Source organism: Panicum virgatum, chromosome 4N, assembly GCF_016808335.1.
Source record: "Panicum virgatum strain AP13 chromosome 4N, P.virgatum_v5, whole genome shotgun sequence".
Classification (NCBI taxonomy): domain Eukaryota; kingdom Viridiplantae; phylum Streptophyta; class Magnoliopsida; order Poales; family Poaceae; genus Panicum; species Panicum virgatum.
The window spans coordinates 8,083,789-8,152,713 of NC_053148.1; the positions used below are offsets into that span (position 1 = coordinate 8,083,789).

The 68,925-nt window shown below is 49.3% G+C and overlaps 7 protein-coding genes, 3 long non-coding RNA genes and 1 pseudogene across 17 annotated transcripts; 7 read left to right on the plus strand and 4 right to left on the minus strand.

The window, feature by feature from the left end:
• The first annotated feature begins 1,557 nt into the window (after positions 1–1,557).
• On the plus strand, positions 1,558–2,175 carry LOC120670896. The gene has a single exon (XM_039951073.1). The coding sequence runs from the start codon at positions 1,573–1,575 to the stop codon at positions 1,930–1,932; it is 360 nt and encodes a 119-aa protein (XP_039807007.1). The 5' UTR covers positions 1,558–1,572; the 3' UTR covers positions 1,933–2,175.
• Positions 2,176–7,754: 5,579 nt separating this feature from the next.
• On the plus strand, positions 7,755–8,715 carry LOC120670351. Its single transcript, XM_039950434.1, has one exon. The coding sequence runs from the start codon at positions 7,880–7,882 to the stop codon at positions 8,249–8,251; it is 372 nt and encodes a 123-aa protein (XP_039806368.1). The 5' UTR covers positions 7,755–7,879; the 3' UTR covers positions 8,252–8,715.
• Positions 8,716–19,690: 10,975 nt separating this feature from the next.
• LOC120670895 lies at positions 19,691–22,465 on the minus strand. 5 transcript variants are annotated; one of them, XR_005673420.1, is made up of 5 exons: positions 22,324–22,465; positions 21,761–22,214; positions 20,966–21,103; positions 20,058–20,878; positions 19,691–19,975 (listed from the first exon to the last, which is right to left on the minus strand). It is a non-coding gene; the product is annotated as an uncharacterized LOC120670895 (long non-coding RNA). The 5 variants fall into 5 exon arrangements; XR_005673421.1 differs by having other exon boundaries at positions 20,058–21,103; positions 21,787–22,214; XR_005673422.1 differs by having other exon boundaries at positions 19,691–19,954; positions 20,058–21,103.
• A 2,981-nt stretch (positions 22,466–25,446) lies between these two features.
• LOC120671312 lies at positions 25,447–27,488 on the plus strand. Its single transcript, XR_005673579.1, has 3 exons — positions 25,447–25,763; positions 26,912–27,054; positions 27,130–27,488. It is a non-coding gene; the product is annotated as an uncharacterized LOC120671312 (long non-coding RNA).
• Positions 27,489–28,917: 1,429 nt separating this feature from the next.
• Positions 28,918–30,016, plus strand: LOC120671414. Its single transcript, XM_039951725.1, has one exon. It carries the CDS (start codon positions 28,945–28,947, stop codon positions 29,713–29,715), a length of 771 nt encoding a protein of 256 aa, XP_039807659.1. The 5' UTR covers positions 28,918–28,944; the 3' UTR covers positions 29,716–30,016.
• Positions 30,017–36,751: 6,735 nt separating this feature from the next.
• Positions 36,752–38,457, plus strand: LOC120671530. The gene is made up of 3 exons (XR_005673668.1): positions 36,752–37,555; positions 37,675–37,877; positions 37,964–38,457. It is a non-coding gene; the product is annotated as an uncharacterized LOC120671530 (long non-coding RNA).
• Positions 38,458–38,462: 5 nt separating this feature from the next.
• On the plus strand, positions 38,463–39,256 carry LOC120669072. Its single transcript, XM_039948892.1, has 2 exons — positions 38,463–38,467; positions 38,833–39,256. Exons 1-2 carry the CDS (start codon positions 38,463–38,465, stop codon positions 39,254–39,256), a joined length of 429 nt encoding a protein of 142 aa, XP_039804826.1.
• Positions 39,257–40,930: 1,674 nt separating this feature from the next.
• On the plus strand, positions 40,931–42,738 carry LOC120668797 (protein FAR1-RELATED SEQUENCE 5-like). 4 transcript variants are annotated; one of them, XM_039948587.1, is made up of 3 exons: positions 40,931–41,478; positions 41,542–41,690; positions 41,769–42,738. In XM_039948587.1, exons 1-3 carry the CDS (start codon positions 41,373–41,375, stop codon positions 42,237–42,239), a joined length of 726 nt encoding a protein of 241 aa, XP_039804521.1. In that variant the 5' UTR covers positions 40,931–41,372; the 3' UTR covers positions 42,240–42,738. The 4 variants fall into 4 exon arrangements, 3 of the variants coding, with proteins under 3 accessions (XP_039804521.1, XP_039804523.1, XP_039804522.1); XM_039948589.1 differs by having other exon boundaries at positions 40,933–41,478; positions 41,542–41,663; positions 41,772–42,738; XM_039948588.1 differs by having other exon boundaries at positions 40,934–41,478; positions 41,542–41,663.
• A 1,950-nt stretch (positions 42,739–44,688) lies between these two features.
• Positions 44,689–50,942, minus strand: LOC120671143 (annotated as a pseudogene).
• A 2,072-nt stretch (positions 50,943–53,014) lies between these two features.
• LOC120670584 (salutaridine reductase-like) lies at positions 53,015–54,432 on the minus strand. The gene is made up of 2 exons (XM_039950721.1): positions 53,705–54,432; positions 53,015–53,585 (listed from the first exon to the last, which is right to left on the minus strand). The coding sequence occupies exons 1-2, from the start codon at positions 53,918–53,920 to the stop codon at positions 53,211–53,213; spliced, it is 591 nt and encodes a 196-aa protein (XP_039806655.1). The 5' UTR covers positions 53,921–54,432; the 3' UTR covers positions 53,015–53,210.
• On the minus strand, positions 53,971–54,583 carry LOC120669073 (salutaridine reductase-like). The gene is made up of 3 exons (XM_039948893.1): positions 54,546–54,583; positions 54,196–54,439; positions 53,971–54,099 (listed from the first exon to the last, which is right to left on the minus strand). Exons 1-3 carry the CDS (start codon positions 54,581–54,583, stop codon positions 53,971–53,973), a joined length of 411 nt encoding a protein of 136 aa, XP_039804827.1.
• Positions 54,584–68,925: the final 14,342 nt, after the last annotated feature.

Here is a 68,925-nt window from a genome sequence, read left to right on the forward strand (position 1 = left end):
CGGATATGTTCAGTACCTCAGCGCCATCGGTGAAAAGAACATTTCTTTACCTCAATGTTTTCCTAAACGTTAAACAGGCGGTCACCATTTATTTAGTGTTTATGCCATTTAAATTGTGTTTAAACAGAGTTAAATGCCTTGAACAATTTGGCATAGTAACATTAAAATATGCATATTTATGTAAGTAAATGTCAAATATGCTAGAAAGTCTACATATTTGCACATGTAAAAAGTAACTATTCTGCCAAATAATCTTTCTGAAAAAAAATTAAATCCCACAATATTTCATATACTTATGGTGCTTGGTTCGGTATTAATTGTGGTAGTTATAATCCTCATATTGACTAAATTATGAATTAAATGATTATTTAGCTCATTTAGTCATGATTTAACTCAACTCTATTTAGACGATTTAACGGATTTTAACGGTCCAACCATTTAATTCACCGTTTAGGGCCTAAACGACACAGGTGACCTCTGTTTACCATTTAAACGTTGTTTAAACGGACTAAACGGCTGTTTAGACGAACAGAACTTTACGTGGATGGAAATGGAATAATCCAGGAGAGATCTGCTCGGGACCACCCCTCTTACTTTTTATCGCCATCTACGAATATCACCGCGGTCGTGATGCTTGCGCACCTATTAGAATTTCCGCATGCGACGTCGCCGAGTATTATTGTGTTCGCTTGGCTTGTCAGCCAACCAACCAGCAGTATTGTTTTCTCATACTAAATCAGCATCAGTCATCAGCTACCAGCCAGTCAGTAGTACTGTTCTCTCATAACAAATCAGCAGCAGCCATCAGTCACAGCCAAACGAACACAGCGATGGCTGCCGGCCCCACTACCCCTGCCCGGGTCGTACTCGCATCGACGTCGCCCGGCGCCCAGCAACGGCCCTGCCCCAGGATGCCCGATCGCTTCATCGGCGGAAACTTCCTGACGTCGCCGAGGCCGAGCGAATCGCCATCCCGCGCGCGACGCACGTCGACTCTTGCCGGCCGACCGCCGGTCGTAAAGCCGCCAGGACAACTTGGGCGCTCGCTCTGCCCCACCACGCGGAGGCGCGGAGCCAGCGAGCCTCACCGTCATCGCACGACCCGGCGGCGGAAGGCACAATAGCAAGCGCGTCCCGGGCTCCCGGCCGCCGGAGCCAGAGACATGCAGCAGCTCTCCAGATTCCAGAGCACCAACCTGTGCCGTCCTGCTGTCTCTATCTCCGGAGCTCTCGCAGTTAGCCCAGTGGCCCAGACCACAGAAGAACTGGGTAGTGAAAAACAAGGCGGACTGGCGAGCATCGGAAAATGACAGCGCGTGTGACGTGTCACCAGTTCGTGGACGGCTGTGCCTCCCTGTTGCCGTCTCTCGTGTGCCCCCCCTACAAAGGTGCCCTCCCCGTTGCAGCGGCAAGGATCGCAGCAAGGTTTACTTCCAGCTCGACCTGGTGAGTAGTGAGGGAGCTACACGGGGAGATGGATCTCGCTTTTCTTCTTACCCTTTTGCCATCCTTTTTCTCAACCAGCTCTTGCGATTTCCTTTCGTTTTGGCAGAGCCTCCCCCTCAACCGGAGATGGATCGCGTTCGGGTAGCCATTGTTCTCAGCGTGGGCGGCGCCGCGGCCGGCGGGCCCGAGTCGGTCCGCCTCTTGTTGGCCGACGCCGCCGGGCGGAGCGCCGCCGCTGGCGCCGCCGTCTCCGCGTTCTTCATCTGCGCCTTCACCGCCCTTGTCCTCGGGAACGTGCTCCTCGCGCGCTTCTTCCGCGGCGCGCGCCGTAACGCGGGGGCACACGCGCCGGCGCCCGGGATGGAGCGCTTCGCCAACATGACGGCGGCGGCGGCTCTGGGCGCCGTGTTCGTCGTCGCCGCCTCCCTCCTCGCGCTCCCATCCATCCCCGCGCCCGGTGGCGCGGCGCGCTCCTGCTCAGCCTGACGCGACGCGACACGACATGCCCAGACACACACCCCACCCACACCAAGTGCTGGACTACATACAGGTAGTCTACTGGAGTATGGCTGTATCTAATAATAAAGCGTAGTTCATGTGCCATGTACCCTCTTGCACGTATTTTGTGTGCTGTTTACCTGTCTGAAATATGGTCTTTTTAGTAGTATGGCATATCAATTTGAGATGAATTTTGAATTGGCCGCCTTAATTTGTGGAGTGCTTTCGTCTGCTTAGGGCGCGTTTAGTTCCCCATCCAAAAATTTTTGGATGTCAAATCAGCACTTTGACCGGATGTCGGGAAGACTTTTCGGACACTAATTAAAAAACTAATTTCAGAACTCACTTGGAAACCACGAGACGAATCTTTTGAGGCCTTTGACCGCGTCATTAGCACATATGGGTTACTGTAGCACTTATGGCTAATCATGCACTAATTAGGCTTAAAAGATTCGTCTCGTCATGTACATCCAAACTGTGTAATTAGTTTTGTTATTTAATTACATTTAGTGCTTCATATAAGTGTTTAAAGGGGAGGTGAAAATTTTTGGGTGAAAATTTTTGGGAACTAAACGCGCCCTTAGCCTGTGCCTAGTTGTGGATGTTCTGGAGATGTGATGCACTGAGTCCAAATGCTGATTTCCTTAGACAGATGAAAAGAACACAGTTTCTTGTTTCTAGATACAAGATCAGATGAAACCAAAAGGTAGTACTGCCAACATGCTATAAGCGAGTCGTGTGTTCAAGGAATCTCTTTGTGTTTCTTTCAGCTGAGGAATTTGTTGTAATTCACTTGCTTGTTTATTTATAATCTTGCAAAATTTCAGGGTTTTCAGCAACACTCGATTGAAATACTGAAATTTGTCTTGTAAACTTAATTCTAGCCAAAATGCCAGCCGTGCATAGCAATATAGGATACCTTCTTTCTCAAGCAACTACAAAATTATTCTGCACGTGACATATGATTGCTGTGAACGGTCGTGGCCTTCCTTATAATGGCGAAAAGTATATAATGATAAAAACTCAGATGTACTTATCCAACGATAGTCGATAGGAAAAACTGAAAAAGATTAGGGGCTGAATAGGTACCCTCTTCCCTTTCACTTCTTGTCAACTGAGCTCATCTGAATGACATCAATGGTCCAAGTCAGCAATATGCGCATGCCATAACAGAATCCTGCTTGATTTAAACTTTTACGTGATGAAATTTTAGTGTTTTCTCCGATTCAAACTGAGGGACTACGATTATATCAGTGTGGTGTCGTGACACTTTATGACTAACACAAATGGCTCTAGACCATAACTGTGAAAATCCCAGCCAACTGGCTGGGTTCTGGTCGGAAGCAAGGCTTAGCAGCAGCCGTGCGAAATTGTACTAGCCCATAAGGAGAAAACTTTGAAATAATGAAACGAAATCTGCATGTTATGAAAAAGATGAAAGCCCGGACATGCAACACAAGTTATTTGCAGAGAAATTTTTAGGGATAGGGGAAAAACAGCCTCTAGATTTCAGTCAGCAAGTTCGCTAGAACCCAGGATCCTGAGCCAGAAAACTAAGAATAAGATCACTTGATCATCGGTCATTCAGTCAATTGGGGCATATGTACTGTGACTATGCTGATATTAGGAACGATGTCGATGTAAACTACGGTACTCTGTTATCAACCCAACTTCTGCTCGAGAGTGTGGTGCTAAACTGATCGACTATTAAGGAAGCAAAAGTGAAGGAAAAAAAAAAGCAAATGCATAGAAGCAGCAATCAGAAGGAAGTGCTTTTAGATAGCTGAAGAATATATCAGTACCATTTGCATGCACCAGAGACCTCTCATGCTTTTGCTCCTGAACTTTGGCGCCTTTTCTTTGACCACTAGAATTAGTCTTAGCTTACTGGACCACAAGGGAAGCTTAGTCTTCCTTTCCTCTCCCGCGCGCGAAACAGATCTCCAGCACGGGTGCTCAAGAGATATATATCATTACCATTAGCACCAAAGTTTGGTTTCTTCTCCCTCCAGAAAACCAATTTCTGGCTACCTAATATATGTGATGAGGTATATCCCCCTTCTGTAGATTCTGTAGAAGGCTGTCTGAACTTTGAACCATCTTCCACCCTGAAACCCCTCTGATGGTGGCACTTGAACGGAACCTCTCTGGAATCTCTTAAACTTGAAATCTGTTTTTTTTTTCTGAATGAAGTACCTGGGGTGTCTTGGGCGAAGCACTGCACAGCCTCCATTGCGAACTATCAGGATTCAGGAATGGAAGCACCCAACAAGATGCCGAGAAGTGACAGCAAGCTGCATGCTCGGTGCAGGGCTCTCAGTCAGCTGCCATGATCACCAAAACAACGGCAGCAACTATCTAGCCAGCCACCTCGCTACCATTTGCCACCTGTAGGTTGAGCGAAGCCAACTCTCGAGTAAGCAAAAGACAGGAGGCCTGGAACTGAAACATGGCGCCGGAGCTCTGCACTGTAGCCTCAACGGACAATCTCTCTCGTTGGGAACTGAAACTGAAACATGGTGCAAGGTAAGCGAAGCGGACACAATGGTGCTATATATACGTGTCTGAACAGCTAGGTTCTGAAAAGGACATTGGCAATGGCAAGTTGGTGGTGCGGCGACATCTATTGATCTACTCCTGGAACCGGGGAAAAACGAGGAGGCGGGCTGCCGGCTGAGTCCTCGGCGAAGTTGCTTGCTTGGCGATTAAGGCTCGGAGCCGGAGATTTCCGGGAAGTTTCCGTGAGGACATGCGATGTCTGGAGGCGGAATTTCTCGTCCCGAGGCAATTTCCCGGAACCAGCCTGCCGAAGGAGACCATCAGAATCGTTGAACGGAAGGTGTGCCGGGGAGTTTCGCGGAAGCTGTGGCCGGAGAATCTCGTTCGGCCAGGGCCGGTGCCCTGGGCGTGATAAGGTTCTAAGTTTTGGGCTAAGCTCGCCCTCCTTCAGCTTCCAGCTTGAGCATCCTCGCGTGATCCCCTGGTTGCTTTCCTGAATCTTGTGGAGTCCTGGGGTGCCAATATATGCCATGGAAAAAAAATGCAAGCGCCCCAGAGCCTCTGCACTCGGCCGCATACGGATATGTGTACGGTGTACCAAGTAGGACGTGCTAGTCAAGATTTTCTTCGCAACTCAGGGCATCTTAAGTGTTTGGAATAGAAGGTAGTGCTAAGATGAAGCCATGTCATAAAGCATATTGCAGCTATGCACTGATTCAATTTCATTTAACCTGCGACTGCGACTGCGACTGCAACACGGCCTCTTCCACCCGCTGGCATTCACGTAGTGCAACCGGTAACGGCAGCAACTGTTCCTCTCTCTCTAGGTTCAGACAAGAAACTGGTTGTCGGAATTGAGCACTCGTGGCCGCCGTGGAATTGAGGCTGGCGGCGAGCTTCGGGCCGCCGCTCCCTGCGTCTCCCCCTCGCCAGCAGATGGAGGAGCTCCGGGCGGCATCCATCACAGACATTAGGCAGGTTTCGATGCATTTGTTGTAAGCATATGATCCATGTGTATGATTCATGTGTTTAAGATATTTCAGAAGAATATTGCAAATATTTTATGTGGATGTTACAAAAGAGATCTAGATGTTGCAATGATGTATGTGCTTCACAGACATATTGCAAGTATTTAATCTAGTTGTTACATTTTCATTGTCTCATTGAGATGTTTCATGTGGATTTTAGACGTTCCATGAAACATGAAACAGATGTTGTGGCAGATTTTTTCCCTCATTAATGAATGAGTAAGAACAATTTTTCAATAGATTTTGATGTCGCAAATGCTGATTTTTGATGTTGCAAATATTTTAATTAAATGTTATAACAATATATTCTATATGTTTCATTCGTATGTTCATGTTGTATGTAACATTAGACAATGTTGCGGCGGGATTTTTTTTGGTCGAACCATCCGATGCCTCGCGCCCGCAACATTAGACAATGCAGCTCCGTTTTTTTATCGCCTAAACGACATGAAGAGGCCGGACGACCGTCGTCTGTTGACGATGGATGGATAACGGAAATTTCCACATGCGACGTCGCCGATAATTTGCCACCCGCCAAGCCGACCCCATTGCCAGTACCACTGCGGCACTGCGCATGCCTGATTGCCTGTACATCCACGGAAACTTCTTCACGCGACGACGCCAAGAGGATCGCCAGTTCGCCACCATCCGCCGTCCGCCGGCCCCCGTCGAGTCGACTTTTGCTGTTTGCAGCCCGGTCGCGCTCGTAAAGTCGCCTGGAAACGCAACTTGGGCGCGGATCGAAGCGAGCGATCATGCCCTCATCGAGCGAGCGAGCGAGACCCAGCGGAACGCACGACAACAGCGTGTCCCAGGCTCCGAGTCAGAGCCAGTAGCAGCTCCAGCCTCCAGCCACCGGATGAAAAGCGAACCTTGCCGTCTCGTCGGAGCTGTTCCAGTCAGCCCAGTAGCCCAGACCACAAAGCTCCGGGCGTGTCAACCTGCTGGCGGCGTGTCATCGGTTCATGGACGGCTTTGCCTCCTGTTCCCGTCTCCGTTGATGTGGAATCGATTCCTGGCAAAATGTTAACTGCCCCTCGATTCCTACAATGATTCTCTGCCGGAGCCGTCGATTCCTCTCCGCGGGATGCGAGCGAGCAGGGCGTCCGATGCTTCTTTCGTCGACGCGGCACACACATCGAAATAAGGGTGCTCGGCAAGCCGTTGCGGTTTGCGACTACGGCTGCAGCTCTACCAGTTCATCACATATATCTTTATAAAACACGGGCTTCTCCTATAGAAAAATCTTGCGCCGCAGCTGGTAAGGTTCCGTTTACATTGGAACCTGACTATTTGGATTCGAGTCCTCGACTCGACCCAGGGCTTATAATTGCCGGAGGTGTTCTTAGAGGTAGGTAGGGTTGTGTGTATGTTTATGAACGCTCTAATTGTTTTCGAAAAGGAAAAACTATGTTGTGAAAAAAGAAATTATTTGAGCATACACGAGCTGCACCAGCCGTGAGCAAAAGTAAGCTCACAAGCGGTCCTCTGGAGTTCGCTTGATTGGCTGCCCCCCTGGCGTCACCACCCACCCCTGTGCCTCGCCGCCCCTCTCGGGCCGGTCATCAGGATGCCTGTACTGCATGGATGGAGCACGCGGGTGCTTCGGCGTCCCTTTTCCTCCCACCAGTGACCAGTCCACCACCATGGCGCGGGCGGCGCCATCTCGAAAAGGACTGGTGAACGCAGGTAGCGACAAAAACGGAGTCCTGTGCGACCCACGGCCTGCCCTACCAGGCTACCACTACCACCAACACCAAAGAAGCAACATGTCCCGTCATCAATGCCCTTTGGAGACCCAAAGGTGTGACCGTGAGAGCTTCAAGAAAAGCAACAAACCGTGTGTTCCTGTGCCTAGGACGTGAAAGGGAGCGCCACTTCCAAGCATCGCACTCATGGTGACTCACCTGACCAGGCTGATCTGAGTTGGGCCAAGTGAACCCTACAGTACACCCATCGTTTCCACAGTATATATACTAGTAGCAAATCTTCCAAGACTGTGTTTAGATGAGGGGAAAAGGTGGGAGAAAAAATCACATTAGTCACTGTAGCATTTTTCGTTTGTTTGTGGTAAATATTGTCCTACCATGACCTAACTAGGCTCAAAAGATTCGTCTCGCAACGTACATCAAAACTATGTAATTAGTTTTTTTATTTAACTACATTTAGTACTCCATGTATGAGTCATTTGCTATATTTAATGTTTCGATATGACAGGGAATGTGATGAAAAATTTGGAAATTTTGTGGTAACTAAGCACACCCCAAGTTCTTCCAACTCCCGCTCCGAATTCCTCCACTCCCAGTATAAGAAAAGACCTCGCCTTTTCTTTTTCCTGCCCCGTTTCATCTTTCCCTTTTCTCCTTTGGTTCCAGCAGCCTCCCCTTGCCGCCACCTTCTTGGTCGCGATGGCGGACGACCGCATCCGGATGGCCATTGTTCTCGGCGTGGGCGCCGCCGCGGCCGGCGGGCCCGAGGCGGTCCGCCTCCTGCTGGCCGTCGCCGCCGGGCGGAGCACCGCAGCTGACGTCGCCGCCTGCGTGCTCCTCATCTGCGCCTTCACCGCCCTTATCCTCGGGAACCTGCTCCTCGCGCGCTTCTTCCGCGACGCGCCGCGTAATGCAGGGGCGGCGCCGGGCACCCAGCTCTTCGCCAAGATGACGGCCGCGGTGGCTCTGGCCTCCATGTTCTTCGTCACTGCCTGCCTCCTCGCCATCCCTTCCATCCCTTCCGGGCGCGGGAACGCCGGCGGCGGCGCGGAGCGCTCTTGCCGTGCCTAACGGGGCACGCCGGCGGCCGGGTTCTGGAGTCGGCGAGTCGCTGTCGCGGCGCTGCGCCACCGCCACGCCCACCACACGCTTCCGTTGACCTGGTCCTCTGTCCACGTATGCCCGGAAATCCCCTACCTTTAAGATGCGTACACCCGTACAGGTGATACTACTCTACTACAGTCTACAGCTGCTCTCGTTTATATGATGAACTCGATTCCGATCGAGGTGTAATTCTTCTGCCATTTACCTTCTTCCCGTCATCCCGTGTTCTGCGAATCTGATGTTGTTTATCCGTCTGAAATGTTAGCTGATCTGCTGGGATCATTTTACGATGAATTCTCAAGTGGGCGCCTTGTTTGGAACAAAATCTGAACTTCTCCAGTACTGAGCTTTTTCTGCTTATCTTGCAAACTGTTCTTTTCCTGCAAATATGCTAGACAGGGAACAGATATTCTAATACTACGCTGGAATAATTTCCTCTGTGTTTATCGGATACCTCTGCATGACTGCATCTTGCTGCTTTGAATAAGATACCGATGCATTGAATCGGACTACTGATTTCCTAATCCATTCCGTGGAAAATATAGATGAAAAAAGAGCAGTCTAGTTACACTTTTTTTTTCCTACTGAAGAATTTGGTGCTCTTTTTTTTAGTTGAGGAATCTGTTGCGTTTCACTTGCAAGTTTATGTAGTGAACTAGTGACCTTACTTACATGTGTAAACTTTCATTTGCACACAGTTGGATTTCTAAAATTTCTTTTAGAAACAAAAATCTTGCCCCAATGGCATATCTTACGTCCAACCAACTACTTTCAGTTCCAAAAAACCTTAACAGTGCTGTATGAGATGTTCAGCATGTTATGTGCGATGCAGTCTTGCTTACTCGAAGCGAAAGGAATAATTGTCTTTTTCAATGGTTAAAGCCCACCAAAATGAGCAAAAGGAATAATTGAGTACACTGGCCAAATGATTGGGGAAAAATAGGAGAAAGGGGAAAAAGTATGCTCTTTCCTTTCGTTTCCTCCCAATTGGGCTTTAACTAAATCCAACCAGAATAACCTTAACTGGAAGATTTACCCAGCTTAGCTGAGTCCCACTTGATTTAAATTTTTGTTGAGTACGATTTGCACATAAATTTAATATCTATTTTAGAAATAATGATTGTTGATCAGAAATCTCATTATTACCTCAGTTTTATATCATGTTCATTAAGCTAGGTGGTGTCTGAATGTACGGGCATATTTGCTAGTGCGTTTTAAAACTTACTTTGCCTGTCTACAGCAATCGATCATCCCTGATTAAAAACGAACAAGCAATCCTTTGCCCTTTTTTTCCACGTTTCTTGCACTGGCCACCGCTAGTTGTGGTATTGTTAGCGCTAATGATTTTGTAGACTACAAGTCCCGTCTTGCTGTCGACGGACTTTGCTAAGTACTAGAATATTCGCTTTTACGAAGAATCGAACTAAAAATTGAGATGCTACTGAAACTCTGGAAACTACTACCTCCGTTTCAAATTGTAGTTTGTTTGATTTTTTTACCGCAAGTTTGACTACTCGTCTTATTCAAAAAAATTATATAAATATTATCAAATTTAAGTTATTATTGAAGATCTTGTATTGATAAAGCAAGCCACAACAAAAAAATAATATTTTATATAAATTTTTAAATAAAACGAATGGTCAAATTTGGAATCAGAAAAGTTAAACAAATTATAATTTGGATTGGATAGAGTACTATACTACATGCCCCTTCACGGTCTGGATGTGTGTTCATCGCAGAGAAAAGAAAAATCCGGATGCGTGCAACTCTGGGTTTGGGTGTAGGTGTGGGCATTCGGTAACCTAAAAATTTCAGGTCGGGTATTTTGGGTTTTCCAAAATTCGGGTTTTTAAAACTCAAACCCGAAATTTGCCTTGAAAATTTGATACCCGACAAATCAAGGACCCGATATTTCGGGTTTGGGTTCGGGTATTCCCGAAATACCCGAGAAACACATCGGGTCTAGACTTGAATCGAGCGCTTGGTGAAGATGGATGAGTTGAGCTCGGAGCTGAGTTCAAATCAGAAGACCAGCACCACGTCGAGGCGTCCGCAGGAGCCACTTGTTGTTGTCCAGAAGGCCTGGCCGCCGCCGCCGAAGCTGTCCCGCTTGCCGCCGAAGAACTTCCAGTGCATGCGGCCGCCAAACATGGAGCACACGCCCATGGATCCTCCCCGCAGCACTCAGGTGGTGGCATATGAGTCTCTCACCTAGAGGCAGCGCGCCGGCGGAGAGATCAGAGATGTGGTGAGACTGAGAGAGAGAGGACACAGGAGAGATTCGATTTGCTTTTGATTTTGACCGGAGGTGGAGTGAGGGGATAAGGACTACACGATGAGTGGCTGACGGGAGTGCTTGGCTTGGTTGGTGGGCCGTGTAAAGCATGGTAGCAGTGGGCTGGTTGGGCTGTGAGTAGGTCTATCTCTGTGCAAGGCCTCAATGCCTCATTAATTTCGGGTAATTCAAGTACCAGAGGTTATAACCCGAAATACCCGAAATAATTTCGGGTTTTTGAATTTGGTACCCGATATAGCTTCGAGTATTTTGAGTTCGGGTATTTCGGGTTCGGGATTCAGGTATCGGGTTTTGTGCCCGTCCCTAGTTGGACGGACACCCACAAAATTTTTTGTTCAAGTACTGCATCCATCCTAAGATCTTTACATACTTAAGATCTTTACATACTTTTTTTTTGCCTTCTAAAGAGCGGGGCCGTTTGTTGTTCTTTGGTCCGTCGTTCCGTGTCAAAATCGTGCGAGAACCGCCGCAGCACCATCGGAGCAGCCACGCGCGATGGTGGAGGGTCTCGGCCGGCCGAGGCACCTCTCCCCGTGGGGCCACGGTACATCCACGCGCGGCCGAGGCTGTGGCCAGCGGCGGATGCACAGGGGGCTGGGGGCTGGGGGCTGGGGGCTCCAGCCCCCCCTAAAACAAATAATTACACTTAAAATCCTGTAGCAAAAATATTAAATCACCATTAAATTTTCATACAAATTAACAACACCATTGATTCAACCCCTTGTCCCCATCCTACCTCCGCCACTGGCTGTGGCCTGTGCCGCGCTGGACTCCCACACTCGTGGCGGAGCACCACCAACTAACAGTCGCAGTCACGGCAGAGATAGAACAACCATTCACCTGCTGTCAGAACGAATCACAACTCTTTTCTGGCCAGGCATGCGTGGGCACGACCGCGGCGGTACACGTCAGACGCGCGAAACGCGACGCGTGAAAGATGGTGCTGATGGCGCGTGACGCGACAAGGAAAAGTGCCCCGACCCGCTGCGCTCGCCTAGTCTATGCGGCGCTGCCGGGAACAGGTCGCGGGCGACGGGCGGATCGATCCCCATCCGTCCACGTCGCGACGCGGCGCCGCGCGTTCCGGTGCCTTCCCCCGATTGGTGCCCCCACGCCACATTCCACCTCATGTCGGCGGTCCCCACCCAACTTGGCGCACATGAACCCCGAACCGCCTCTCCCTCCGCCACCGCACAGCCAGCACAACCTATATAACCGCTCGCGACTCCACCGTCCGGCCTCCCCCAACACAACCAGATCGAAGCTTTTTTGGTTGCCTCGACCCATCCATCCATCACACGCACACTCCGCCGGGAGCAGCCTCAACAAATCACGAGACGCCACCGGAGTGGATCGGATACAGGTCGCGGGCGGAAGGCTGGGATCTGCTAACCCGCCCCGCTGCGCTGCCGGCTTATAAATCCGCACCTCTTGCCGAGTTTGTTTGCAGTTTCGAGCCATTCTTCCTCTGTAGTTTTTCCTTGTCGTTGGTATTTCTGGAGAAGGCGCAGCAGGATCCCTGCCGCTCAATTCCCAGGTACATATACATCAGAAACCTGTTCTTGCCGTTCCTCCCTTTTCCCACTCCTTCCTTTTAATATTTCGTTACTCTTTGCCGGCAATTACGGGCTTTAATTTCCTCCTTGATCTACCAATTTCCGTTGTACCTGCTCGGACCTGTCGTCGTACACGCAGATTCGAGTACCTCGTATCTTGCCATACACCAAAATTTCCCTGCTGCTTGGCTACCTCGGTTACAATTCTTTTGGCCCAACTGAACAAGCTTCCGATTTATCCTTGCTCTGGAAACCTGAACCCAACACAATGATCTCCCTCTTGGAGGTGGCCGTGCTTCTTCTCTGCATCGCCGTCTCCGGCCTCCACGTCCTACAACCAGTCCGTGATTATTACCTGCTCGAGATCGCCCCGCGCAACCCCGCCGTGCCGGCCGCCGTCACGCTCCTCGCCCTTGCCATAACTTACTTCGCTGGCATCATACTTGTTTACCTCCACATCGCGCCGGCGCCGGCACCACCCGCGCTACTGCTGCCACCGGTTGCGCAGATGAGGCTGCTCCCGGCCATGGCATGTGCCCTGCTTCTCCTCCTCACCATCGTGCAGCTCGTGCCTCGGCTGTGAGCACGAGCCAAAACTGCCGAAAGAAATCGTCTGGAGGCGAAATTGAGTATGCTCCGGCTACGAACAAATTTATTCAATACTGTGGTACTACTTGTATGTTGTCATTAGTTGTGTGTGAGATCCCTGTACAAATTACTAAAATAAGGTGCCGGTGAAGACGTGAGATCCCCTGAACAACGGCGAGTCGATCACGCTATGTTCTTGCTCTGACGGAGAAGTCCAGCCGGCGTCGTCGTCCATGCGGAGTCCTCCCTCATGGTTGTGTTGTGGTAGGCGACATTTCCTCATTCCTGCTGGCCGTGAAAGGAAGATGATAATTAAGCATCTGTTTAATAAGCAGCGACTCTGTGAATTCAGTGGATTTGTTGAATCTCAGCTGCATGTATGTGTAATGTTATCATGTATTCGTGTGTGTAAACTGTGTAAACTTCGCTTGCACTACTATGTTAAAATGTTGAATTTCTCTTCCGGGCTTTTAATTCTTGCAAAAACAAAACAAAACAAAACAAAACCATGCTTGCCCAGCATTACTTACTATGAACCTCGTATTTTTTTTCCTATAGTCCCAGATGAAACATAAATGTGAATTCTCACTGCAATAAAAAAATATTTTGTACCAGTCAAATGTCTGGAAAAGGACAAGGGAAAATACTGAATTTTTTTTCCTGCTTTCATTTCTTAGCAACGAAGCTAAGCATCCTTGGGGGAGTCGGACTGTGATATGGACCTCCTAGTTTATTTAATTATTTTACCAAGCTTATGCAGAAGAAGTTGGAGTAAAGACTAAAGTGTGGCCAGGCAAAAGAAAGAAAGGAAAAGGATAAAATTTAAAAATAAAGATAAAAAACGAGTCACGTATTTTGCACCGTGCCAATAAAATATACAGTTCATATGTAATTTGCCCAACTTTAATATCCAGCAAGATGGTGCTGATAATTGAACGATTATTAACAACAATAGAAAAGGTCAAATAGGCAAATGATACAAGAAAAGTCAAAATTCAGTTCCAGTTAAAGATATAGGTGATTTTATAATTAGATTTCATTAATACTCGTAATTAATGGTGGTCAAAGTAGCACTATGCATGTGCATAAGCCAAACCAAACAGGGCCAATCATGGTGGAACTTGGCTCATTAGATTTGTCTCCAAAAATTGCACTCATCTATAAAAAGATTTTACAAATAAACTTCATTTAGTACTCCATGCATGCAAAATTCCGTTGCGCTAGGAAGTAGCGCAACGGAACCAAATGAGGCCAAGAACGCTTCTACAAACTGATTCAAACATCATTCACTTCTTTTAAAAAATAAAAAAATCGTGTGTACCTGCGATCTCTACAAATTTGCTCTGGTATTTGACACCTTCTTCGTTCCTTTTGGCTCAGCTACATAGGCGTGATGGCGCCATGCATCTCCTTCCATCCTTGTCCAGTGTTATGCACTGCCGGTGCCGAGAGCATTGCATGCCAAGCCCAGAATTTGCAAGGCCAGTCTTCTTGCTCGTTGCTCCTTCCCCTGCGGCCTGTGGGATGTAATTGCTCTGACTATTGAAATGGAAGCAAAGCAGCCCTGCCGGTGCCGAGAACCGCATAGTTGCATGCCCAGATTCATAGTCCCCAAACCCAGGGTTACTCCCTCGGCCATCTAGGATCACCATGGCTAGTTGCTGCGTTGCTTGCTGCGGTTGCTCTAACCATTGCTTCTGAGGCCATTGGAAACCACCTGGAACCAGAAGAAGCAAAATCCAGCAAGCTGCTCATAACAAGCTGCAATTCCCTAGCTTGCAACTGTTCAAAAAAGAAAATCCCTAGCTTGCAGTCCAGTGCTCCCAATGAGCTCCATCCGGCGTTCACCAACGCAGTGGCAGCCATGAAGGTATCCACCTTATTGCCATCCCATTTGCGCGGATGAGATCCTGGCTTGCTTTGTGACCTGTAACTTGCTGCCAAACCTGGAAGCAAGGGAGCACAGAAGTTCATCCTTCAGCTAGAACATGACGGGGCTCTCGAAGTTCTCGGTGCTGCGAGGCGGCAGAAATGTGCATATACATATATATAGCTGAAGCAGCTGGCTCAGGAGACGAAATGTCAGTGTCATATGAACGGGGCCGGCAACGACAAGTCGACAACGTCTGGGTTTTTTTGCAGCGAGAAAACGAGGCTCGGCGAAGTTTCTTCCTTGGCGACTAAGGCTCAACAGTCAACGCCGGCGATTTCCGTGAAGCTTCGGTGGGGCCGTAGAGTGTTCGGATGCGTATTTTTCGGTCTCGAGGAAGCTTCCCGGCGACATCGAACGAAAGGGCAATCAGCTGGAAGGTTTATTTCCTGGAAGCTCTCTTAGGCCTGGCCAGAGAATTTCTGCGGACCCTAGGGGAGCTGGACGGCGAGAACAACGCTAGCCGTTTCATTCGGCGTCGGGGAGACAGCAAATGTACATACATGAACTAACGAAAGAAAGAGAGAGAGCAATAGGAGGGAAGGGAGTAGCAGCAATAGGGTTAGCAACCGGCACAAACCCGCTGGGTTTTAACTGCCCCAAAACCCGTGTCTGCGAATACAAAACATGCCCGTTAAAAAAACTAATGACCCACCACGGGTTCAATATCATGCCCAAACACGTGCCCGTTGGATTAACAGATACCCACGGGTTGACCGTACCCATTTACAACAAACAGTGCTGCATTGCACAATAGCTCAACAGACAAGTCAACAGCTCAATAGACAACACATCAATGCGCATAGATGATAGATCATTAGTGGCAATGTGGCATACATAATCAAGAACAAAGTTACTAGTAGTAAGTTCAGTGTTCAACTCATGATGAGGCAATAATGAGCAAGATCTAAACGGCAACAAATTAAAATGGCAAAGTCCCAAACAGCTCCAACATGGAGTAGTATAAGCCACAAGTTTTTTTTCGAACAAATTCGGAGGGGGGATCCCCACCTCCTATTTCATTGATCGAAAGAGCTCCGAGATGGAGCCGTTATAATGACACTTACAAAGATTATCTCGGCAAGCCGAGGGAGAACAATGTGAGGTCGGCTAGGCCGAAAAGAGAGAAAATACAGGAGAGGTTACATGGACACATCCCAAATTCTAATACAGCTCAAGAGTACACCAAATGTATTCTACCAATCGTCCATGAGACCAGCGCCGAACAACTTGCTTGCCAGGTTCACCGCAGCCAAAGTGCCACCACAACACCCCTCGCAGCTACGCCGCTATGTGGTCACCCTCCAATGATTTGGGAAGGTTTACCGACCGAATGGGGGCTAAGGGTAAGCGAGGCATCTTTACCCAAATGTCACCTGAAACGACGACCTCCCTTTAAGCTGACGGTACTACCAAATGAGGCACATCCAGACGCTGCATACCACCATCCAATGCCCTTCGAGGGGAGGAAGCCCCAAAGGAGGGAAGGCCGGCAGAGGTGACGACCGGCATTTGATTTTGATATCCCGTCAACAAGGAGAGCACCGACGAAGTAGAGGCGCCAGCAGCTGATACTTGTGGAGAAACAGTAGAATCCAAAGGAACACTAACAGGCTTGTAAAATGGTTGCAGACACGAAGGGGGAAGTGGTGGTCTTCCGAGGGAGCCACTGCCGAGATACTTACTTGCTAGGTTCACCATAGCCAAAGTGCCATCACCACACCCGTCGCGGCTACGCCGTCCTGTGGCCACCCTCCAACGAACTGGGAGGGCTTGCCAACAGAATGGGGGCTAAGGGTGGGGAGGAGCAGCCTGACCAAAACATCACAGGAAACAACGACCTCCCTTCGAGCTGATAGTAATACCAGTGGGGGCACATCCGAACGCCGCATACCGCCATCCAACGCCCTTCGAGGGGGGAGCCCCAAAGGAGGGAGTGTTGGAACCCAGGACCCTCACAGCTGCCTATCTCTCTTGCTCTTGAACAAAAAACTCTCACTCACGAACAAAAGACGCAAGGGAAGCACAACACAGAGAGGTTTGCCGGCGCCGAACGCCGCGCAGCCACTGCTCCTGTATCTTGGCCTACATCACCACAAAAATGGAACCGGCAGAGTACAATGAGGAGCACAGGGGCTTCTTGTAGGCCGGGGAGTTCTCTCCACGACGACTGTTGCGTTCGATCTGCGGAACGTGCTCGCCCACGACTAAGCGCCCATGCTCGGTCATGGTGGCCTCCCTCGCAGGATCTTCGCCACACACACCACTCTCTCAACTCCTCCACGACTCAATCAACCCCGCAGCCAGCACGCAACACCCTTGCGCATGACCTGTAGCCGGACTCCGACTTGAACTCGAACGAACACCGAACGAGCCGAACACGGCACGACGTGAACACACACGCCGTGGCTTATTTGCTAACAGGGAGGGTCGGTAATGGCGACGCCCGGCATTTGATATGGTATCTCCAATAACAAGGAGAGCGTCGACGAAGTAGAGGCACCAACAGCGAACACTTGCGGAAGACGGCGGTGGAGCAACGGTCGTCACCAGTGCCAATGGCGCAAGGAAGAGGAGGCCCTTTGACGACGCCTTCAAGAAGGCACCGGCTGAGGCCTGGCTGCGGCACGAGCAGCGACGGCGACGGCGTGTGTAACGGGTGGTGCAGCTGCGGCCACCTTCAGCTTGGCATCGTCGCTGGCGCACGGCGAGCATGCTGGTGGTTGTGGATATAGACCGTCGCGAAGATCCGTCGGTGGTGGCATCCCCGGCCGTGCCGCATGTGCACTGCCGACAGCGTCGCGTGTCGACTGCGGTAGCGGCCAGCCCCGTTGCTCCGCACCCCCGGCCCTGCGCAGATCCGGACCCGGGGCATCGGATCTGCAGCCCCGGGCTGCCATCATCAAGCCCGGCGAGGTCGGCGCCGGCCCAGCGGAGACTCAGGGCACGGTGAAAACGTGCCGAGATCTGCAGGAGAGTGGGTGGGGGCAACGCCTGGCACCCGCGCGAGGAGCTCCAGAGGGCCATGGCCGCGGTGGTGCGGCGCCGGCGAAGCGGAGGGTCGGCGACCTAGGCGGCGTGGGGAACGGAGACCGCGGCGTTGAACGAAGAAAGGCCCCTGCCGCCGCCCTCCTAGCAGCCGCTCGGACTTCCTGCGGCTGCTCCAGCAGCGGCGAGGGCCAGGGGAGGCCGGGAGGGGGACGACGGTGGAGGGGGTCGCGACCTGCCCGAGTCGCCCCTGGGGATGACGCGGGGGGGGGGGGGGGGCAGGTTGCATCCCCACAAGTTTATTACAAGTTCACAATCGATGAATCAATCAAAGTCACACCAAAAGGTTGGGCATCTTGCGCCATCTTGCGAGCTACTGCAGAGTGCGCAGCGTGAGAGAGAGAGAGAGAGAGACCGAGTGGGCACCTAGTGGTGACGACAAGGGAGACTAGAGCGAGCTGCAGGGAGAGTGCACTGCAGTGCGAGGGAGGGGTCGTGCGCACAAGCGGCGCACGGCGAGCTGCGAGGCTGCGAGGGAGGGGGGCGCCAGCGTGCCGCACGAGGTGAAGCAGCGTGCAGACGCTCCCGGAGCCGGCCGCCGCAAGGGCCTGGGCGAGCAACTGCTGGGGATAGGTAGGAAATGATTAGGTTTAGGGTTTGGGATGGCAGTTGTCTCTTATGTACTCTCTATATTGGGACAGGCTGTTTTGAGCTGGGAAAAGGACCGGAATACAGACTAATATGACTATTGGTTCGAATAAAAAAACCCATGGATTTACGGGTTTGGGTTCTACGTTCCCAAACCCGTGCCCGCAAATCCAATGGGTCTGACTTTTTGCCGATTAGCAGATCCACGGGTTAAAAAAGTGATCCATTCTCGTACCCTAATGGAGCAAAAACACATCAAGTTTCGGGTACCCGTTGCCAACCGTACAGCAAGTGTTCATGTTCCATGGACATGGTAGTTGGACCATGCCGTGCAGCTCAAGTCAAGTGTAATCGCATCACTCTTTTTTTTCTCCTTCCGGCAACGATTCTTGTTCCGATGGCGAAACTCGTCCGAATTTGAGTCTCAATAGGTTTGGAGAGGTGAAAGTACTGTTCAGATTCTGGGCTCCAGTGCGTGCTTCCAGTGCTCTTTTCCTCGCATAGCGCTCACGCAGGGTCTTCGTGTAAACAACGGCCAGATCGGATCACATACCCGTGCTTTTGCATGCTTATGAGCTTACGTGGGTTCCTAGAGTTACCGTAGCGATAGTTCTCATCTCCGTTCCGCCAAACATCTATTCCGTAGAGTCTTAATGGATAACAAGCTAGCAAAGTAGTATAATTTAAACTAGTTGCAAATATACAACTTAACTAGGCGTATAGCCCGCGCATTTGAGCGGCTGGTATTGAAAATTCAAAAATTCGCATGTCATTGTATTCTTACTTAAAGATTATACTATTTTTTTTACCATACATCACCCTGTTTATTATCGTAAATTTTGTCTTATTGTTGGTTAAAACAATTCAAATATGATCTACCTATAATAATAATTCGATTTGTTGAGCTTTAATAATATTATGCATATAATTATTCTTATTTTTGTTTTATTTCGATGGATTGTTGTTATTCTTACTCAAAAATTATACTATATTTTTTACCATACATCATCATCATGTTCATTATCATAAATTATGTCTTATTGTTGGTTAAAACAATTCAAATATGATCTACCTATAATAACAATTTGATTTGTTGAGCTTTAATAATATTATGCATATAATTATTCTTATATTTGTTTTATTTTGATTGATTGTTGTTAGTTTTAGTTTTTGTTAACAATATATATATTTAATAGGTGTATACCCGTGCGTTGCTACGGGTAAAATAAATTCTCTACAAAGCATCAATCTAATTTTGCTTAAACAGCATGGTCATATATGTGTAGGTACATTCAATACCAATCATGTAACAACACTTGGGCAAGACGAACGTCGTATATGTGTGGGTATGTTCTGAAATTTTAGAATTTCCAAACATATAACCACTTTAAAGATAATTATAAACAAGCAGTTTTGACCATTGCATAATCTAGAATTTAAAAAATTACTCAGACATTCTCCAAAAGTACATATCATCGATCAAACAATAATGCATCAATATATATCAAGAAATTCAATTATGAATTTCTTGACATGCTTAACAAAAAAAAATCATGTTGATGGCATAATCCCTAGAAAACGAACTACAATCTAAACTTGTCTAATTTATCTTGGGATCCACCATCTCATTGTGCATTCTGCAAACTACGCACAATGACAAAAGCCTACATTTGCACCCCCTGACGCTGCATTAGTATTTTTCAAATATTTAAATAAGCTTTATATTTATATTTTAATGATCAATAAGAATTCAACAGTAACATGTACCTTAGTCTGAATCTTTGTTTTGACACTGAAAGTTCTGAAGCTCTGTTCACACTGAAAATAAAGAACACTTGTTACTAATAGAGTAGAAGGACTGAACACATACCCAGACCATGAACATGTAGATAGATAATATATAGGATTCTATCAAATCAGAAGCACTATATAACATTTTATCTCCCAGCATCGCCGTAGACCTAGCGAAGGAGAAATTCACCCTGTTACTGTAGTCCCAACCCAAAGGCTTCATGAATAGGCTCAACTGGTGCGCTCCTAGAGTCCTAGGCTGCCATCAGAAATAGAACATTTTTCTCGCAATTTTGACATCTTAAGCTGACTTCTGCAATGCTTTGGAACCATCAATTTTCATTCTCTGTCGCAACAAGCATTAAAAGGTGAAAATAGATGCAGAATCAACAGACTGGCACTTCATATGGGACCTTCAGACCTTGTATATCTTGAGGCTTTAATAAGCAGAGAAATGAACAGAGAACTATAGATGCCTGAGATATTGAAGACATAGCTTTGGTACTAAACATCCAGATAAATGGTAGGAAGCACTGTGACATTGGTAGTTGACAAGGCATGAAAATTAGAAGAATGCAGATCCACAAGGAGATCAAACCAGAGAATACAAAATTTGTTGTAGCATACATAGGTTTAATTGGCAAGGAATACCTTAGGCTAATGAATAATGCCAAGGATTGTTGAGTGAACACAAGACCAACAGTTGGCTGGAGTGTTGAATGCACAAGTGAGTATGCCCAGAATCATGCTGTCACTTGGTAAATTCTCACTGTCCCATTTATGTGTTAAAATTAGTGCTGCAGTTCGACCATCACTCATCAGTCCTCGACAAAGCAAAGCAGATGCAATTTACAAAGTGGAACGTAAGAGACAAGCAAAAGGACCTTCGGTGCTGAAGCCCCTCAGTTTACAAGTGGACACCTGCTCCTACCTCCCAGATGATAGCATACGCGGCCCTCAGCATATTGTGCTTGCTAAAACCATCCATCCAGTCATGTACTCCATCTCAATTGGGGAAGTGCCTGTGTATTATATGAAAAATGAGAAATGGAGCAGAATGCATCATAAAAATCAAAGCTCCATGTTGACAGCGTAATAGTTTATACAAAGGCAAAATCAAGAACATGCAATCAAGTGTTTATCTCCCATATAGACGTTGCTCCCCTCTGACAGAAAATACAACAATTGAATCTGTACAAACTTGTCAAGGCCAAAACATCTCACTACCATTCCAGATAAACAGAAGTAATATAAATCAAACATATTTGTGTTTTTTTGCGAATAGGAAATAATTTCTATGCTCAATACACTGCAGCCACCACCATGAGAAATGCACAAATCGATGCAGTCAGGAAGTAGAAAAAATAGATTTACATATGCTTGACTGATGTACTTGTACATCATTTCAAATGAGTTTCTATCCACACACGGCTTGGTTTACAGTGGCTTGACGAGCAAATACTTGGTTCAGTACAACAATGCAACAGAATCAAATTGTATGGTAGATGAACACGATGACGTGGAACTGGATTAACATGTATGGATCAGCTGGATTATTCGCACCCTCAGTTGGATTGGCTAGAAAAATTGAACACATTTCAATTTAGAGATGGATTGAATCGGCCAGAAAATTTAATTGGTCAAAATCTATTGAATGTATTGGATCGGTTAGAACTCACCATCAAATGGATCGACAAGAACTCACCATCAATCGGATTGGCCATGGATTGAATGGATTGGCAAGGAACTCAATGGATTGAATCGGCATCGGCAGAAAATAGCATCTGCCATGATCGATTAGAAACTTCATCCATGGAGGTTGGGGAGCGGAGATCGTCGTGTGGGGATCTCAGCGAGGAGGGGTGGGGCGGTGAACACGGATGCGGAGGAGGAACCCCGGGGATGGCCGCCCCCAAATGGCGCACGGCGGTGGCACTCGCCGAGATGGAGCGGGGGCAGGGCGGAGAGGGCCACAGACCGCGGGAAAAAAATCAGACGCACTGCCCAGCGCACAGCGGCGACGGTTGAGGCAGTCAGGCAGGAACCATGGTGGCCGATCCACGAACCCCACGCAGCGGCGGCGCGCTCCTGTATCGACATCGTCATCTGCGGAGGTACGGCGGCGGCCTGCAACTGGAAGACGGAAGAAGATCAAATGCATGGTGGGCCATCGGTGAGCATCTCTGTGAGTAAGGGAGCGTCGAAACGGGGAGCCGATTAGATCGCAGGCAGCCGCACTTACGTGAGGGAGGTGCCGAGCGCGTGCGTGGCTAGCGCCCTGGCGGTATGGTGGAGGCGGGCGGCCATGGCTCTCGCGGCAGAGGAGTCGGAGAGGAGGGGCGTCGCGGACAGTGGTCAGAGACGGGGAGCGCCGGAGCGGCGGCGGCGTAGGGGAGGGGGGCGTCGTTTTTTTCGTAAGGAGACTAGGAGAGACTGGAGGGGGCGGGGGACGTACGAAGGCGGGGTGGTTAGGATCGACCGACCGGACCGAACCGCCGGCGTCCGGTTCCGGCTAACCGGTCCGGTTTGACCGGTTACCGGTAAAAACCGGTCAAACTCAAATTTGAATTCGAAACCCGCAGTTATACCGGTTTCGAACGGCTAACCGGCCGGTTAGACCGGTTTACCGGTCAGGTTTGACCGGTAACCGGTCGGTTTGACTGGTAACCCGCTAAATTCAATTTTTTTTCTTTTTTTGTTTAAATTCAAATATCCGCAAAATATACTAAATGAATGTTTGTATAACATGTTTTAGCCTAAATGAACCCTCCAACCCTTTTTTTACTACTTTTACATTGTATTTGTATATTTTTGTATGCACGTTTTTTTTGTTTAACTTCAAATGCTCGCAAAGTATACTAAATGAACGAATATTTGAAAAAAATTGACATCATTAAATTCGTCACAACTTGAAGTATTTTTAAGATTTTTTGGGGATTTTTCCATTTTTTAGAATTCAAATTTAAAATTTGAATTTGGGCCCGGTTTGAACCGGCCGGAACCGGAACCGGTCCGGGCCGGTTAGACCGGTAACCGCGGTAACCGGTCCGGTTCCCAGCGGTTTTTTTAACCCTGGGTGGGAGATGGGTCGGGGTCTCGGGGAGGGTGTAGGAGCGGCTCAGATTGATCGGGGTGATCGCTCGGAGCATCTGGACCGTCGCAGGTTTCACCAAAAGGAGGGGGCGACGATGTAGACGAAAAAACATCACTGTTAGTCTCTTTTTAGTAGTATATATAGAGATATAGAGATAGAGATAGAGATAGAAATAGAGATAGAGATTTTTCATAATGGCATTGGTGGGTGAGTTTTAATTAGGCATAGAGGTATTTTAGGCTAATTTTTATCATAATGGTAGTGGTGGGTGATTTTTAATTAGCCACATGAGTATTTTAGGGTAATTTTTATCATAATGGCAGTGGTGGGTAATTTTTATTTTTTTATTTTTCTCTGATTAACATGGAAATTTCTAGTACTTGAGAGCGAACGTGGAGACTCTGTTTGTTGACCAAATAATAAAATAATAGATAGATGGACAACTAGATGCCTTTTGCTAGCTGGCCGTTACATATTCACAACTCAATCTATGTACAAGAGCTGATAAATCATATGGTTATCCAAGTAATTTCTACATTTGAAAACTGAAACTTACTCTGATAAAGATAAAGATTGCTCATATGGCACTTACATAATGGAGCAGTCCGTAGTCCGTCCCAAAGATAATTTAGCTAAGAGACTATGAAGAGGTAATCTAACACTACTAGAGAACTAGCTATTGCAAACGGACTATCACTGCCGGTTCAAAATAAATCGGCGGTGATGCCTCATCACCGCCGGTTCCAAAGTTAGTGGCCGTAGCAGCCGTTGGAACCAACTGTGATGCACCTCATCACCGCCGGTTCGTAACACGAACCGGCGGTGATAAGTCTGTTCAGTACAAAATGTAGAGTGGTGTGAAGTATTTTTATTAAGTACCTTTTCTATATTTATGTGCCACTTAATCTATGTAATATGTAGAGTGATGTGAAGTATTTTTATTAATTATATGCCTGCACTTCTTATTGATTATATGTGCTAGTAGAACTATTTTTATATATATACATACCTCCATTAAAGTACTGTTTTTGTATTTGCTTAGATCCATTGGATGGACATTTATCTAATTACGTTAGTGTCTAATTATATTTATCCATTAAAGTATTATTAGATAGATTTTATATGAATTATATCAATATCTAATTGCAGCTTAAAACTATATCACTGTTTATTTTTTAAAAAAATCTATATCACCACAGGATCAACTGCACCCGGCGGTAAAGACCCCTATCACCGCTGGGTCTGGGCTAGGCCCGACGGTGAAGAGCCTCGTCACCGCCGGGTGGGAGCTGGACCTGACGCCCCCCCCCCACACCTCGCCCCCCCCCCCCCCAAAATAAGCTCGTGCACGCCTTGCTGCCTCCCAAAATCTTGTTCTTCCGTCCAGGTTCCAATCGAACCTCCTCTCTTCCCCTTTCTTCTCCTCCCGTCTGCTACAGTTGAGCGAGGCGAGAGGGGAGTTCCCCGTGCTCCCGCCGGCGAGGCCGTTGATCCCCGTCGCCTCCGGTGGCCCTCTGGGCCTCGGATGCGAGGGGGATCTCCGGTTCTCTACTGGGCGGTGTAGATTAGGTTGTAGTTTAGGTCCTAGGTTATCTAGGGTATGGTTTCCGGGTGACGGCGGCGAGGCGGCGGCGGCGGCGCAGCCGTGGAATAAGTCCCTCCGGCCTTGTCTCCGCTTCGCCGGTGTTCGCTTCCGCGCCGGTGAGAGGCCTGTGAGGGAGGGGTCTCTTGATTCGGGGTGGCGACTTGCGGCAGCAGGTTCATTCTCCGTTCTTGTTGACCTCTTTCTTGGAAGCTGCTCTCCGGTGGTTCGTGCGTCGGTAGAGTTTTGCAGAGGGGAAGCTGTGGGTTCGTGGGCGACGAGGTGGCTGGTTCGGTGCTTCTTTCTTGCTGCTTGTCAGCGCGAAGCACTGATCCATGGCTACAGAAGCCCGGGGTGCGTCCCCGACCGAGGTTCCTTCATGGAGTTCATCTATTGCGGTTCTTTCCAAAGCCAGTGTGCAATGGGGTTTCTGCTAGCTTCGGTGGTGCTGCTGTCAGCTTCTTCCTCCGGCCATGGCTTCAGCGTTGACGGAGGAGGACGACGGTGGTGGTGGTCAGGAGGCGCAGAAGATCCAGTGGACCTCGTTGTAATTTATTTTGTGTTAGGATCTTTTGTGCAAAAAGTTGGGACAGTTGTCCCCCTCTGTAACCTTCCAGTGGGTTCGTGTACATGCACGGTGCGGATGTGCATTTTCTTTAACCTATAATACAGGTTTATATAAAAAACCTTTTTCGCCCACCAGCGCCTCCGAGGAGGTCCCGCTACGGCCGCCGGCCCTGCTTGCGCCGGCCACCATCCCGTGCAGAGGTGCAGCCCCCACCCCGAGCACCTGACGCACCGCCATCCCTGAGCCCCCGCGCCGATGACCCATGCCGCACGCGCCGCCGTCCCTGAGTCCCGGAGTCTCCCTCGACGCCAGCGCCGCCCCCGCGAGGAGCTGCCGCGCCGCCGTTGCGAGGAGTTGTCCTGCCGCCGTCGTGAGGAGGTTCGGCCTCCTACTCGCTCCTCCGCTCCTTGACGTGCCTGCATCTTAATCTAGATCAAGGTAATCCTTAGGTAACCCCCCTCCCACCAATCTCGTTGGCCTGGACATCGATTTGTGCTAGCGTCCTTTAATTGATCTAGGATTGCACCATCTTTCTTAAATCAAATTGGTTCAGGATCAGGAGACGGTTCCCTAATTCATCAGTTTTGGCTATTTCGATGCTCTTCCTATACATATAATTTTTACTGAAGAAATAGAATGAGGACCTCTGAAATAGTTTGTGTATAAATTGTTTATGCATCATCCGTTCGGTCCTTGACTCGTGGTCGTCGCCCCGGCCATAGATGTAGCTCCTGTGTTGTCTCCCAATAACCATGAATAGAGCTTCGGCAGCAGCTCTTGCAATCCTTTTCTCATGTGCAGATTGCTGACGAGAGTCTTGAGTAAAAGAGTATACCTGTATAGTCTTTTTGTGCAGATAATAAATGCACAGGGAGCCACTGCTATCCAAAGAGTCCGCCACGCTGCTCCCTCTGCTACCTTCCCTCCCCTATCCAGCTCTCACAAGTCACAACAGCTGCTGTTTCTCTGGGTTAATCTAGTTTGTTACTGTGATAGTGATGCTGCTTCGAGGCCAAATGTATCAAATAGTTTGCTGCTGCTGAAATGATAGTGATGCTCATTTTACTTCTTCCCTGTGAGATCTGTTTGTTACTGTTTGTTAGAAGAGATCACTATTTCATGAGATTAAGAAACCACACAAATTGATAGTATATGCAAGTTTGTCCTAAACTGATGGATGGGAACCTGCCACAAGGGACAGGGAGGGCAGCAAGGCCAACAGCAGCTCTGAAATATCACAGTATTAGGTTTAGACACAGAAGCACAATATTAATTTATCTATTTCTGGGGTACTAATTAGAACAGAAATATATTATGGACAATTTTTGGGAATCCTGTGTTGCCTTCTTTTTTTGTTCGTGGGGTGTCATTGCTTTTTTTTTTGGGATGAACATGTTGACTTGGTGCTGTGACATTGTGTTGGTCTTTGAAAGGATATTATGATATATTTTTAACAGAAACTTGGTAATGTTTTTGGTGAGGCCAACACAATCACACTCAAATCCTACTTGTCCTTTCTATGATTTGCCATACAAAAATGGAATTTGAGCAAACCAAGCTTCTTTACTCATATGCATGCATAATAGGGTGATTTTCATGATTCAAGTCTTGTCGTGGGAAACAAGCTGAGATTAATGCGGAGAATGATGGAGGGGCCTATTGTAATGGTGAGGGTGGAGAAGGGGATGGAAGCCCTTCTGCATACTTAAACCTCAATGGCAATGATGAGGTAATTCATTTCGCATATATGTGAGCTCATCTAATTGTATCAATTGTAGGAAATAACTGTTTAATATATATGCAGGTGCCAGCTCAGAATGAGGAAGAGACCACGACATCAGTTGCATGTAGGCCCAAACAAGGTCGGAACAAGATTCCCAAGGGTCGGTCTCTTATTACCGAGCTCGATGAATTAGGTGAGCCCGTTGCTCCTGTCAAGGTGGTGGAGCAAAGTACACATAATCTAGGTGTCATACATAGATCGTATCGTATCGTTCTTATTAAACATTACAATATATTTGGTGTATGGACTTCATTCTTATCAAATATTACAATATCTTTGGTGTATGGGCTCTTTGTTTTAATCTCGATGTATTGACTCCTCATTTTAATTTTGATGTATGGACTCTTTCGTTTAATCATGACGTATGGACTTCCATTGAATCTTGATGTACGAGCTGTTTAGTTGAATTCTACGGTTACAATTATATATGCTTATATGCTGTAGTGGTGGTGCAATATTAATATATGAATATTTTTTATGGGAAAAAGGTCTTCACCGCCGGTTCAAGAAACAAACCGGCGGTGATGAGGACCCATCACCAACGGTTGATGGACTCATCACCAACGATTTATGAACCGGCGGTGATGTGCCTTCCATCACGGCCTCTCCCATCACCATCGACTTAAATTCAACACCCCCTAAACCGGCGGTGATAGCCATTTTGAACCGGCGGTGATGGGGGGCGCTGGAGTAGTGTAAAGTGTTGCTTCTATAATTCAAATGAGTCAATACAACACCTTTTTTTATTGCCAGTTCTCTAAATTTATTTGAAGATTGATGTAAGTTGTTTTTAATATTAGTCCATCTCTTTCAGTTTCTCATATGCTTAGGAATTCGCTGAACAGGATATTAAAAAAGAAAACAAAGTACCAAATTTTAGTTGGGAATAGTACACTATGTTAGGCCATATTTTCAGAGGTATGTTTGTAGGTCGTAATGATGTGCTTTTTGACAACCATTCAGGTAGCTAACCCTGGGCTTTGACGTCTTATCTGTGACAGCGACGGCGGCCGGCGACCGGGCGGCGGGGTCGCGGGACTGGTCCACTGGCGAGCGGCCGAGAGGGAAGGCCCCGACGCGATGGATTTATTCAAAGAAGTCCACATCATGCTTCAGTTCAGAAACACGCGATCGAGGATTCAAGCTGATCCCAAAGTTTGGCATGCTCTCAAGCAACGAGTACTAGCAAAATGCGCGATTCTTCTAATTCGTTTGGAGCTGCAGGAATCGCGGGGCGCGAAATTTGTTAGACGGGTAGTATTAGCTACTCCCTCCGTTTTTAAACTGTAAGTCATTCGAATTTTTTTGGACAATCAAACTGTTTTTATGTTTAGTCAAAATTATGCTAGAAAAATTACAAAAAAATATAACATAAAATATATATACTATGAAAGTATATTTAACGAAAAATGTAATGATACTTATTTAGTATATAAATGTTACTCTTCAAGTAAAATTTTATTTGTATAAAATTGATTAAATTCAAAAATATTCTAACTATTCAAGAAAGATCGAATGACTTACAACGTAAAACTGATGCGCCTGCTTTCTTCCATCTTGGATTGGAAGCAAGTGATGCCCCCGGGAGGAAATGGATCCGGCACAGGTTTTGGGCCGCTGCCCGGGTCGAACCGGAATGACTGGTCCGTCTTCGTGCCCGCTGCGGCACACGCTTGATCGGCACGTACTAGCGGCTAGCGCGGGGCACACGTAACCGCGGGGCGTGCAGCGCACCGACACGTCTATCTATAAAACTCCTCCTAGAGAGCAACCAGCGGAATTTGTATCCATCCAACGGGATTACTCAGAGCGGATGTTTGGTTGGTGGACGAGGCCATGGCGGGCGCCGTGCCGGGGATCGTCGTCCTGGCGCTCGGCGCCGGGGCGTTGGGCGGGCCCGACGGGCTGCGCCTCCTGCTCGCGGTCGCCGGGCGGAACCCCGTCGCCGACATCGCCATCTGCCTCTTCGCGCTGACCGTCGCCACCGCCCAGATTCGCGGCGCCGTGCTGCTCGCGCGCTTCGTCCGCAAGGCGCCCGCAGGAGCCGGCGCGGACCCCCTCGCCCTCACCACCCTGCTGCTGTCCCTCGCCGCGGCGTCGCTCGTCGCCGCGTGCCTCGTCGTCGCCCCCGGCGGCCTGGGCTCCGTCCGCCTGCTCGCCGACTCCGCCGCCAAGAACTACCCCATCGGCGCCCTTGTCGTCATCGCCGCCACGGCCGCGGCCTACCTCCTCCGCGTCTTCCGCGAGCGTTGGAATGCGCGCGGCCGCGCCGCCACTGCTGAGCGCGACGCGACGGCACGCCACGCGCACGCGGAGCGCTTCGTCGGCCTGCCCCTCCTAGCCGTAGTCGCCGCCGCAGCAGCAGCCGCGGTCGGCGCGCGCGGAGGCCTCGACGCCCTGCGCCTCTCTCCCGGCTTTGCCGTCGCCGTCACCATCGCTATCGTCGTCGGCGCCACGCTGCGTGTCGTCCTCTTCTACCGCAGGACGCGCAACAATGCCGCCGCCGTCGGTGGTGGCGGCGACGCTGCCCCTGCGCCCGGCGCCGCGCCACTGGCACGCGGCGCCTCGGCGAGCCATCCTCCCTGGCCGCCGCTGTTAGCTGAATAAGTCTGTCGTGCTTTTGCTATTTAGCTTAGTTAGCTGCATTTTACTCCAATTCTTGTAAAATGAGTCAGGCATGCGGTGTAAATAGGAAGCATGAGGTGGTTGAGCCTGAGGCGTGCTCGTTCACGCCGGGCGCGTCCGCGTCGCGCGGCATGATCAGACGTGGGGGACGGCGCACGTCGATTTCGGATCATGACGCGCGTCGGCCGGTGGCTCCCGTGGTCACCGTCATGTTCTTTGTTTTCCCTAATAAAAGGAAGAGAAAACCGAAAAGGCTGCAGCGCTCGCAGCGCAAAGTTTCGCAGTTTTGTGTTCGCGTTAGTGCACCACAGAGCGATCGCCGGGGCCCTCGCCGGTCACCGTCGGTGTCAAGTTTTCCAACAGTCGCCGTCTTCACCCTCGCCTGGCCCTGCCCCCTTGTCGTCATCCCGCGCCAGGCGGATGGCGGGAGCCGCCGGGAAGCTCTCACTCTCTCTCTCTGCTCGATGACTGTGCCGTCGTGTACGCGCCGACACGGATCGTGCTACACCGGATTACTAGTACACTGTAAGTAGATGTTCTACTTCCCGCTTCCGCACCGCACCCCAGATGTTGTGTAAAACTAAACTATTTGTGAGCCGAGTATCTGTGCTAGTATGCTTCAGCTCCGGACTTGCCTTGTTGTGTAGCAATTGGTTCTCCACTGGCTCGTGCCTGCATCCAGATCCAGTTCAGTTGTCGCCTGATGCATCGGAATTCACTTCCTTTGGTTACCGTTAGCTTCGGCACGAAATTACTACTCCTGTGATTGTTCGAGAAAAAATTACTACTCCAGTGGTCAAAGTGACGGGGGTAGCTTACCATTCGGTTTTCATTCGCAGCTACCGCAGCTGGCAGGCGGATCACGGAAAGTCATAAACGGCGGGGGCGGAGCATCATTGACCATCCGAAGCCGATCTCTTTTTCTTTTTTTTTATCGAGGGACAAAAGGCTCTTTTCCTTGTCTTGTTGTGCATATTCGATGCAAGCGTCACGACTGGGAAACGGAGAATACGTCAGCCGGTGACGTCGTGACTTGTTTCTTTATGAGGTACTCCCTCCGTTCTCTTTTTGATAATTCTATTTCAAAACTCAAATATATTGAAGGACCAGCTAAAATATCTATGTTGCATTTATTATATGATAAGTAAGGTTGTTTTTTTTATCATTGTGTCAATGTGAATTAGGATTATCAAAAGACAATGGAGTCAGTGACGTCTTGACTTGTGCGAGTCTGTCTGTTTATTTACGCCAACAAAAGAGTCGCGGCTCGTGGGAGCCGGCCGAAACGCAGGCGGCCCATGCAGCTGACTACTGGACGACGGTGGTAGACCAATACAGTCCACTAGTCGATCTAATCTCTATAGATGAAAGCGAGGAGTTATGCGTGCAGGGAGGGCATCCACGTCGGCTCAATTTCTGTCGTTCGTCTGATCTCGTATCTGCAGTTCTCATACGTCCGGGAAATCCATGCTGCACCTGCCGTCATCGTCTCTCTTTCAGACCGCGTTTCCAGCTGTGTCAGTCGCTCTTTCTTTCACACTGACTTTTGCGTCCCTCTTTCTTCCTTTCACATGACTTCCCGCGTCCCTCTTTCTTCCTTTCACACTGACTTCCGGCGTCCGTCCTGCTCATCTCTATAGATGAAAACGGAGGAGCTATGCGCGCGGGAGGGCATCCACGTCGGCTCAATTTCTGCCGTTCGTCCGATCTCATATCTGCGGTTCTCATGCGTCCGGGAAATCCATGCTGCGCCTGCCATCATCGTCTCTCTTTCAGACTGCGTTTCCAACTGTGTCGGTCGCTCTTCCTTTTACACTAACTTTCGCGTCCCTCTTTCTTCCTTTCGCATAGACTTCCCGCGTCCCTCTTTCTTCCTTTCACACTGACTTCCGGCGTCCGTCCTGCTCATCTTCTTTCACACCGACTTCCGGCGTCCGTCCCTGCTCATCTTTAGTGAACCCACGGCCTCGCTCGGTCACTCCCTCGCCATTCTATCTCTCCATTCTCCCTGCGCGGCGGCGGTGGTCATGGAGCCCTCGAGCCCTAGCCTTAATCTCCCACACCGCTAACGGCGCCCCTCCATTCCGCAACACCACTGGCCTCCGCGTGGCTCGCTGTGCCGAGGCCGAGCGGCTCCCGGCGTCACGGCGGGCGGAGGTCGGCCTCCACCGGTGGGCGGAGTTCGGCCGCAGCTCCCGTTGTCGCCCCGGTCGGAGCTCGGCCTCGACCGTCTCCTCCACGGCCGCGTTTCCTAGCGGCGTGGCAGGCACAAGACCCCGGCGGCGGCGGTGGCCCACTCTCCTCCCTCCCTCGCCTCCTCTCTCCGGCGGCCACGTCCGCCCCCCTCTCTCTCTCCGGCCACCGGATTCGCCCCCCCTTCCTCGTCCGTCCTCCCACCCTCTCCCATGGCGTCAACGCTCCGGCCTGCCGGCGGCCCCTCCTTCCCTTGCACCATTTAACGAACATGGCACCATTTATGTCATTTCGAATGATTTTGGTGATCGAATGACAACGAAATCAATTGGACTAATATGATTGTTAAGATGACCATTCTCAGCCTTTTAGGTTCAAGTGATGACAAAGAGAAGATAAGCATAGCTAGGCCCGAAGGGCCGCCCCTGAAAGCTCTTCGGTCCAAAGGACAAGAATTGAAGAGACCGTGAAGAAAACCAAGTCAAAGAAATCAAGACAGAGATACTTTAGTATCACCGGTTTAACCGATGCCTAAGCATCGGTGCATCCGATGGTTGTCGGAAGATCCGACGCCCTGGTGTTTGTGAAGCACCGGTTGAACCGACGGCATCACGACAGGCATCGGTGCATTGGACATACTATGTTCCAGAGACGATGCAAGTCGCGCAAGAGCCAAGTCTTCAGCACCGGTTGAACCGGTGAAGCATCGGTGCATACCATCGGTGTACTGATGTCAGCTGCCAGGAGTTCAACGGCTACTTCGGGTTATGAGTGACCGGATGAACCGACGCTACCCCAGCCAGAGGCATCGGTTCATCCGATGATACGCAGATTTTCTGCTGACCGTTGGAGCAACGGCTATAAGACTTGGTGGCCTATATATACGCCTCACCCCGGCCATTTGAAGCTCGCTGGAGTTGCTAGACTTCCCACACATATTCAAAAACACCTCCAAGCCATACAAGAGCATAGTGATCATATCCTTAGCCCTTAGTACACTTTGAGAGTGTTGTGTAAAGGATAACTCTTAGTGAGTGAGTTTGCAAGGCCTAGAGCCTTTGTGCTATGGTTCCTGACTGAACCAAAAGAAGATTTCGGTGCGCCGGCACTTTGGAGCTTTGAAGGCTCGCCGGCAATGTCATCGACCCTCCGACTTTGTGTGGAGCGGCGACGACATCTTTGTGCGGGGGACGTGGAGACCCCCATCCTTTGTGGAGAAGCTTCTTAGTGGAACCCGGGGCCAAGGTGACCGTGATTGTGTTCACGGAAGAGACTTGGTGGCCGAATAGCAATACTCTTAGTGAGTGCTACAACAACGTGGATGTAGGTGTGCCTTTGTGGCTAACCGAACCACGGGATAAATACCCGCGTCAAGAGTTTGATATTTCCTATCCCGCTCTTTAAGCTTCCACATTTCATACTAGCAATTTGTATGCATTTACTTTCATAGAGTAATTTCTTGATAGGAAATGCTATATCTTGCTAAACTCTTTTGGGATAGGGGTTTCACACTAGAACAACCACAGTTGCACATCTAGATAGCTTGTTTTAGTTTAATTTTGTGCAAACTAGTTGGAATCATAGGTCTAAGTTTTGAGTTGCCTAATTCACCCCCTCCCCCTCTTAGGCTAGAGCGCGCTACCGGTCCTTTCAAGGGCCTTGCGCAGGCGGAGCACCCTGTGCTCCTCGCCGACGATGACAAATCCCGGTGGCTGCTGCACGTACACCTCGTCGGCGAGCTCTCCATTGAGGAATGCCGATTTCACGTCCAGGTGATGGACCTTCCAGCACCTCACCGCCGCCAGCGCCAACAGCAAGCGCACGGACTCCATGCGCGCCACCGGCGCAAAGACTTCCTCGAAGTCGATGCCCTCGCACTGTACGAATCCCTTGGCGACGAGCCGCGCCTTGTGCCGCACCACCTCACCGCGCTCGTTCTGCTTCACCTTGAACACCCACTTGAGCCCAATTGGCCGGCAACCGGCTGGCGGATCCACCAGCTCCCACGTGCGGTTTTCCTCAACCGCCACCATCTCCTCCAGCATCGCCGCCCGCTAGCGTGCCTCCTGTTCTGCTGTGGCGAAGTTTGGTGGCTCCTCTGCGCTGCCCGGATGCAGCTCGAGGTCGTCCAGCCCATGGGCCGCCTGCCCTGGCGGACTCCCCATGCCAACGATGTCATCCACCAGACGGAATCGGAGTGGCTCGCCAGAGTAATCGGCGTCGATGTTCGGGGAGGCGCTCGGCGGAGGCGTAACGAAGCGAATCGACGAAATGGTGCTTGTTGCGGCGGAGATCGGAGTCCCCTACCCCGCTCTCAAGGGTGTCACCTGCGCCTCGCTCGAGGGTAACCTGTGCCGCTCTCGAGGGTGCCTCCTACGCCTCGCTCGAGTGTGCCCCCTGCGCCTCGCTCGAGGGTGCCCCCTGTGTCGCACTCGAGGGTGTCCTCTGCGACTCGCTCGAGGGAGCCCCCTGTGCCACTCTCGATGGTGTCCCCTGCAATTCGCTCGAGGGTCCCCCCTGTGTCGCACTCGAGGGTGTTGCTTCCCCTTCGTCGTGAGCCAGCTCCCCCGCACCGGAGTACACCATGTACTCGACGGTGAGAGAGCTGCTCAGGCCGCCTGGCGTCGCTTCCCCATCGCCAGACTCCCAGCCCCAGCACGCCGCCTCGTCGAAGATGACGTCGCGGGACATGACCACCTTGCTGCTGGCCGGGTCGTAGAGCCGATAAGCCTTGCTCCCGCGCTCATACCCTAGGAACACCATGGGAGTGCTCCTGTCTTTCAGCTTGGCGAGGTTGGGCTTCATCTTCTTCACGTGCCCGACGCAGCCGAATGTCCTGAGGAAGGACACGTCCGGCTTCCTCCCGTGCCAAGCCTCGAATGGCGTCGTGCCCTTCAGGCTCTTGGTGGGCGCGCGGTTCAGGATGAACACCGCCATGCTCACCGCCTCGCCCCAGAACGCTGCCGGCATCTTCTTGGCCTTCAACATGCTCCTAGCCATGCCGACCACTGTCTGATTCCTCCTCTCCACGACGCCGTTCTACTGTGGCGAGTACGGCGCCGTGAGGTGGCGTTCAACGCCCTGTCCCGCGCAGTAGAGGCCGAACTCGACCGAGGTGAACTCGCCGCCGCGATCCGTCCGCAGCACGCGTAGCTTCTTCCCCGTCTCCGTCTCCACCTGTGCCTGGAACTCCTTGATCACCGTTGGCGCCTCGTCCTTGCTCGACAGCAGGTGCAGCCACATGTAGCGGCTGCAGTCGTCCACCAGGAGCAGGAAATAGCGCCGTCCGCCGTGCGTTGCCAGCGTGATTGGCCCGCAGAGGTCGCCGTGGACGAGCTTGAGGGTGTCGCCAGCGCGGTAGCTCGCCTTCTTGGGGAACGGCAGCCTCCTCTGCTTCCCGGCAAGGCAGCTGTCGCACAGCTCACCGGCATGCTCGATCAGTGGCAGCCCTCGCACCATGCCTTGCCACGCCATCCTGGCCAGAGCATCGAAGCTCAAATGGCCGAAGCGCGTGTGCCAGCGCCACACCGCATCTTTGCACCTTGCCGCCAAGCACATCGGGCCAAGGTGTAGAGGCGATTCCTGCCACGCTCGACCTTAGTGAGCAGCTTCCACTCGCGGTCCCTGATCCGGAGCACGCCGTCGTCGATCAGCACCTGGCAACCTCGCTCGTCGAGCTGGCCAATGCTGACGATGTTGCTCCGGAGCTTGGGGGATGTAGTACACATCCGTCAGCGCCTTGTGCTCGCCATTCTTGCACTGGAACATGACCGTGCCGCACCCCTGGATGTCGACGCCGGAGTTTTCTCCGAACTTCACGGTGCCGACGACTAAGGTGTCGAGCTCGGAGAAGGCCGCATGGTTCTCGGTCATGTGGTTGCTCGCGCCGGTGTCGAGGTACCACAGCTCCTCTGCCTCCTCCTCTGCTCGCCCGAGGTTGACCAGTGCGCGCGGCTCGTTGAGCTCGACGCTCCCGCCGCGGTCCTCTGCCTCGGTGTTGATGGCGCAGACCCGCGCCATGAGCAGCGCAGGCTCTTCCTTGTCATCCTGGGCGAGGTGCGCCCACTCCTGGCACCGCGGCTCCTTGCAGTCGTGGGCCCAGTGCCCGATCTTGCCACAATTGTGGCAACGATCCTTGTCGGCGGAACGATCTCCGCCGTCCTTGCAGGCGCCCTCTGCCTTCCTCCATGGCTTGCCGCGCCACCTGCCGCGCGCGCCGCCTCCGCCGCCACTGCGCGAAATAGAGGAGCCCTCCCCCTACTTCCTCTCGCGCAGGCGCGCTGCCCACTGCTCCTCCGTGAGCAGTATCTGGCCGCCGGCAGTCGTGCGGGCGGGGGCCTCCGCGCGGTCCTCGACCTCCTTGAGCCGCCCGGTGACGTCCTCGATCGAGAGCGTGCTCAAGTCGAGCAGCGTCTCGATTGAGAGCGCAATCTGCGCGAACCGGGGCAACACGACCCGCAGGTACTTGGCCACCGCTTCCTCCTCTCCGATGTCGACGCCAACCTGCGCTAGCTGGCTTACCAGTGAGGTGAGCCGCAGCGCGATGTCCTCGATGGCCTCTCCATCGCGGAACGCGATCGCCTCGTACTCCCGCCTGAGCTGCTGCGCCTTCGCCTTGCGCATGCGGTCGCCGTCCAGCCGCATCGTCTCCAGGCTTTCCCACGCCTCCTTGGCGGAGTCCTTGGCGCCGAGCGGGACAGCGTACTCTGCCAGCACGGACTTGAGGATGGCCTTCATGGCCGACTGGTCGTCTTCTTCGTCAGCGGTGCCCACGGTCACCGCCGCCCATAGGCGCCTCGCCTTGAGCATCACCTTCATCAGCACCACCCACTCAGCATAGTCCATGCGAGTGAGCATGGGGTACTGCGCGCCGCCGACGTCCCGCACCGTCTTCTTCACGACGTACGTCGTCTGGCGCCCACGGCCACGCTCCTGAGAACGCCCGCGCCCATGCTCACGATCCAGGGAAGCCATGGCCACCAAGCTCGAACACTCAAGCTCTGATACCACTTGTTGGCACTCCCTCACACACACAACACCCTCTTGCTTGCAGGTAGAGGAAGAAGATGAGAGGAAGAAGGACTCAGGAAGAGCACACAAAGTGGAGCTGCTTAAGACTCTGAGCTGCAGCTACTCTCCTCTTTATAGACACACCGGTCATAGTGAGAATTTACAAGGCATGACTCTACAGTACAATGCAGCCATGACTATTACATGTACAGCCATCTACTGCTACCATGCTGCAACTTGCAGCGGCTACTATGCACAACAGTCATTTGCCGCCCAAGAGTAAATGACAGGCTTGACTGAGTATAAGCTAGTGCTGCTACTACTACTAGGTATGGAAAAAGCAAGCATGAGCATGAGTAATTATCTATCACTCGTCAGTCGGTGCGCATTGCTTACGATTACCTTCTTGATTAATCTACTAACTTGATATGTGCTAAAAATTGCACCCATCTGGTTGTTGTTTATTGGGCCAAGTTTCATAATTGTTTTGACCATTTCTGATGTATGATCACAATGGGGACAAAACCATCCTTTGCTGTATGACCGTGTCCTGAAGTACCCAGAGCGTGTCCAAAATATGTATTTCACCTATCTGTTTGTTCTTTGAGCGGTGACAAAGGTTCCTTTCTTCCTTATTTAATTCATTTGCTTTTACACACTACTGTGAAAGATTAAACTCTCAGGTTTCTTTTTCTCGCAAGTTTGTAGCACATAATGATTTTATTTGGTACCTTTCAGGCAGCAGATTATCGTGAGCAGGCTGAGTACAGTACTGGCAATCCTGAAGACGACTTGAGAACACAATCTCTTGTGAGGCAATTGGTTTACCATCCCAAGTTGAGATCTGCATGCCCAAAACCTTTTGATGAAGCGAAACTCTGTCAAGGCATCAATGTTCCTGAGCTAAAGCAAGACATTCAGAAGCAATTTAGAAACATTAGGTTTGTGGCATGGTTTCACTGTTTTTAGTTCATAACATGCATATATGCCACTTGATTCCTTACCACTGCAACATTTTCTTTATTAGTGCAGTTATGGACTGCGTTGGCTGTGAGAAGTGCCGACTATGGGGAAACCTCCAAGTTCTTGGTCTCGGAACTGCACTGAATTTTTTTCTCTGTTAATGGAGATAGCAATTTGAATCAGCCTGTATGTGATTCATTTCCCTGTCTCATTCTGATTACAACTTTCCAACTTGGTGTCGTGAGAAACAGATGCTGTACATTTGTTGCCCTTTGCACAAATAACTGTTCATTTTTAGATATTGTCATCATGTTAGAGTTCCTAGCGCCTAATTCGTGGTTGCTTACATTTCTAGCGTCCTAAAAAATTGTTTACGAATGAACCGTGAGTTCTGTGCTAAATTCCTACTAGAACCGATTAATGCATTGTGAATTCTTCTTCAGTTGAGGACAATGTGATTTTATTCTAAAACCATTAGTATACCTTTTGAACTTATTATGTATGTTTACAGTGGTTTAACAATACTTCCTTCCTGGTGATCGCTCAGTTGCAGCTGCAAATAAATGAGGTCGTTGCACTGTTTTGTCTTCTGAATAGTCTGTCATGAATAGTTTTTTGGCAGAATAAGCAAATTCGTCCCTTAACTATTGTCGAAAGCTCAGTTTCATCCCTAAACTACGAAAACGGCCGTTCTCATCCTCAAACTTTCGAGTCCAGCTCAATTTCGTCCCTGGTCTGACGTGGACACCACCGTGGCGTGCCTCGTCATTGCCCAGTCAGTTAGAGGCTGCGAATTTCCGATTTTACCCTTGCCCCTTGGGGCATCTCTTTCCCAGGCCTGAAGCGTTCCCTTCCGCATCGCGTTGGCCTCGGTCGCATTCGCTCGCCTGCCTGCTGTCGCCGGCCATCTCGCTGCGCCGTTGTCCCCAACAGCAAGGCTCGGGAGGTGTTCGCGGCCAAGTACCTGGTCATCTCGCTCTGCTTCATACTCGCCTTCATCTGCAACTTGCAGGGCATCCGCATGTACGCGCATGCCAGCTTCCTGCTCGGCAGCCTGCTGCCCGGTGGCGAGACCACACCGGCGGAGTTCGTGGTGTACATGGCACGCACGGTGAACCGCGGCAGCTATGCTTGGTCGCTGGGCCTCCGTGCCTTCTATGTGTCCTTGGCTCTGTTCAACTGGACGTTCGGGCCCATCCCCATGCTAGTCTGCAGCGTGCTCATGTGCGGGCTGCTCTACTTTCTCGACACCACAAGCGACCGTAGGGAGGAAGAAATGAGAGGCGACTGCTATCCTCTCAGCCTATTTGAACAAAGGAGGGTAAAAGGGTCAGCCAAAGAAATAACAAAACCCTAGCGCTGAATAGGCGGGGCATGCCACCGTGCTGTCCATGTGGGACCAGGGATGAAATTGAGCCGGCTTCGAAAGTTTGAGGATAAGAACGGCTGTTTTCATAGTCTAGGGACGAAACTAAGCTTTCGACGATAGTTCAGGGACGAATTTGTCTATTTCGCCTAGTTTTTTAGAATCTGTGAAGTTTGTACATGAAAAAGGACCATCAATTGAAGGGGTCATTAAGGAGCAGAGCCCTCCAACTGTTCAAAAAGGGTGTTTCTAAGCCGAAGCTTAAGCTGGTTCCATCGAAGGACTACAGCAGTGTAAAGGAAGGGATTGGTTTGACTACATTCTCTGCACTTCCTCTTCCAGACTTGGGACTTCCTTTTATGTCATCTCTTTTTTTTTTGAAGTATCCTTTTATGTCATCTCTTAACCAAGCTTCTAATAACCGGGTTGATGCATAGATTGTTCCACAAAGTGATGCCCGTTTTCCAGGTCCGCGCACCGCTTTTTTAGATCTAGAATTAACAAGATGTGCCTTAAAATTGCAGGGACATGTTATGTACGGTGGGAATTTCAAGTTCTAAAAATAGCGATTCCTAGGTGTTCTTAGATATTGCTCTGTAATTCAACAAAATGGAAATACAATATGTACATTTGAGGATATCCGTTATGATCATCATTTTGCCTAATGTTCTTTCAGTTCATGGCTTAAAAAAATTGCTCCCTATTATAATGTGTAGTTTTGTACTGGCTTTTGTGATGATTATTTGTTACCATGCTACCTGCAGCTGATTGCTGTGTCTGCGGGTGTGCCGAGCAGACTGAAATTTATTACCATTCACAGCACGTATATTTTTAACTTAAATTTATATTTACAGAATTCTAAATAACCAAATTAATACAAAGTAAATATGAGCGCGCGTAATGCACTAGTCTCATGATACCTGAGGCAAGCTTTTTGAGTATAACACTGTCGCTAGGATTAATATGGTCTGGAAACTTCCTAACTGTTTCTAATCTTTTTTTACCGGGAACAGAAAAAGTGGACGGAAAAACAAATTTGATATTACAGAGTATCGGGAACGTAACATATCAATCCTAGTGGACCCCGCACAGGCACACCGCCCTGTTAACCTTCCGCCACGGGCACTCCACGCCGTCGTCGACCGCGAGGCGGCCGCGGAGCTGTTGCTTCCCAAGCTGGTGGGGGGCCACGGGGCTGCGCTGAGGCGGCTGTGCAGGGCACTGCGCTGGCCGAGCCCGAGGGGAGGAGCTCGGCAGTGGTTCTCGCTCAGGATGCAAAATTTACTTGGTCGACCCAATGATTCAATACTCAAAACTAAAAGTTTGGTGTAATTACTTATTGGGCCGACCCATGAAATTGTAGTGTCAGTTGGTGTTGAGCAGATTGGGTCAACCACACAACCCAATCTCATCGTCGCCTTCATCCTCCCTCTCCGACCCCGCCGCAACCCTGGAGACATATCCTATGCAATCGGCCTACTTGTGCAATCGTGCAATCCGCAAATATGAAACATCCGATCTCAATCCACCGGTCGCTGCTATTTTGCACTTAAATCCCCCCACCTCATCAGTAATCTTCTCTTTGAATACTTGCTAAACACCCCTCGATGATATCAATCGTTAAACCGTACCCCCATATATCGCTCTGCTCCGGTTCGCGACGCGCAGAGGACTTCTCGGCTTCCTTGCCCTCGGCGAGCGCGCCCGGATGGCGATGCTGTGGGAGACGACCCAGAAGGAGAGGTCGACGGCGACGCGGCGGCCGCGGAGGTACCCCGCGCCCTCGTGCCGCGCGTAGGGCTTCAGGAGGTCCCAGAAGCTGTCCCCCACGCCCATCCCTCTATCTCCTTCTCCCGCCGGCGTCGGGCTCGGCTATGGCGGAGGTTGAATTCCCAGGGTGCGGGGAGTCGCGCCCGGCCGCCGGCGCTCGTGCGGGACTCGCAGGGCGGCTGCTACTGGGCTGCCTGTGCCGTTGCGGTGGGTTCTCCCTCCGGGTCTCTCCCGTTGACGAGTGGGCCCGTCCTGCCGATTCCGGTTCGCGACTCTTCGTCTTTGATTCCCGTCGAGCGGAGCCGCGGACGCCGCCCTACCCGCTTGCGCCGCCACCATGGGTTGGGAGATCGACGGAGAGCAGAGAGAGGCCGTTCAGCCTCCGCCGCCGCTGGGAGAGGCCGCCGCCGCTGCTGGGCTCATCGACGACCTGCAATCTCCAGGTAACAGGAAACGCCATCTCTTGATTTGCAAGCTTTTTTTTCTTATATTTTCTACGCAATCAGTTGTAGGAGCACTGACATTTGACCAAGAGAACTGTGATTGGTCGCTGCTGCCTGCTCCAACACCGCCAAAATCACCATCATTGACAGATGAAACTCCCAGTACACCAAAGAATGCATCAATAGTGAGTACACCAAAGAATGCATCAATAGTGAGTATTTGATCTAATTTAGGTGTTATCGTATTGATCTTTACAACACTAATTGGTTTATATACTTTTTCTACCTAGAAGCCATATGTTGGAATGCCTTTTGAGAACATTCATGCTGCAGAGAAGTTCTACAAAGAATATGCACATGATATTGGTTTCGCAGTTCGTGTTGGGCAACAGAGAAAGGATAATGATATTGTTCTTTGGAAGCGGTTCATGTGCTCAAGGCAAGGATTTAGGGACAAGAAAGATAATGCAGTCAATGCTCCTCCATCTGAAGGTAAAAAGAAGCGTAACTTTGCTGAAACAAGATGTGGTTGTGATGCATACATCTATGTGAAGTTGGATGCTGATAATAGATACACTATACAGTCAATGGTTGATGAGCACAATCATGGTCTTGTCTCACCAGATAAGCGTCATTTGCTCAGATCAAATCTTTCAGTAAGTGAACGTGCAAAAAACACCCTTTTCAACTGTCACAAAGCAAGCATGGGTACCTCACAGGCATATAGGCTACTTCATGTTAGCGAGGCATATAGGCTATGAAATGAAAATTGTGACCATAGGTGATGGAAGAAAGAAAGATAGAGATATTCATGTAAGTATGATGCCAACATGTTCTTGCAAGTTATTTCTGTCAAGGGGGATCCCATGCCGCCATATTATTCTGGTTTTACGTGGTGAAAAACAAGTAGAGTTACCGGTTGACTACTTCTTGCAAAGATGGGAGAAAAGGTGCAAAAGGTATTAGAACACATTGAACGACAAGATTCTAGAATCTAATGATCCGGCGATGAGGAAAAAGATAGCAAATGTACTTAATAAGTTTGAAGACTTAATAAGAAAAGCCAACAATTCCGAGGAAGGCATGGACTTTTTATTGTCGGGGATTTCTAACCTTGAGGCACCACTGGATCAAATGACATCGCCTAATAAACAGTCTAAGCAGAATGAATATGAGGCATTCATCGGTTGCCATATTCCAAATGAAATGACAGTCCATCCACCAACTGATATCTGTTCAAAGGGGAGAAGCAAAAGGATTTGCAAAAAGAAGCGAAAGGTTCCCTAGAGCTTTAGGTCTTTAGTTTTTTTTCTGTAAGCGTACTGATTGATGTAAGCTTACTGATTAAGCGTGGTGATTTTGAGACGTACTGTCAGGCTGTTTGCATCTAAAAATCAGTTTCCGTTTCAGTCCGAGCATGCAGGGAGTCGCGATCTGGCAGGGCGGCCAAGAGGCAGCGATTCGCGAGCGGGCAGGGCGGCATCCACGCGAGAAGTCCTCCGCGCGTCACGAACTGGAGCGGAGCGATACCTGGGGTACGGTTTAACGATTCGATATCATCGAGGGGGTGTTTAGCAAGTATTCAAAGAGAAGATTGCTGATGAGGTGGGGGGTTTAAGTGCAAAATAGCAGCGACCGTTGGATTAAGATCGGATGCTTCATATTCGCGGATTGCGCGATTGCACAGGTAGGCCGATTGCATAGGATATGTCTCCATGCGGCTGCAGGAGGAGAGGAAATCGCGGGCGTAAGGAGACATATCCTATGCTCCAGCAACCTCCTGTCACTGCTCCAGCAACCTGACCTCGAGCGGTAGGTTGCGGAGCTCCGGAACCAATTCAGCCGGAAGACTGTCTTTACTTGGTGTTGATCTGAAGATTCTTGCATTTGAACAAATGCTCAAGGCGCACCCGAAATGGCAGGGCCAAGCAGTGTTGGTGCAGATTGCAAACCCAAAAGGCGGCAGCAGGAAAGAACGGGAAGAGCTGCAGGCCAAGATTGAACAGAGTTGCCAGAGGATCAATGACCAGATTAGACGGCCTGGATATAGTCCTGTCATGCTTGTCAATAGGGCACTGTCGAGTGTCAAGAGGATGGCTTGCTGTAGGATGCAAGGTTTTAAATAGCCGGCTATAGCTTCCGCTATAGACCGCTATAGCTTCTAGAAAGAGCAGCCGCAATGGCATTTAGCTCGCTAAAGCCGGCTATAATCCGCTAAATGCCAGCTATAGCCCGCTAAACGTCGTAACGGTAGTCCTGCCACTAAACGTCTTAGCCGGCAATTTAAAACATTGGTAGAATGATGTCTCTGTCATCATAATTTTGAATCTATTGGCAGCTGCAGATGGCTAGCAGTGCACAGTGCACGATACTTTGCTGCATTCATTTTGGGTTGACCACTTGGTCACCGGTTGACCCAAAAACGACCAACTTGCATCCTGAGTTCTCCCTGTTGTGCCGGCTCTCCTCCGCGGCCGCGACCTCGGGCGCCGACGGCATGGACCGCATCAGCGCCCTCCCGGACGTCCTCCTCCACGACGCCGCCTCGCGCCTGCCCGTCCGCGGCGCCACGCGCACCGTCGCGCTCGCGTGCCGCTGCGTGGCCTCTAGCACGCCACCCCGCTCGTCCTCCGCGATGATGATTACAACAAGACCTATAGCCATTCAGATATTGCCAGTTTCCTTGAACTGATTTCCACCTTGCGCATAAGAATTGAAAAATAAACTTTACCCGCCCACTCTAAGCCTCTACTTATCCTTCACCATCGTATGATTCATCGGCACTAAGCCTCTTTTGTGACATTCGACCCAATTTGGATATGACCTAGTAGTGACCCACGAGTGCTATGTGCACATGTTTAGTACCACATTGCTTGTTGAGTAAGGGTGGAGCCAACTTATAAACATTTGGCTTCTAACCATAGCACCTTCAGATAACCCTTTTACGTGAAGGATGAAAACGTAAATGAGGTGCTATGTGCAAGATACATCAGTGTTTTAATAGCACTCAAGGATGGAACAACTCATGATCCTAAAATTTTCCTCGTCATCGGATTCAAATGATGTTATTTTTACGTTTCAATAGACTTTTATAGTCTTAGAAGATGCAGTGGCTAGTGCACAGGCCCGCCTGCTTCCCATGTCAACAGATTATTTAAAATGCCATCCTAAACAAAACTTGAATCAGAGCCAACTCATTTTAGGAAAATCTAAATCACAATAAATAGGACTGCCCCTCTATTTGCATGTCAGAATCTCAGAGCATGAAGAGAACACTTTCATGTAAACAATTGTAAGCATTTGAACGTGAAATGTACCAAAGGAGGCAATAAGCTGACTAGCTAAGCAGGTTGCTTCCATTATTGCTCATAGGCACAGCCTAGAGTTCTGCTGATGAACGACCAGAAAGGGCAACCAGCCTTCCAGCTACGGAAGCTGAGTACAGACTTGAGCAGTTGATGATAAATGTATATTGCAAGGACTAATCGAAGTTTTCAATCTTGATTGGAGTTATGTCATCAGCCACGTTAAACTTCCCCACCAACCTTGCGAAGAACACCATCTCCTGCTCCATGGTAAATTTGATGTTCTCAGCCTGCTCCAACAAATCCACACCAACTATGACCAACTGCAATTTGACTACATACTAGTAGCTAAAGAGTTTAACTTGATATAGATAGCTGCAGATAGTGAGCTTTATAGTACTCCAAATATCAAAGCTACCAGAAGATTATCTCACTTTTTTGCTGCTCATAATCAATGTGACACATGGAAGAGTCGAAGGTGTGGTGTCGTATAATGAACGAAAAAGGAGAAGCCATTATACCTTGCGAAAACCATGTGGTTCCCCTTCATACTCAACTAAAGCAACGGGAAGGCCTTTCTCCTTTATGGCTTTATATATTTTCGTTGTCTGCTCTGGCGATACAACCTGCGGATCAATGAAGTTGGTAGATATATATAGCATTAGACAAATTGAATAGCGTAATCCTTACACTTGCATGATAACAAATTTAACAATGAAGATGACACATGGGTAATTTAAGCAAACCCGAGCAGTTTTATTTTAAAATGATATTAAATAGCCAAGAATCTTCAGGCATATCATGAAATTCGACTTGGGGGCGGCATATTCTCAATTAACTATGTAAGTTCAGGTTTTGCTTCTTTACCGTGTCTTTCAACCCATGAAAAAGAATCAGCGGGCATGTAAATTTGTCAACAAAGTTTATCGGTGATCTCTCAAAGTAAGCCTGTTTATTACCTGAAATATTGGAGCAAAGTTATATTGTCAATAGAACTATGAAAAGAATTTGGATGACCAGCTTCAAATATAGATCAGTGCAAGTTCCATACCAACAAGGTTATCAGTGTAGTATGCCTCAAACTTGTGTGAGCCTGCCCTCAATGAACTTAAGTCAGCAATCTGCTTATAAACAGAGCACAACCCCAAATGTATGAGTACAGCTGCGTTAAGCTGCAGCTAAAATACAGAAAAATGACAGTTGAAACTTGCCCCATATAAAGAACAACCAGCCATGAATGTCTGTCTGAAAGCAAGGCAAGCCAAAGTTGTGAATCCTCCAGCAGATTCTCCTGTTATACAAAGCCGATGCCCATCTACTCTTCCAGTTTCCACCTTAATTATCAGCATGGAATAAGCATATACATTTATCTTTTTTAGTACCCAATGTACATTATGAAATGCATTTGCCAGCCCGAACAAACCATATGCATTTGCCAGCCCGAACAAACCATATGCATTTGCAGAAAAAGATAAATGTAGCACAGCTGCAGGTATCATTTACATCGACAATGCCCCATTGTCCTAAAAAGTCTCTCTCGATATTTCCTCCCGTAGCCTTCAAGAAAGTGAAGAATCACCAAGAAAGTAAATTTCCGTCCTCAGATTCACCACAAGATCTTTGACAGAAAACAGAATACGGTGCTTGTAACTAAGAGGATGAAAATTATGTTTCCAGAGGATATAGTTCATCATCGTATAAACCAACGCGGGTCTGCAAGTGTAAAGAATACATGGTTCTTTGTCCAACAATTAGCCGAGACTAGAAAGAGCCAAGTACCTGAGCTTCCTCCATAATTGACATCAACAAGTGCCCATCCTTGGCTTGTCCAGTACTGCACATTAAGATCCAAAATCCCACGTGCTTCATCTGTAGGTCCACCTAAACAATTGTTGTGATGTAAAGAAAATAAAATATTAGTGATGCTTTCCTAAACTAATGAGAAAAGGATTTATTTACTACTCTTGCAATTAACCACAACTTCATCAGAGAACTGACAACATGTGTAAAGTTAAAACAGAGGGACTACTGTCGCTTAAATTGTACTAAAAAGCTTGTCAATGAAACAGAACATCGTATTAGCTGATAATTTATGAAAATAGTATAGAGATTAAATACATTAAAAATAACAAAGGAAATTATGTATAATCTATGAAAACTTCAAACAAACTATTACATAAACCAGATTGTGTTGTGCTTTTGGTATCTTCAAGAAAAGGACAAGAAATGATCTGGTTGATTACCGTGGATTCTGACCAATAATGGAGGCTTTTCATCTGATGAACCTTGGAAACTAGGATTATATGGAGCATAGAAATAAGCATACGCATGTTGTCCAGGAATTACAGTAGGAAACTCAATAAATTCAGGCAAGCTAAAATAGGATTCATATTTTGTAACATCGTCCGAGGAGGACCAAACTATAGAGAAATCAGCTGTCACTGTTTTTTTTCATCTAGAGTCACCTGGCACAAAAAGACAAAGGATGAAGCTAGAAATTCAGTGCCAATACTTGGCATGAGACAATCAGTAAATTAAGGGTGTAGAACCTTTGCTATTGATACTGGTAAACTAGCAGATGCACCCTCAATATAGAAACATCCGTCTCCTGAAATCTGGCAAATTAGCAGGATTTGTGTTAAAAGAACTATTGTGTTAACAAATTTAATAAGATATCCTAATATTGTAACATGATATAATAGCAAATTGCATGTCTGCCAACAAATTCGTCAGGTAACAAATCAGATTTTGTTCTCACTATGTTAGTTACAGCAGAGAAGGGAATGTCAATTGTTGAAAAGGATCCTGAATCATGATCAAGCACCCCAATGTATGATCTTCCATTTTGTCTGGAGGAGAAAAGAAGCTTTACTATACTGAGACAGTAAACAGTAATACTAGCACAAACGTAACAAGCACAAGCAATGTCAAAACCTGTAACAACAAATGATTTTGTTACTTGAGTCATCTTTTCCAATGAAAGCATAGGAGCTGGCACCGAAAAACCACATTGGCTTTGAGAATTCAGCATCCAGATCATATAATTGTATTACTACATTGTTCTGTTCATCCTGCCAAAACAAGAATCAGAGCATATACCAATAACTTGTTAGAAATCTAAAACTTAGAAGAAAAAGGTGATAGAATACATATACAAATGATTAGTAAGGGGGTCATAGAAGCTCTGAATAGTTAACCTACCTAGGAACACATCACACTAATATAGGCAACTTAATAGAAACAAATACAAGCATATGGAAATTTACCCATTTATAGATATTCCAAAATCCACTCTGCCGATCTGTTATGAAGAACAGCTCCCCTGAAGCAAAATTGATTGTATTAAGCAAGGTCTTTCCTGAATTGAGTCCTAGCTAATAAAATGCTCTCCAAAATCCCTATTTGAATAATTTTGACATGTAAAAAGTCAACAATTCACGTGGAAAAAAAGAGTATTGGACGAGTACAATCTTTACTCTACAGTTAAAATACAAGAAGCTAAAGCTCAAAGTATATGCAGTACCTTTTGAAGACCACTTGGGTTCCGTAGGAGATTCTACTAACGTTGGGTCTCCACCAGCAATGCAAATTTTCTTTTTCACTTCTCTGTAGAAAATTATAAGTAGCAATAAATATGTAAGCCTTGGAAGAAAATCTATGGAGCAATACAATCATGGGTCCTAGCTATCCGTGCTAAGCTCGGATCTCTTCATGGAGTGAGAAAAAAAAACTCGAGCACTGGTCATTTTTGTTAGAAAAAAAAGGAATAACAACAAAGAACCTAAGTTCCAAATTGATCATCAAATCCAACGACCCAACATCTGATGCTCCCATGACCTGTCCTCAATTGGTACAGCAACTTAAAATTATGTACCACCTCAAACAGACAAGGATTCACTGTGAACTGTCTAAAATTATTATATAGCGTAGTCCCCTAAAAATGTAGAGTAGTATAAAATGCTGGCTTGTGATGAAGACATGTTGCAAGTAGGTATGAAAAACTTCGTGCTCATTCATAAATAGACAATAGTAAAGTACCAAATAAGATCCCTTTGATCCTAGCGGAACATTTAATCCCTTTTGTCAAGAACAACTGCAAAACACATAGCATGGAACTAAGACGTTACCCTTCTTCAGAGAAATATCCAACCCACAGTTGTGATTTATCCCATGACATGTGAGGGTTACTCCATTCAATCCATGCCATACGTTTTCCAGATGGATCGATGCGTGGGAAGGCATAAAAGTCATTGCCACTGACCAATACGGTTGGTTCTGAGAGGCAGAAGTTGAAAAAGTTTTTCAAATAAAGAATTAGGAATAACTTACTGCAAAGGTACATATATATACACGAAAGGGTTCCGTACCACTAATTTCTCGATCATGTATATTTAAAGCAGCAATTGTTGTGACGGGACTTGAGCTTTTATCGCGATGATCTGCAGTCAAATGGGATTTTTCCTTTCATAAATAAAACTAAGTAAACAGGGGGGTAGGGAGCACTATATTGACATGCTATATGAAACAGGAACTACTCACCTTCCATTACAGTTACGTAACGACCAAAGTGAGGATCGAAAACGCCATCTGCGTAGCGGACTGTTGATCCGGTATAATCTGGCGTCACAGGTAGTGGGGAGGTACCTAAAACCAAAAGGTAAACGATAGATCATCAGTTACAAATTCAAAAATTTCCCATATCTTAGTCGATAGACCTGAGCAAAGAGGCCTAGCCCGGCTTGGCCAGACAGTTCGGCCTGAGCTCAACGGGCTAAGCTTGGCCCGACACTCATTTAGGTCCAGTTGTGGGGCTGATTGTGATTTTGGTGGCTTGAATAAAAAAATCAAATTATTTTTTGCATTCGAAAACGACGAACGGACCTAATGGAGTTAATGCAGGCGGGCTTGAACATGGAACCGGATCCGCTGCAGTTACCTCCCCTGCAGTTGGGTCACTGCCACATGGGCCCCACTCGTGCAGGCCCCACACGCAGTGACTCAACTGCACGGCAGCCAACTGCAGCGGAGCCTCGTCCCTTGAACATATACTTTAGGCCCAAAAACAAACTAAGCTTTTTCCAGCCCGGCCCATAGTTTGCTCAGGTCTACTACACTACACCCGAGGCTGAAGAAGAGATATACAGTGATCACTCCTTTTTAGCAATCATGAATTATTTATTTAAAAAAAAGCAATCATGAATTAACACTTTGAAACTCAGAGGAAATAAAAGGTGGTTACAGTTTAAAATAGGAAATGAAAGCTAAATTAGTATGAGCGCGTTCCAGGATATGTCCATTGAAACCGTAATCACAAATCAGCAGGAATTTGATGTCAAATTGGAAATCCGTGAGCAAGAGGTCCGTACCTCCTCCGATGGTTTGCTTGTAGAGACGCTGGTCGCTGTAGTTGGAGAAGACGACGGTGTCATCTTGCACGGCGAATGCCCCGGATCCGCCGCCGTACTCCTGGGCGAGCGTCCGCACGGCGAACCCCCGCGGCGTCACGTCCAGAGCTTCGCCGCCGGGCTCTGCCGCCTCCCTGACGAGAACCGAGACCCTGCCGGCCGGGAAATACCAATGCTCCGCCTGATGAATCATCTAACATTCTAACACTACGCATCCATGGGTTCCTAGAGAGGTATGGAAATGGAATGTGCTCCGGCAGCGAGCTTACCCTCCTTGCTCTGGGCGCTTCTCGACCCAGACGAGGCGGCCGTCGCCGGCGACGGCGAGCCCCTCGACGGTCCTCCCAGCGACGGACGCGGCGGCGGCGGTGATTGGCGACGCCCAGGACCCGTACGGCGCGGTCGCCTTGTCGGCGGCAACTGAGGTGCGAGGATGCATCGCGGCGGCTAGGGTTGCGATCACCCGGCGAGGAAACAAGGGACAAGGCTCGATCGGGATTGCGGATTGGAGAGATCGCTGCTTGCTGGTCACTGCTGGTCAAGTGATGAGTCCTAAACTATACTAGAACCGGCATCTCTTTCCTCGTCAGCCGAGACCATCCTATCCTCATCGGAAGAGACCAAGAGGCGGCATCCGGGGGCGGCGCCACTTGACGGGGACGGCGGAGGTAACTCACGTCTTGCCGGCCGGCGAGTCGGCGACCGAGGTCGTCCTATTTTAAGCCGAGACACGGCCAAATGAAATGGAATCCTTTCTTTTCCCAAGACGTACAAGGACATTGAATGCCTGCACGCTTCTCGTGCGGTAAAACCTGTGTGCAAGAAATATGCCCCCCACGAGGCTAAATTATTATTTTGGGTTCAACAGCATGATCGGTTTAGTTTCAAAACTTATCAGGCCATGTACAATAGTGCAGACAATTGCCGTCTGCAAGTGCATTGAACGACATATATAGACAGTAAATAGATAACTTTTACAATGAATTGTGCTGTTTTAAAACTATTTAAAGAATATTTGTATCCATGATCTAGCCTAAATGAGATATCTGTATACACTTTTGTTGCTTCTTTAAAACAATTGAGATAAATCAAAAAGAGATGGGAGAGCATGAGCATCTTCCCACCATCCTCATCCTCTACCGCCCTTTGTTCGTCCTCCCCCTCCACTCACGCCGGCCGCACCGGCGAGCTCAGTCCCACCACGACCGCTCAGTCCCTCCGCCGCCACCCAACGCCCGTGCCGGCGCTCTAGCGCAGTGCCACCGCGAGGGCCACTCGCCCTCGCCCAGCAGCAGCGCAGTGCGAGGCTGCGCGACGGCGGTGCCGCACCTGCGCGGCGGCGGAGGCCCCCGCGGTGCTCGGCCGGGAGGGCCCGCGGCCAACGGCCCTAAGGAGGCCGGCGCACCTGGCGGCCATGCGCAAGGCGGCGCACGGCGCTCCTACGGCGGCACAGGCGGGTCGGAGTGGCGGCATGGCGGCGTTCCGGTGAGCACACCGGCGAACGCATCAGGGAGCCATGGAGCTTCGGTTTTTGTAGCTAGCTCGAGTGGAGGGAGGTCGAGGTGAGCCAGCGACGTGGAGGTGGATCTTGGGCGTCACTGATGGCCAGCGGCCAGGGAATCTCCGATTCCCGGCGATGTGGTGTTCGGGGCTCGGGTCTGAGTGGTGGTGGAGGGAGCTAGGAAGGTGGGAGAGCTTCTAGTGCGGTGGATTTGGAATCCATGGAGGACTAGTGGCCAAATTTGGCCGGCGGGCTGGAGGCAGAGCAGAGCCGGGTGCGACGGCCTTGGTGGGGGGCCGAATCCTATGGCGACGGCAGGGAAAGGGAGATGGTGGCGGCGACTACGGGTGGAGCGGCCGGGAGGTGGTGCATGGTGACTGGCGGTGGCGGCCGCGGCTTCGCGACCAGGCACCTTGTGACGATGCTGCTCCGCTTCGGCGAGTGGCGGGTGCGCGCGGCCGACCTGGCCCCCGCCATCGCGTTCGACCGCGGGGACTACATGGTGCGGAGCGGCACCTCCGCAGGATTCCGCAGGGGATCCATCATCGCCGTCATCAACCGCTACAACGGAGGCGCCGAGCCGTTGCTTGCCCTCGGGCAACTGGGCGAGGTCGTCACCTCGCGAAAGGACGGCAGAGGTCGTCGCCTCGCGAGTTGCTCTCGAAATTCACAATAAACCAGAAATAGACGGTATATTAATTACCGTTGTACATGCCCTCAAACCAAAACTAGGTCATGTCAAAACATCCGCATGCCAAATTTTTCTTGCCAATATCTGAGCAAGAAACTTTGGCACATCAGTTTTTGGACTTGAACCAAACGAGTGCCAAAGTCTATGGACATGCTCTAATTTTGTCGGTGAGCAAGAGGTACTCCCTCCATTCAGATATGATAGCCAGGGGCGGATCTAAGGGGGGGCTGAGGGGGCTCCAGCCCCCCTACTGCCCAAAACTCCATAGAGCCCCCCACTGCCCCCTAAATTTTTGGATACCATTGATGAAGAAAGGGAGGGAGTAAGGAAGAAGAAAGATCACCAGCCCCCCTGCCTTCCATTCCTGGCTTCGCCACTGATGATAGCTATATTTACACATGGCACAGTGAGCAAGGGCACTAAATATGCTCATCAATCCATTAATCACATTAACAATTCTTTCAATTCATTTTTGAGGAGACTCCTCGTTTTCGGCGATTATTAATCCTGAAGCGCGCATGGCGGCTAGAGTTACTGCAAAGAGGAAGCCGATCGAACTGCTTCTTGGAAAACTGGAAACCCCGAGGCGGAGACTAAATACAGCGATCAAAACCGACTTTTTTAAAATTTTGAAAATATATCTATTATAATTAAATGGAGGGAGTGGGTTGGAAGAATTCTTGGAGCTAGCTGCATGCTACATTGTTAACCTTGCTCTTATTGGCAACCTCACACCAAACCAAGTTTTATCGGCAACCTCACACGCTCACACATGCAGGTGTTGGCGATGGCCGATGGCCCCGTACCCGGCCAGTAGTATAGTATCACGCTCACACGAACGGCGCCTCGTGGCCCGATGCGAAGCCGGTCGGTCCGCCGGCGGGCAGCAGCGCCACCGTCACCACGTTCCTCGCGCCTTGCTCCGGCGTGAGGAGGCCGGCGAGCCTGTTCATGTCGGTCTTCACGAAGCCCGGGTGCGCGCAGTTGACGCGGAGCTCCGGGTGCCTCCTCGCCAGGATCCTCGTGTAGGCGTTCACGGCCGCCTTGGCCACCTTGTACGCCGAGAAGCCCACCGGCCAGCCGCGCGCCTCCACCGCGCCGGCCGTGAAGTCCTCCATGAACGCGCCCAGCACCTCGTCCAGCCTCTCCTCGCTGAGCTTGCCGGCGTCGTTCAGCTCCTGCTTGAGCTCTTCGCTGACGAAATACTGCATCGACAGGGACAACTTTTCAGTTTCCATGCATGTCGCTGTCTGCTGGATTGCGTTAACAAGCACGGCACGAGCAATGGATTTAGACAGTGTGTTAATTAGAAGAACTACGCAACCCTCAGCTGGCCGATCACGGAGGAGACGTTAACAATTCTGCCATCGGTAGAGGATTGCAGCAGGGGCAGTAAGGCTTCGGTGACATTCTTGGTGCCGTAGTAGTTCGTCTGCAGGGTCTCCTCTGCAGAATTGTAGGTCTCCCGGATGTTTCGCCGCATCCATTCAGACATCTGGCCTTCGTCCATGCCAGCAAACTGTTGCAGGAACGGGCACATACATTCAGAAGCAAATGAACTTATTCAGTATTTGGCGAAGTGGATTGTATTCAGAGATGAATATCGGCTCTGTTTGCTTGGATGTGCACGCAGATCGAGCTCACTGGATCCTCCACGTTTGCCGAAGGGTAAACAAGGTCTGGGACGTACTCAGCACCACCGACAGCGGCGTTATTTACCTAACAAAATACTAAAGGCCTTGAGCTTTGAGTTGAGAATGAACTAATGAAGGAAGCTCGACCGTAGGAAACTAAGACAGGATAGAATAGACTTGCCAGGATGTCGAGCTTCCCAACACGGGCCTTCAAGAAATCTGCCAACCGGGCGATGCTGCGAGCATCGGTGACCTCCAGCTGGTGGAAGATGACATCGGAAAGCCCAGCTGCTCTGAGCATGTCGACGGCGGCTGCGCCCCTCGCCTCGTCCCTGGCTGTCAAGATGACGGCGACGCCATTGCTGGCCAGCTGCCGGCACACCTCCAGCCCGATCCCTTTATTCCCGCCCGTCACCACAGCAACCCTATCACCGCGAGCCACTATTATTTCTCCGTGTAAAATGGTACGGCGACCTGATGACACGACTGCTAGCCAGAAACGAAGCATGGGAATGGAAAGAAAGCACACGCCTTTTGCTCTGCCAATCGGAGATGACGCCGCCCTCCATGAGCGGCCAGCTCAAGCTCAAGCGAATGGAGCTCAGAGAGACAGTGGATCAGGCACCGCCGCTCTGGCGCTCCCTTCGTCTTTTCTTAAATATTTGATATCGTTAACCTTTTCTCTCGGACTTTGACATGCAACATTTTTTCAATTGATTAACTAAGTAAGTTATTGCAAAAAAAAATTTATGCGTGTCTTGCATAAATATTTGTAGGAAGGACGAATTGTCAAATAAATGAAAAAAATTAATATCTACCGATACTCCTTCAGTCCCATAAAAAGATACAGGATTTACCAGATATATTAGTGAAAGCTGCATAATTTAGGCTATTTTTAATGCAAGTTTCATATGAGTTTCATTCTTGTTAAATGACATTTCACATAGACAAAAACGATAAGATGTCATGAAATTTATGAGAGAGAGGAGTCAGGTTTCATCGGAATGAAACTTCGTATACAATGTTACCAAGAGCTTTAAAAACCGAATGAAACTCCATTGAGATGGTTTGAGTTTCATTCTATATGTTCATCAACAGTGCGGAGCCAGGGGGTGCAGGGGGTGCTCAAGCCCCCTACCACCTTGGCTTCCATGGAAGTCCCTCCAAGCCCCCCCCCCTACAAATTTTGTGGAGGAAGAAGAAAGAAGGAGAAAATTTTGAGGAGGAAGAAGGAATGAGAGGAGAGAGGAGGAAGAAGGAAAGGAGCACCCCTCTGGATCCTGGCTCCACCGCTGTTCATCAACTCCTATTGGTCACTTAGATGAAACATTTAAGTGATTGTTAACATATGAAACCGTGAAATAAAACTTTATTTTATTCATCAACTTAGATGACATGTCACTCTTGAAAATCATATTATGAAAGCGTACATTGAGAATAGCATTAGAGCAACCAAAATAATAGCCAAGAACTTTATTACACAAAGCGGTGTGTTTATGGGGCCATTAGCTAGGGCAATTGTGTGAGCAGCTGTGTGGTTTGAATGAGATGATGGCCCACCAAGCTAGTCTAAAGTCACAACTGCATTTTTGGACACATTCTACATACTGCGATTGCATTTTTTTTTCTCTGACGGAGAAAGTGTATAAAAATGGAAGGGGTATTTGCTTGAGAAAAATAAAGGTGATTCGATCTCTCGTGACCATTGCTAGTGGGGAGATTTTATTCTCCTAGCCTGGTGGACGGTGGTGAATTGTTGATCGCCTGGGGCACCCAGTAATGGTGGGGTCTTTAGTCCATCAGCCCCCAGCCCCCGTTGAATTAAGAAATATAATCGAATGGAGAATCGACCATTCCTGTACTATTGTTGCCTAGCCTAGTTGCATGACAATTATACCAGTCTCAATAGATTTTATAGAGAGTTTCATGAGGGTTAAATTCCATGCTAGTGCAGCAATTTTGCTAACTTGATAAGGTTATTATGAGGACAGAGAAGAAAGAGTTTCATCAGTTACAAGCAGCAACAATTTGGATTTGAAGTTTCAGATTTTTTTTATTTTTCCTCTCTTTTCTCTCTATTCTTTGAGCGAGCTTTGCGCCGGAGAGCACTCACAGCCATGCGGCGGCGTGCTTGCACGGCGCGGCGAGCAGTGTTCCTGCGGAGCGCTGGCAGCGGCAATACCAAGGCTCGGCTCAAGAGCTCGGTCGGCGGGGCGGGGTGCGCAAGCAGGCCGAGCGGTCGGGGCCTATTAGGGGCAACGGGTGTGACGAGTGGGGGGAGGGGTTACAAAAGGCCCACAGCAGCCTCCACTGCCGCTGACGCTAACCCGTCACCATTCTCGACCCCAACTCCTTTTTGCCTCCGCCACCAGACCCGCCCACCAGAGATCCAGCCCCGATCAGCCGACAGCACTCCCGCACCGCGTCGACTCCGCCGCCAGCTGAACCACCACCGCCGGACCACGACCTCCCTCTACAGCCGCTAGCTTGGAGCCGCCCCCACCCCGGTAACCTAAACCCTAAAAGCCGCCGCCTCAACCACCACCCCGGTCGGCAGCATCCTCGTTTTCGGCCGCTCCCCCACCTCCCACCCTCCAAAACTTGCCGGCATCACGAGGAAGAAGAGAACAGTTACCTGGACCCACTGGCAAGCGTGGCGCTTCTTGGACGCGTGCGCTCGCACCCGCAGGCACGACTCCGAACATTTGTGGAGCGGTCCGGTCCAGGTGGGTGACCATGCGCCCGAAGAGGGCGGCTTTTTTATTTTTATATTTTTTTAAATCATTTTTTACAGAAATATATTTTCGATTTCATAATTTACAGTTTTGTACCCCTACTGCCCGGCTGCGGGGCGGCAGGGTACCTGCCGCCAACTGGCGGGGCGGTAGGGACCTGAATGTAAATAAAATTTATTTTTAATCGCATTTTGACCCCTAAGGGAGCCTGCCGCCCCCCTGCCGGGCGGCAGGGTACCTACCGCCAACTGGCGGGGCGGTAGGCCAGGCAAAAAATTATTTTCTTTTTAGTTTCCAGAACAGTGAACTTCTAAATTCAATTAAAAATTATAGAAAAATAAAAAAAATACAAACTAAATTTTGTTAGGTTTATTAAATCAAGATCTACTGAGAAAAAATACTCATGCATGTGAAATGTTAATTTTGCCCCTGCTAAAATTTTAGGTTGTGTTTAATCTAGTTTATTTTGTATCTGTTGTTCTGTTTGTCTAAAAATCCTGAAAATTTTGTGATAGCCTACTATTTTCATGTGTATTCCACTGGAAAATTTTCAGGTGCATAGCCTAGGTGCATATTTGTGGATCTATTATTGTTGGATTTCCATCATTTAGCAGTAGAATAATAGATCCACAAACATGCACCTAGGCTATGCACCTGAAAATTTTCCAGTGAAATACACATGCAAAAATTAGGCTACCACAAAATTTTCAAGATTTTTAGACAAACAGAACAACAGATACAAAATAAACTAGATTAAACACAACCTAAAATTTTAGAGGGGCAAAATTGACATTTCACATGCATGAGTATTTTTTCTCTGTAGATCTTGATTTAATAAACCTAACAAAATTTAGGTTGCATTTTTGTGATTGTTCTATAATTTTTAATTGAATTTAGAAGTTCACTGTTCTGGAAACTAAAAGGAAAATAATTTTTTGCCTGGCCTACCGCCCCGCCAGTTGGCGGTAGGTACCCTGCTGCCCGGCAGGGGGGCGGCAGGCTCCCCCAGAGGCCAAAATGTAATTAAAAATAAATTTTATTTATATTTAGGTCCCTACCGCCCCGCCAGTTGGCGGCAGGTACCCTGCCGCCCCGCAGCTAGGCGGTAGGGGTAAAAAACTGTAAATTATGAAATCGAAAATATATTTTTATAAAAAACGATTTTAAAAAATATAAAAATAAAAAAGACGCCCCGAAGAGGGGCGTCGGGCGGCCCAGCAAGTGGGCGTCATGCGGCCCAGCAAAGGAGGCAGCCCAGTTCAGGTTACAAGCAGCCCAGGAAAAGGGCATACAACCTACGTGGGTGGCTGCTCCACCAGGCCGGCAGGCGGCCCATCAAGACAACAAAACAGCCGCCCACAAGGAGGCCCACTCAGCTCAGCTTATGGCCCATTCCGCCGAACGCAGGCATGCGTCTGGCGCACCTGTAGGCCCAGTTCGGCACTGGCCTGCAGGCGTAAGCTTTGCTGTTTTTGTTTTCTGTTCATACATACGTATTGCAGGCTTTCTTAGTTAATCTAGTTAATTAGTGTTAAACCTTGTTAGTAGTTTTTAAATCATTGTATGCTTAGTTAGATAGTTTTCATTAGTTTTTGTTCTAGCTAAATCAGTTAACCCGTACTTGCTTAGTGAAAAATGTTTTGGGCAATGCTTTTTATTGAAGGGTCCCCTTCCGCTATTTCGGTAGATTGTTGTCTTAGTTTTTTGTTAATATTTTTTTCCCGTTTTGTGTCGAGGTTTTCCTAATCATTCTTAGGATGAATTCGCCACAAATTGATTTATGTTGCGCAGAAACATGTCAATTCTGTGCCCATTACCCTCTCTCTCCTGCACAACAACACGACGTAACGACCATGTTCAGGTTACCACTTACCATCAGCGCCCGCCAGACCACAGCTATCTTTGTGCCGCTGGCCTTCGTCGTCGTCCTTCGCCCTCATCTACCTGACCGCCTGCTCGTAACCATGTTCCACGAATGCTCTCTGCTCAAGCGCGAACCTGACGGCATCAAGACGGCTAAGCACTCGTGCTCCGCTTGATGTTTGTATCGTGCGCCGAGATCCGACGGCTCAGATTTAGGTGGATACTTTGAGTCGCGTGCGTATTGAGGAACGAGAGTACTCTATCCTGCCTGTGTTGAGTGAATTGTCAACCGTGCGGTGTGATCATGCGCTTGATCTTTGGATTGTAGGTACACGGGCGTCGAGTGTCGACGGATAGCTGCCGTGGAGGAGCTCAGGCCGGGTGGCAGCTGTGGCGTCCATTCCTGGATCGAGGGCGCAAGCGGCGACGGAAGACGGTTTCTTGATTTGCGCCACAAAACCAAGGAGGCGGACGGCGGTTGAAGACGCCAAGTCGTGGAGGCACGGGCGTTGGTCTCGGGACTGACGGAGGCGACAGGCGTCGACGACGTCTAGGGCCTCACTGCGGGCGAGGAGGTGACGGGCGTCGGGCGGCGTCTAGGGCCGTCAGAAGGCCGAGGCGGGAACGGCGTCTAAGGCCACGGCGTGGAGGCGGGAATCTTCTCGCGCGAGGAGTTTTGGCGGTTTTCTCAAAACCGGCCACCTACCCGGGTTTCACGGACCTTCCAAAATCGTGGACCAGATCTTTATCAAGATGGCGGCATCGTGGAGAAGACTTCATTCCGAAGAAAGAACCTCAGCCGTCAGATGGGATCGTGTATAGGGGGATGCTGCAGACCAACCGGTCTGACCGGTCCCTGGCACCGGTCTGACCGGTCTAACCAACCGGTCTGACCGATCCATGGAACCGGTCTGACCGGTCTCCGCTGGTATAAATACCCCTTCATTTGTATTAAGTTAGAGCGGCTTTTGTAACTTGTCCATGAATTGCTTGTTCCTCCAGGCCGCCGCCCCTGTGTCTCTCTTCTCCCGTTCTTCTCTTTAGAATAGGTTTTGCTTATGGATTTGTGAGACTTTGTATTGGATTTGGTTGGGAAAGGAGGCCCCATCCTCCTTGTGTTCTCTGGGCTTTTAAATCAATCCAATCCCATCCCTCTTGTACTCTTTTGTGATTGATTTTTGTTTCGTTTTTGGTGCACATAATCGTGACGGTTCGTAGAGCTCTTTGTAGTGATTCCCGAACCCCTAGGCTCGTCCCAAATCCTCTGGAATCACGAGTTCTCACGAATTGAAGTTTTTGAGTTCTTGAGAAAACCCCAATCTTTCTTGATCTTCCCTTAAATTCTCAAGATTCTTTGATCTTTTGGGAAAGATCTCTTGGGGATATGTTCGCAGGTTAGTTGCGGAGGTATCCTCCAAGTTTCACTGGATTTGGACTTCGTTTGCTCGAGATTTGCCATTTGGAGCTTTGGTTGCGGGCTGTCTGGGAGCGACCAGTCTGACCGGTCTCTGAAACCGGTTTGACCGGTCTGGGTTTTTGAACTCCAGCCCAACCGGTCTGACCGGTTGGAGAGAGCGGTCTGACCGGTCCGAGTCTGCCAGGTCCGCAGATTTTCTCGTTCGCTTCCGTGTTTTCTCTCGCACGTTCTAGGGGTGTTTTGTGTTGGTTTAGCTCTTCCATAGCTATTCCAAACTTCACCTAGAACTCTTTAGGGCTCGTGGTGATTTTGGAATATAGGCCGACAGATCGATTTCGAGAGAAATTTTGATCGGCTCCCATTCACCCCCCTCTGGTCGTCAGTTTCGGTCCTTCAATTGGTATCAGAGTTTGGTTGAGGTTTTCAGTACCTTAACCGGTTCGAAAACCACTTGGCGACCATGGCGAGTCTTGGGAAGATCCCGGTGTTTTCCGGCGAGGACTATGCCTACTGGAAGGTTCGCATGAGAGCCTTCTTGCAGAGCATAGGAGCCGAGGTCTGAGATATTACCAAGAACCAGGCTTACGTGGTACTTGCCGCTCGGGTCACTCCTCTTCAAGTGACTGAGCTCGAGGCTAACGCCAAGGCTGTCAATGCCTTGTTCGCTGGCGTTTCTCGTGTAGAGTTCTCACGCGTCCAGGGTTTTTAGGAAGCCCACAAGATTTGGACGTGCCTTGAGAACTACCACGAGGGCACACCTCAGATCAAGGCCAGGCTGTACGAGACTCACCGGCATGAATATGAGAACTTCACACAGGAGCCGGGTGAGAGCATTAACTTGATGTTCAGTCGTTTTCAATCGACTATGAACAAAGTCAATGCGAACAGATCTGCTGATGCCCTTGAGTACACAGAGCATGAGAAGGCCCTCAAGTTGCTCTACGCACTTGACCGCTCTGTGTGGGATCTCAAGGTGAACACGATCATTGAGTCTGCTGGCTATGAGAATCTGACCATGAACGAGCTTTTCAGCAAGCCCAAGGCCACAAAGGTGGATAACCAGACACAAGCCAAACTCAATGGTGCCCCTCCTTCCAAGAGCATCGCTCTTGTGACTGGCCCAGGGGGATCGAGCTCTATCGCTAACTCTGCTCTTGGCTTTTCTCTTGCCTCTTTGCCTTCTGTTACAGATGAGCAGCTGGAGACGCTGGGCGATGACGACTTGTGCCTCCTCATCAGCAAGTTCCAGCGCGTCTACCACTACAGGCAGAGGAAGAAGAACCCCGGGTGCTACAACAGTGGCGATTTGAACCACTTCATCGCCGATTGCCCCAAGAAGCCCGGCGGTGGCCAGAACAACCACTTCGACTACTACCGCCACCGCGACCGCGACGAGGGAGGCTCCAACAAGGAGCGTCGGCGCCACAAGCACCGTAGTCGTGACCGGGGAGGACGCTTCGACAAGGAGTCGCTCAAGAAGCGCTTCCAGTACAAGGCCAAGAAGCGGGAGAAGACCTTTCTGGCGCAGCTCAGCGACCTCGACAAGAGCTCCGACACCGACCGCTCTTCTTCACCGACCTCCGACGACGACGACAAGAAGAAGAAGAAGCGGGACAAGGAAGCCACCGGCTTCATCGGCCTGTGATTGGCGGCCGGTCGTCGCAAGGGTTTTTGCACCATGGTGGGCGAAGCCGATGGTGCTCGGGCATCTTCGGGTGGACATGCTACACCGACGCGCGCCGACTCTTCGCCTGGATCTGAGAGTGATTCAGAGGTAAACTCCACAATCGACCTGCTTGATACAGAGGTTAGGGAGTTGTACACCGCTCTTGACAACCAGAAAAGGCTGCTTAAGGAAGCAGCTAGAGAGCGTAGAAAGCTTAGGGCTGAGCTGGCTTGTGCTAGGGAGAAATCTAGTGAGGATGAGTGCGCTGGCTGCATATCTCACATGAACGATCTTGTTGCTCTCAATGCCAAGCATGATGAGAACGTTGCGAACTTAGATGTTGCTAAGACTTCGCTTGCTGACGTGTCTCATGAGCCCGCTAAGGCCAAGCATGAACTTGAACTGGTTAAGGACGCTCCCATTGTTAGTGATGTGCTTGAATGTGATGAGTGTCCTATCTTTAAGGCTGATCTAGCTTCTTTACAGTCAAAGTTTGCTACTGTTGTGTGTGAACCAGAGGAGCTTAGGTCTAGGCTTGTTCTGGTTGGTGCTTGTAAGCTTTGTCCCACGCTTAGGTCGGAGCTAGATGAGAAGGACGCCTTGATTAAGTCTTTGGGGAAGACTAAGGTCGTGGAGTCTAGCCCACCTATTGACTGCTCTGTTTGCCCTGGTTTGATATCTGATTTGGATAATCTTGCGGTAGAGAAAGCCAACTTGGAGAATGAGAATACCTATTTTAGGGCGATTCTTAGTTGGGTTTCTGCTAGTGAGCCGCAGTTGGGCATGATGATTAAGCAGTTTAAGCGTGGTGATGGCTTTGGGGTCGGTTACACATACACGAAGTCAGACTTTGACAAGTTGTATGGTAAGATCGGCAAGGCTGCTGGAAACACTGCTAGTACGAGCACACAGCCTTCGCTTGTTGACCCCGCGGATGGTGTGATTAAAGAACCACCGAAAGCACCTCCGCAGAAGCAGGTTTGGGTTTCGAAGCCCAATGAGTTGAAGAATCCCCTGGATACGCTCCCTGCTGCCACAGCCCAGGTTGCCCAGAAGAAAGGGGCTGCTCCTCCCCGTCCGCAGGCTAGGCCTCCGCCTCCCAAGCATGAGGTGAGGTACCACTGCGAGTACTGTGACAGGGAAGGTCACCTGGAGGAGTTTTGCTTCAGAAGGAAGCGGGCTGTGAGGCGTGAGTAGGAGAGACGGAACGCGGACATGTACTCTGCTCGGGTGCATGGTCCTCCTCGGCATGGTGGTAGACAAGATGCTAGGGCGCACCGTGTAGGTGGAGGTCAGGGAGACGGTGGTGGTTACCGTGCTCCAGCAGGTGGTCATTTGCCGGTCATGCTCCCGGTCATTTTTAGTATGGCTATGGACCACGAGACCGAGGCTTTGGAGGAGGTTTCGATGCTCCACACTTTCCTCGCGGTGGTGTTCGTCAGTCACGCAGTAGACGGGGCGGGAGATACGCTTTGCCTGGTTTTGCTAACCCTTCTGTAGAGCAAATAGCTCGACACTGGTTTGCTTCTCACTTTACTAACTCCAGTGTTGAGACATTTGCTCACCCTTTGTTTCACTACTGATGTGCAGGTTGGAGGCTTGGAGAACAGGTGGATCATGGACTCCGGTTGTTCGGGCCACATGACCGGAAATGACAAATGGTTCTCCAGCCTCACCCCGATGCGCTCAAAGGAGTACATTGTGTTCGGGGATAATGGAAGAGGAAATGTATGTGGACTTGGCATTGTTCGAGTTTCTGATCGCTTTACCCTGAGAGAGGTTGCTTTGGTTTCGAACCTTGGGTTCAATCTGCTCTCTGTTTCACAATTTCTTAATGAGGGGTTTGAGATTCGCTTCAAGGAGGGTTGTTCGCGTGTTTTGGATTCCAGAGGAGATTTGGTTTGCCGGATTATACCTCGCGATCGGGTTTTCTTGGTTGACTTCTCTGGAACTCCTCTTGGCCCTTCTCGTTGCTTGTTGACTGGTCCTTCTTCTGATTTGAGGAAGTGGCATAGGAGACTTGGACATTTGAGCTTCGATTTGTTGTCGAGACTTAGCTCACTTGGCCTAATCCGAGGATTGCCCAAATTGAAGTTTGAAAAGGACCTTGTTTGCCATCTGTGTCGCCATGGGAAGATGATTGCTACTTCACATCCACCTGTTAATCAGGTGATGACCGCTCACCCTGGAGAGTTGCTACACATGGACACAGTTGGTCCTTCTAGGGTGATGTCTGTTGGTGGGAAGTGGTACGTTCTTGTGATCGTGGACGATTTTTCTCGCTATTCTTGGGTCTTTTTCATGAGAACCAAGGATGAGGCTTTCGAGTTTGTTCGAGACTTGATCTTGAGGTTGAAAAACGAGCTACCCCAGGCCATGCGAGCGATTCGCAGTGATAATGGCACAAAATTAAAAAATGCTCATTTTGACGCCTTTGGCAGTGAACAAGGGCTTGAACACCAGTATTCTTCTCCCTACACTCCACAGCAGAATGGAGTTGTAGAGCGGAAGAATCGGACGCTGGTTCAGATGGCGAGGACGATGCTCGATGAGCATAGGACTCCTCGCAAATACTGGGCTGAGACGATTAACACCGCTTGTTACGTGTCCAACCGCATTTTCTTGTGTGCTTTCATGCACAGGACTTCTTATGAGTTGCGATTTGGACGCCAGCCCCGTGTTGACCATCTCAGAGTTTTCGGGTGCCGGTGCTTTGTGCTGAAAGATGGAAATCTTGATAAGTTTGAGTCTCGCTCGTCTGACGGCATTTTTCTCGGTTATGTTTCTCACTCTAGAGCGTACCGTGTGCTGATTATTGATACTAACATCGTCAGAGAGACTTGTGAAGTCACTTTCGACGAGACTGCACCGTGCAATTCTTCTGTCTTTGAAGTTGCAGGAGATGATGAGCTCGGCACCTCCATCTTTGAAGATGAGGAGGAAGAAGCTGCGGAGGGTGAGGCTGAGGCTACCACGCGGGCTGTGGACCCAGTTTCCTCCACCACGACCTCGGACGATGATGACGGCCCCGATCCGACTACGTCTACTTCACGGGGGCCGATCGAGGAGGTGACTCAGGCTTCACCAGCTGCACCTAAGGAGACACCAGACTTGGTTGAGGAGGAGGCGACTTCGACGCGGGAAGCACCTCGACATATCCAGCGTCGTCATCCACCTCAACAGATGCTAGGTGATCTCAACGAGCGAGTCACCAGGTCCAAGGTAACGAGTATCGCTGGCTTTGCTCATTCAGCGTTTGTTGTCTCTTTTGAGCCCAAGGATATTGGACACGCTCTTTCTGATTCTAATTGGGTCAATGCCATGCATGAGGAACTTGAAAATTTTGAAAGAACCCAAGTTTGGGTTTTAGTCGATCCTCCACCTGCTTGTAATCCCATCGAAACCAAGTGGGTTTTCAAAAACAAGCAGAGTGAGGATGGGTTGGTTGTTCGAAACAAGGCTCGTCTTGTTGCCCAAGGGTTTTGCCAGAAAGAGGGTATTGATTTCGAGGAGACTTTTGCCCCTGTTGCTCGTTTGGAAGCTATTCGAATCTTTCTTGCATTTGCTGCTTACAAGGGTTTTAAAGTTTTCCAAATAGACGTTAAATCTGCCTTCTTGAATGGTTTTATTGAAGAAGAGGTTTATGTGAAGCAACCCCCTAGTTTCGAAAATCCCAAGTTTCCAAACCGTGTTTATAAACTTTAGAAAGCTCTTTACGGTTTGAACCAGGCGCCTAGAGCTTGGTATGATAGACTGAAAACCTTTTTGCTGGCTCAGGGCTTTAAAATGAGATGTGTGGATAAAACTTTATTTCTCATGCGGTCTGGCACTGATTTTTTATTAGTTCAGATATATGTGGATGATATTATCTTTGGTGGCTCTTCTCACGCTCTTGTCTCCAAGTTTTCTGAGCAGATGTCCAGGGAGTTCGAGATGAGCATGATGGGTGAGCTGCAATTCTTCCTCGGGCTGCAGATCAAGCAAACTTCTCAGGGCACGTTCATCCATCAAGCCAAGTACACCAAGGACTTGCTGCGGAAGTTCGACATGAGCGACTTGTCTCCTCGGCCGACTCAGATCAGCACATCGATGGCGCTTGATGAGGACTTGGACGGCGAGGCGGTGGACCAGAAGCAGTACAGGAGCATGATCGGCTCGCTCCTGTACCTGACGGTGACGCGGCCGGACATTCAGTTCGGGGTCGGCCTCTGTGCGCGGTACCAGGCTTCTCCGCGCACCTCCCACAGACAGGTGATGAAACGCATCTTCAGGTATCTGAAATTCACTCCTGAATTTGGTGTTTGGTATTCTGCGGATTCTTCTCTGGTTTTGTTGGGCTTTTCTGATGCCTATTTCGGTGGGTGTCGGTTGGATCGCAAGTCGACATCCGGCACTTGTCAATTTCTCGGTACATCTTTGGTGTCTTGGTCCTCTCGCAAACAGGCTAGCGTAGCGCTTTCTTCCACAGAAGCTGAGTATGTTGCCGCTGCTAGCTGCTGCTCCCAGATACTTTGGATGAAACAAACCTTGCAAGATTATGGTTTGAGTTTCGGTAGGGTTCCCATCTTTATAGACAACATGTCAGCCATTAGCATTGCAAAGAACCCTGTTCTACCCTCCAGAATCAAGCACATAGATATCAGATTCCATTTCCTGCGAGATAATAATGAGAGAGGACACATAGACCTGATCCACGTCCCTTCAGAGAGGCAAACCGCAGATATCCTCACCAAAATGCTAGAGCAGGACACTTTTGCTCGCTTGCGAGGGGAGCTTGGAGTTTGTTACCCCTTTTGATCGCTGACTTTTCTTTGGTTAGCTTTGTAGGTTTTATTTGCTTGTCTTTATTTTCTAGGTTTGATAGTTGCATTGTGCATATGCATTGTACATGTTTGCATTTTGCATTGCCTCACTTGCACTAGCATTTTCGTATACATTGCTATGATCTTCTAGTGACTGCTAGTGTGAGTTGATAAATTTGATCATGTATAGCTTGCTCCACTATGTATATAACATTATTTGAGTTAAGCTATTTTGATTTAAAAATCTGAAAACATGATCACCCTGTCTTGGCTACTAGCATGTTAGGGCGTGTTGATATGCTTTACTATCTTATTCTTGCTAGTGTAGCTTTTCGTTCAACAAGTCATACTTGAAATGATCTAAATCTGATAAAATTGCTTGAACTGTTCTTGAAATGGATTGAAAAGATCCAGGTGGGATTGCTTGTCGCACTGATCGAGCTTTCGGGACGGCTCACTTTGCACTTGTGAGAACCCGGGCAAGGCTGTGCATGACTGAAACGAGTGTCTTAAGCTTCTGATTGTCTCTGGCATAGCCTTGGCCTCGTTGCTAAGTAAAGCATGACAAGTTTTCAACCCCTGGCATTAAGAATTGCTTGATATAAATGTGATCGAAAAATAATTGTTTGCAACATGCTTTTGGCTGGTTTGGCTCACCTGTATGAGTATGGTTAGCACTGCTTTTCATTCCCTACTTGTTAGTGCTAGATCTTGGGTGATGCTTTTATTTCTCCTAAACTGAACTTGCCTAGCTCTAGACTGATTTGATATACTCTGTTGAGCTAGATGCAGGTCTTATTTATGGATGCACACATGCTTGTGACTAGATGTTGCTCATATCCTTGTATCCCTAAATGCTTTCACTTACACCTCCTGCATTGCATTCATTGCATAGCATCTGTTCAGGGGGAGTCTCAGCTTCAGGGGGAGCTTTAGGTTTGTTTAGGCTTGATGTGTGCATGTGCCAACAAGGGGGAGAATTTTTGGGAGAAGTAATCGAACAAGGGGGAGACTTGTTTGATTTTGGCTTTGAGAGTGCATCATTTTGGGAGAATTGCACGTGTGAGGGAAAATGCATTTCAGGGGGGAGTTTCTGCTTTGGTTTTGGCTCCTGGTTTCCTCGTTTTCCCTCTGCTTCTTGCATTACTGCGTCGAGCGTTACCTCTGTCTTTGAGGAGTCATGTTTTGGCTTTTGATCGATTGCGTCGAGCCGTTGCCCTTGTCTTAGGGTATCGATCTGTGCTTGAGTAAGTGACTGGTCTTGCCCTTCTGAGTTTTTTGTCACTTGATTGAGTTCTTCTCTTTCTTGCTTCCATTTTATCACTTCTCTGGTTTCAGGTGGTGTGTTGACAATGCACTCATCAAGGGGAACGAGAGTACTCTATCCTGCCTGTGATGAGTGAATTGTCAACCGTGCGGTGTGATCGTGCGCTTGGTCTTTGGATTGTAGGTACACGGGCGTCGAGTGTCGATGGAGAGCTGCCGTGGAGGAGCTCAGGCCGGGTGGCAGCTGTGGCATCCATTCCTAGATCGAGGGCGCAAGCGGCGACGGAAGGCGGGTTTCTTGGTTTGCGCCACAAAACCAAGGAGGCGGACGGCGGTTGAAGACGCCAAGTCGTGGAGGCACGGGCGTCGGTCTCGTGACTGACAGAGGCGACGGGCGTCGACGGCGTCTAGGGCCTCGCTGCGGGCGAGGAGGTGACGGGCGGCGTCTAGGGGCGTCGGGCGGCGTCTAGGGCCGTCAGAAGGACGAGGTGGGAACGGCGTCTAGGGCCACGGCGTGGAGGCGGGAATCTTCCCGCGCGAGGAGTTTTGGCGGTTTTCTCAAAACCGGCCACCTACCCGGGTTTCACGGACTTTCTAAAGCCGTGGACCAGATCTTCATCAAGATGGCGGCATCGTGGAGAAGACTTCGTTCCGAAGAAAGAACCCCAGCCGTCAGATGGGATCGTGTACAGGGGGATGCTGCAGATCAACCGGTCTGACCGGTCCCTGGCACCGGTCTGACCGGTCTCCGCGGGTATAAATACCCCTTCACTTGTATTAAGTTAGAGCGGCTTTTGTAACTTGTCCGTGAATTGCTTGTTCCTCCAGGCCGCCGCCCCTGTGTCTCTCTCCCCCGTTCTTCTCTTTAGAATAGGTTTTGCTTATGGATTTGTGAGACTTTGTATTGGATTTGGTTGGGAAAGGAGGCCCCATCCTCCTTTTGTCCTCTGGGCTTTTGAATCAATCAAATCCCGTCCCTCTTGTGCTCTTTTGTGATGGATTTTTGTTTCGTTTTTGGTGCACATGATCGTGACGGTTCATAGAGCTCTTTGTAGTGATTCCTGAACCCCTAACCTCGTCCCAAATCCTCTGGAATCACGAGTTCTCACGAATTGAAGTTTTTGAGTTTTTGAGAAAAGCTCAATCCTTCTTGATCTTCCCT

Bases quoted from the DNA above. Each gene is read 5' to 3' on its own strand.
- LOC120670896 (XM_039951073.1), top strand. From the start codon at position 1,573: ATGGATCGCGTTCGGGTAGCCATTGTTCTCAGCGTGGGCGGCGCCGCG.
- LOC120670351 (XM_039950434.1), top strand. From the start codon at position 7,880: ATGGCGGACGACCGCATCCGGATGGCCATTGTTCTCGGCGTGGGCGCC.
- LOC120671414 (XM_039951725.1), top strand. From the start codon at position 28,945: ATGGCGGGCGCCGTGCCGGGGATCGTCGTCCTGGCGCTCGGCGCCGGG.
- LOC120668797 (XM_039948587.1), top strand. From the start codon at position 41,373: ATGGGTTGGGAGATCGACGGAGAGCAGAGAGAGGCCGTTCAGCCTCCG. The intron at 41,479-41,541 runs GTAACAGGAAAC...CTACGCAATCAG, and splicing joins CGACGACCTGCAATCTCCAG to TTGTAGGAGCACTGACATTT. The intron at 41,691-41,768 runs GTGAGTATTTGA...TTTTCTACCTAG, and splicing joins CACCAAAGAATGCATCAATA to AAGCCATATGTTGGAATGCC.
- LOC120670584 (XM_039950721.1), bottom strand. From the start codon at position 53,920: ATGTGCCCGTTCCTGCAACAGTTTGCTGGCATGGACGAAGGCCAGATG. The intron at 53,586-53,704 runs GTTGCGTAGTTC...CTGTCGATGCAG, and splicing joins CCGTGATCGGCCAGCTGAGG to TATTTCGTCAGCGAAGAGCT.
- LOC120669073 (XM_039948893.1), bottom strand. From the start codon at position 54,583: ATGGAGGGCGGCGTCATCTCCGATTGGCAGAGCAAAAG. The intron at 54,440-54,545 runs GCGTGTGCTTTC...TCGCGGTGATAG, and splicing joins TCCGATTGGCAGAGCAAAAG to GGTTGCTGTGGTGACGGGCG. The intron at 54,100-54,195 runs GCAAGTCTATTC...GTATTTTGTTAG, and splicing joins TTGGGAAGCTCGACATCCTG to GTAAATAACGCCGCTGTCGG.